Source organism: Mobula hypostoma, chromosome 9 (assembly GCF_963921235.1).
Source record: "Mobula hypostoma chromosome 9, sMobHyp1.1, whole genome shotgun sequence".
Classification (NCBI taxonomy): Eukaryota; Metazoa; Chordata; class Chondrichthyes; order Myliobatiformes; family Myliobatidae; genus Mobula; species Mobula hypostoma.
The window spans coordinates 122,893,950-122,966,038 of record NC_086105.1 but is presented as its reverse complement, the minus strand read 5'-3'; the positions used below and the strand labels follow the sequence as shown (position 1 = coordinate 122,966,038).

At 40.2% G+C, this 72,089-nt stretch overlaps 1 protein-coding gene across 1 annotated transcript; it reads right to left on the bottom strand.

The window, feature by feature from the left end:
- Positions 1-12,842: 12,842 nt before the first annotated feature.
- Positions 12,843-53,230, bottom strand: notum2 (notum pectinacetylesterase 2). Its single transcript, XM_063059568.1, has 12 exons — positions 52,998-53,230; positions 43,541-43,879; positions 43,301-43,353; positions 41,783-41,878; positions 39,978-40,038; positions 36,017-36,075; positions 35,830-35,932; positions 32,552-32,740; positions 30,556-30,653; positions 30,325-30,472; positions 26,289-26,336; positions 12,843-13,146 (listed from the first exon to the last, which is right to left on the bottom strand). Exons 1-12 carry the CDS (start codon positions 53,228-53,230, stop codon positions 12,843-12,845), a joined length of 1,731 nt encoding a protein of 576 aa, XP_062915638.1.
- Positions 53,231-72,089: the final 18,859 nt, after the last annotated feature.

The following is a 72,089-nucleotide window of genomic DNA, read 5'->3' as shown; positions in this document are numbered from 1 at the left end:
GATATGGCAAAATTATTTCCCATGGTAGGGGATTCTAGGGCAAGAGGGCACGACTTCAGGATTGAAGGATGTCCATTTAGAACAGAGATGTGGGCAAGTTACTTTAGTCAGAGGGTGGTAAATCTGTGGAGTTTGTTGCCACAAGCAGCTGTGGAGGCCAAGTCATTGGGTGTATTTAAGGCACAGGTAGATAGTTTCTTGATTAGCCAGGGCACCAAAGGGTATGGGGTGAAGACAAGGGAGTGGGGATGACTGGAAGAATTGGATCAGCCCATGATTGAATGGTGGAGAAGACTGGAGGGGCCGAATGGCCTACTTCTGCTCCTATATCTTATGGTCTTATGCCAGCAATATACCAATAAACATGTGTTTGAAGAGATCCGCTCTGTTTTATGTTTTGGTTCATTGTAAGACCTAGTGAAAGATGCACGACTCTCTGTATATATTGCTGTTTTTCAGGCTGAAGATTAGAATTCAATGTTCAGAATGTGAATTACCATTCCATGCTATTAAAACAGTTGCTATGTTTTAACAAGAGTGAAGATCATACCAAATTCATTTGCTTTCTGTATAGCAGAGAGGAAAGTATGCAGATTAATCTATACTGTTTAATATCATCCTACCACGCATAATTATCAGGAAGAGGTGAGCAATTGCTGTTAAAGTATTTCCTTTTTTTTCAAAACTTATTCTACATATCCACGCTTCTGACTAATATACACAATGGCTTATTTTCTGACGACCAGGGCTGTTTTTTCTGCTCTGGGAACTGTTCCTACATTTAAGTATTATTATGTGCTGTACATAATTATAATCCCCAACAACATGGCAATCAAGTGATTAAGTACATAAACTAATCCAGGGGGCTTGCCAGTATTCCCCAACTTCCTCAATATTCCCTTAATCAACTTCTTTTGGTTCTAACTGTTTCCAACATGCACGTGAGTAGAACACACGTGCCAAACATGGGACCCAGTTCTGGGATTTTCAACAATTTCTTAAAGGCACAAACCTGAAGTTCCATCACTAAACCTGACAAATTTTACTCTGTGTGTCCCCAAAATATTTTGCAAAATCCTTACTTAATTGCATCTTATTTATATTTAAATCCAGAAACCAGCTGTTGTTCCTATATTATGTGTTGATATTTATTTCTCAAATAATGTGTTACAGAAGAACTTACAATTGTTTCAGAATTGAATAAACAATGGGGCACATTGTTCTTAACTCAGTCTGCTGATTATACTCATTTACCGTGCTGCTCTTGCAGCCCACTTGAGAGCTTGCTGATTCAGATATCCCGAAGGGCAGAGTGAATCTGCAAGTGTGGACTAGGCTTCTGAAAGTGGATTCTGAAATCATACCCTGATTGCTCTTTGGCATATTACTGGTGCTATGACCCTTGGGCTGGAGACTGTTGCACAGAGCAGTACTGTACATTAGATTTCTAAGTCAGTTTATGGATTTTCCAGCTTCTTCCAATTTCTGCAGCTGCGAGGGATCGGTGTATAATATATGTATGTATGCAGAGTGAGAGGTTGTAGCCTCTATTTGAATATGGAATACATTGTTGGATAACGTATGACGGTGCATTTTGGTAAAAGGAACAATAGAGCAGACTATTATTTAAATGGGGAGAAAATTCAAACATCAGAGGTGCAAAGGGACTTGAGTGGGGAGCATTAGGGGGAACTTCTTCACTCAGAGAGTGGTGGGAGTGTGGAACGAGCTGCCATCTGATGTGGTAAATGCAGGCTCACTCTTAAGTTTTAAGAATAAATTTGATAGATGGGAGAGGTCTGGAGGGTTATGGACTGGATGCAGGTCAATGGGACGAATGGAATAATGTTTCAGTACAGACTAGAAGGGCCGAATGGCCTGTTTTCTGTTCTATGGTTCATTGGTTCTATGGGAGTCCTTGTGCAAGACTTCCAGAAGGTTAATTCACAGGTTGAGCCTGTGGTAAAGAAGACAAATGCAATGTTGACATTTATTTCAAGGGGAATAGAATATAAAAACAAGGAGATAACGCAGAAGCTTTATAAGACACTAGTCAGGCCACACTTGGAGTATTGTCAACTGTTTTGGGCCCCTTATCTAAGAAAGGCTATATTATCATTGGAGAGAGTCCAGAGGAGATTCACGAGAATGATTCCAGGAATGAGGGGGTTAACATATGAGGACCGTTTGGCAGCTTTGGGCCTGTACTTAGTGGAATTTAGAAGAATGTGGGGGGGGGAGGGGGATCTCATTGAAACCTACTGAATGTTGAAAGAACTCGATAAGTGGGTGTGGAGAGGACGTTTCCTCTATGGGGGTATGCAGAACTGGAAGGTACAGCCTCAAAATTGAGGTGCAACCTTTTAGGACAGAAGTAAAGAGGAATTTTTTTGTTAGCCAAAGAGTGGTGAGTCTATGGAATGTTCTTCCACAGACTGTGCTTAAGGCCAATTTTGTGGATATATCTAGAGCAGAAGTTGATAGATTCCTGATTGGAATCAAGGAATATGGTGAGAGGGCAAGTACATGGAGATCCAGGATCAGCCACAATGAAATGGCGGAGTGTACTCAATCCACTGAATTGCCTACTTCTGCTCCTATGTCTTATGGTCTTATACCTGAAGGAGCTATTCCTTAGGTTTTGGCTACACTTCATCCCCATTTTCCTGATCTTCAGTGGGATGGTCTAGGGATTGCCCGATTGAATTGCTTCTGGGTCTGGCCAAGGCAGCCCAGGTTGATTGCCTGTCCCTCTTCTGGGGCAATGTTTGTGTCTCAGTGACCCTAGAGAAGGTCATGGGTATATTAGGAGCATTCCAGGATCAATGGGCAGCACAGGGGTTCCAGTGTTTTCTGGATAAAGAAGTGCAGTAATATACAGTCACTATCTAGGCCATTCCCTTTTCTTATTTCTACCGTTGGACGGGAGAGACAGGAGCATAGGTCCTGCACCCCTATGTTCAGGAAGTTATTACAATACAGCCTAGCTCCTGAATGGGCATTAATAGCTTCTATCAGCACTACTCTAAACTGATTCTATGACTTACAGACGCACTTTCAAGGACTCTTTACAACTCGTTCTCAGTATTACTTTTTATTTGCAGTTTGAATTCTTTCGCACGTTGGTTGTTTGTCAGACTTTATTTATGTACATTTTTTTGTAAATTCTATTGTATTTCTTTTATTTCTTGTAATTGCCTGCAATAAAATGAATGTCAAGGTAGTGTATGATAACATATCTGTAGTTTGCTAATAAAATTACTTCGAACTTTGAAAGGAAAATTGAATATTTCTTAATTTTTTTATAATGTGCATGTATAAATTAGTGAAATAAAGAAAGATTGCACTTTATAAACAATTTTACATAAAATGCATTAAATATCAATGCAATCTAATTTCAGTTTACAATTATTAGCATAATTGTAGGGTTCTTTAATCGACAGAGGATGATGGCTTGTGGATTCCAAATATCTATCTCACTTTTAGGGACAGATAAGTTTTACACAGATGAGAAAACTGTGGTGTATCTCACTAACTGTCCAAAATTAACTAATTTAAGTAAATATTTTTACTTTTGGAACTCTTCAAAGGAGCTTCAGATCTCTCAAAGGAATTTCACTCTGAGAAAGTGATCACTACTCACAATTGGCTAATACTGAATGTTTGACCCAGTGATTCTTTTTCACTGGGACGGGCTGAGTTCAGGTCATGGGAAAAAGTTAGCCTGAGCCTCCATGTGAGAGTAGTACATTCTAAATCAGCAATCCCTCTGGGTTCCTAATGTTAGTTTCAACATTCCTAATGTTGCACTGGGTGGAATGAAATGCATGCAGATTTGAGTAAAGAATATCTTTCACTTCCTCACTGTTTCATTGAACGCTTCCTCTTTCATGCTCCTTTGCTTTAATAATTAAAATTAATTTCAAGGGGCACATGTAGAGGAGAAGAAGAACTCCATCAAGCTTCAGTACATTCAACTTTGATGCCATTTTCACACATAAGGACTGTTACGCAAGGATACAATTGGAAGCTCAAAGGGACTTAATTCAAAAGTCTATGTGCTGGGTTTGATTGCATCTGTACTACATGAGTGTGGTATTACACTTGGGGGATCACTTCAGATTCAGATTGCAATGTGAGAGCTTAGAGGTGGAGAACTAATAGGTCTGTTTCATCCATGAAGCTAAAATGGAAATATTTTCTAATACTGTCAATTTTAACTGATTTTAATAAATTTATTATTTCCCCTTTTTTGTTTAACTGTTTGGTTCCCAAGAAATTCACACATGATAGTTTACTCATTTAAATTACAATAGGAGACAGGAAATCCTAAACAAGTTATTTGAAGAACTAGGAGGATCATTTATCACTAAGGGTTCTTAGTTTCTCCTGTCATAAAATGGAGGGCGGTAGGAATCTGAATGAAATATCCAGAAGTACCCTCCATACCCCCAGCAGGGATGCAAATAACTGAACTTGAGTTTACAAGTAAACAATTTTGCTCCTGTAGAAAGATGAGGCAGATGTTACAGAGAATGACCAGTTGAATGGGGATATTTGTTGGCTGGAATTAGAAATTTGATCTGTTAATGGCATAATCATGCTTTGGATTCATCTGTTATCTTTGATTCATATCCCTTAATGTCTTTCATTGAATGTTACCCTCCCAAGTCTTGAAAGAATTGATTCAGTACCCTCAGTTTTATTAACTGGGAAGTTTCCTTCTCTGTTTTTGCCACCTAGACTAACTAATTTCTCTCTTTCCTAGACCTGAACCATTAACTACTTCACTTCCACAGTTGCTACCTGGTCTTTTTGAAGCATTTTCTGTTTTTATTTCTGACTTCCAGCATAGGGTTTCTTTTTTTGAATTTCAAACTGTGATATATTTCTCATAAATCTACACTAAACCCTCTCTAAGGTTTCACATGTTCTCCCTGGCAAAAAAAAAACTCTATTTTGTGCTCCAGATATAGTCAAAACATGGCTCTATACAAACAAATTCTGATTGCTTCCTTTAATGTAATAGTCAGTATTCCATTACTTTCAATTGGAGAGTGTTGTATTCCTGCACGCTCAATTTATTTTGTTTCACCACAGCTCCTAGTCCGATATTGCTCCAGATCTGGCTCCTTGCACATCTCCATTGTTATTCCTTCCACAGACAGTGGTTGCTGGGACGCTGTCGGAGCAGTGCTGCCAGGATAATCAAGGACACGACCCACCCAGCCAACACACTTTTCACCTCTCTTCCCTTTGGGAGAAGGCTCAGGAGCTTGAAGACTTGTACGGCCAGAATTGGGAACAGCTTCTTTTCAACTGTGATAAGTGCTGAACAGATCCTGACCCGGATCTGGGCCGTACCCACCAAATATCCAGTTCTGCTCTCAGTTTTTTTGCACTACCGTACTTTCCATTTTTCTATTTTCTATTTATGATTTATAATTTAAATTTTTAATATTTACTATCAATTTGTAATCCAGGGAGTGTGAAGCGCAGAATCAAGTATCACTGTGATGATTGTACATTCTAGTATCAATTGTTTGGCGACAATAAAGTATAAAGTAAAGTAAACATCCGGAATCATGGAATCTCTTTGCTTTTCGATCTCGCTCTATTCTTGGAAGCTTGGCCAAAGAGTTAGGGTGTGAGGAGCATATATTCTATTCTGATACTTTCTTGTGTCATTTACTATCAAATTCTATTTTGATAATGCTCCTTACCAAAAAAACTGCAAAATATTTTCTCCTTCAAATTCTTGCTCCCCTCAAATCAGCTTACTGTGTCTCCCAATTCTGAATTGTTTAAAAGGCTGATATGCAAGAAACTGCTTCTTCTTTTGAAGTTATTAATACATATTGTTCAAGTATATGGCACGACTGGATGTCACACACCAACAGTGTGAGTTCCTTCTTTAAACCTATTCTCTGTCATCTGTCTACTGTGTCAGGGGGATAACCCCGGTTCCTCTTCAAAGATGGAGACAAAAGAGACTGCAGATGTTACAATTGCACAAGTCATTGGTGGAACTACACTTTGGGGTGTTGTATGCAGTTCCAGTCGCCCATTAAGCTGGAAATTGTGCTAAAATCATTCAGAATTCTCTTACCAGGACTGGAGGACTTTTAGTTATATGAGACTAGATGGGCTGGGACTTTACTTTCCACAGAATAACCTTACTAAGGTATATTAAGATCATGAGGGGTGTAGACAAGGTGGATGGTCCTTTGATAGTGGCATTTAAAACAAAATTGCATAGATTTATGCCAAGAGGGGAAGAATTTAAAAAGAACTTCTGGGACCATTTTTTTTCACACAAAGGGTATATGGAGTGAGGTGCTAAAGACAAATACGATTATAATATTTAGAATCAGAATCAGGTTTATTATCACCGGCATGTGACGTGAACTTGTTAACTTAGCAGCAGCAGTTCAATCCAATACATAATATGGAAGAAGAAGAATAAAATATAATAATTATAATAAATAAAATAAGTAAAACAATTACAGTATACGTATATTGAATAGATTGAAAATCATGCAAAAACCAGAAATAATATATATTAAAAAAGTAAGGTAGTGTTCACAGGTTCAATGTTCATTGAGGAATTGGATGGCAGAGGGGAAGAAGCTGTTCCTGAATCGCTGAGTGTGTGCCTTCAGGCTTCTGTACCTCCTACCTGATGGTAACAGTGAGAAAGGGGCATGCCCTGGGTGCTGGAGGTCTTTAATAATAGACACTGCCTTTCTGAGACACTGTTCCTTGAAGATGTCCTGAGTACTTTGTAGGTTAGTACCCAAGATGGAGCCGACTGAATTTACAACCCTCTGCAGCCTCTTTCAGTCCTGTGCAGTAGCCTCCCCCCCTCCCCACCAATACCAGACAGTGATGTAGTCTGTCAAATGCTCTTCGCGGTACTTCCACAGAAGTTTTTGAGTGTACTTGGACAGACAAGTGGGACCGGCTCAGGTAGATATCATGGGCAGCTTGGACCAGCTGGGCCAAAGGGCTTGTTTCCATGCTGTAAGATTCAAGATGCTTGAATCTACAATTAAAAATCAAGCTGCCAGAGCAGCTTAGCAAGTCAGGCAGGAATTATGGAGGCAGAGGGATGTTCAGAATCTCAGGTTGACAGCCTGTATTAGCATATCCCTCCAAAGGTTTTGTGTATAGTAAAAAAAAATCAAAAAATCATACCTTTCCACGGGTGTAATAATCTCGGCTGTGAAAGTCCCTATTTTGCGTCAACCACTGCAGTCACCTTCTGACACTGCCTTCTGAATGTGCGTCTGGCGCCACAGTAGCGTAGCGGTTACCACAGTGCTATTATAGCTCAGGGTATCTGAGTTCAAACCCCGTGTCTCTGGTAAGGAGTTTGTACATCAACACCATGGAAGACAAGGGTTTCCCCCAGGTGCTCTGGTTTCCTCCTGCAGTCCAAAGATGTACCGGATATGTAGGTTAACTGGTCATTGTAAATTGTCCCGTGATTAGGCTAGGGTTAAATCTGTGCGTTGTGGGTGGTGCGGCTCAAAGGGCTGGAGGGCCTATTCCACCTTATATCACTAAATAAATTAAATAAAAAAAATAAAAATCTTAGTCCCTTTACGTACAGGGTACCCCTCTTACTTTCACCTTTCACCAATGCATCCACTGCAGCTCCTAGGAATCTTGAAACATTCTCTCTTCCAGGTAGAAGTATTCTGTCCTCACTTGTAGAATCTACCTGTGCCTGCTGCAACCACAATGCACCCAATCTTTAAGAAATACGAGGTATCTTTAATCAGGATTGCCTTAACTGTCAGTGGGCAATCACAATATTAGACTCCAATTGATATATCTGGACTAAACATTGTGATTATTGCTGAAGTGATGTTGCAATCATTATAATTAAGCTGTCATGCTTCTTCCAGTGCAATCAATAAGTCAATTACATATGGGCATCCACATGCCGTTTTCTGAAGCTTTCATGTGTAGCCCACATTTCCTTCATTTTTACCCCAGAAACCTATTTCATAATGTTCCATCCACAATCATTTCTGGAGAGAACACTCATATTTTCAGTCTTTTCAATATTTCAATCTTTTATTTTTTCCTTTATTTTTGTTATTCTTTATGCACCCTAACAAGTGTCTCGATGTCCTTTCTGTGAACATAACAAATAATGGTTCAAGTTGATGAGGTGTTATCCGGGCTGATACACTCCACTCTGATGAAGCATTAACTCTTTCGTTTTCTGCACAGATGACAAATATTCTCAGTACAAACTTTCAGCATCTGCATGTTTATTTTTAAATTGTATTCACCTGTGGTTAGTGTAAGCTATATTCTGAGCTATGGGCGGCAGGACGCAGAATCAGTTTTATAATCACTGCCATATGTTGTGAAATTTGTTGTCTTTGCAGCGGTACAATGCAATACATAATAATAGAGTGAAAAACTGAATTACAGTAAAAATATATATATATACTCTAGATACATACACATACATACATCACATACATATATATATACCTGGACCAGGATGGTATACACTCCAGGGTTTTGAAAGAGGTGACTGAAGAGATTGTGAAGGCATTAGTAATGATCTTTCAAGAATCACTAGATTTCTGGAATGGTTCCAGAAGAATGGAAAATTGCAGATGTCACTCCGATCTTCAGGAAGGGAGAGAGGCAGATGACAGGAAACGAAGACCAGTTAGTCTGACCTCAGTGGTTGGGAAGATGTTAGAATCAATTATTAAGGATGAGGTCTCAGGGTACTTGGAGACACATGATAAAATTGCCTGTAGTCAGCACGGTTTCCTCAAAGGAAAATTTTGCCTGACAAATCTGTTGGAATTATTTTGAAGAAGTAACAAGCAGGATAGAGTAAGGAGATGTTGTGTGCTTGGATTTTCAGAAGGCCTTTGACAAGGTGCCACACATTAGGTTGCTTAACAAGCTGTGAGTCCATGGTATTACAGGAAAGATTCTAGCATGGATAAAGCATTGGCTGATTGGCAGGAGGCAAAGAATGGGAATAAGGGAGCCTTTTCTGACTGACTGCTGATGACTAGTGGTGTTCCACAGGGTCTGTGTTGGGACCGATTCCTTTTACGTTATATGTCAATGATTTGGATGATGGAATTGATGGCTTTGTTGCAAAGTTTGCAGATCATATGAAGATAGGTGGAGGGGTAGGTAGTTTTGAGGAAGTAGAGAGGCTACAGAAGGACTTAGATTAGGAAAATGGACAAAGAAGTGGCAGGTGAAATATGGTATTGGGAAGTGTATGTTCATGCACTTTGGTAGAAGAAATGAAAGAGTTGTCTGTTTTCTAAATGGAGAGAAAATGCATAAAACTGAAAATACATAGTGCAGAATTCCCTAAAGGTTAATTTGCAGGTTGAGTCTGTGGTGGGGAAGGCAAATGCAATGTTCGCATTCATTTCAAGTGGAGAAGAATATAAAAGCAAGGCTGTAATGTTGAAACTTTATGAAGTACTGGTGAGGCCCCCTTCTGATGTTTGGTCTGAAGAACAGCTGAACCTTTTGATAATGTCTGCATGGATTTATGCATTGAATTGCTGCCACATGATTGGCTGTTAGATATTTGGATAAACGAGCAAGTGTACAGGGGTACCTAACAAAGTCTCCGCTGAGTTTATTGAGGGGCCAGCACAAGGGACACATTCCTCTTCTCTTCTCCATTTGCATTCACCATATTTGTGCTGAAAAGTTCTTAAATCGTGTATGAGGTTTGTACACTTTGGAGGATCTAATTTAGATGTCCGCTTTGGAACTCTTATTTATTACATCTGAATGAGTGCCTCATATCCTATGATAAAATGTACCTCAGTTTAGGACCAAAGCTGATGGTAGCAAGAACTGCAGGAACAACAACAGCTCAACCTGTGCCCCACAGACATGCAGTTTCAGAGGAAATAAGGCGCCAGGAGAGGGCTGCAATTTTCAGTGACCATAATCAGCCATATTAGAAATACAGGCAAAGGATAAGCTTCTTAGATGTGTCCAGACACCAGGATCCCAAGAGGGACAATGCAGGTGACTGCAGACATTGGGAACTTGCTAACAAGTGTGTGGAATTGCTTCAGAATTGGTTGTTAAACCCTGCTATAACCCAATCATTGTCAATGGTTCCTTGTAATGCTTTGCCTGAAATATTTTGCAAAGTCAGCCAGCTGCAAATAGAAAAGACACACGATGCTGATGAATTTTTTGTCATGGACAAATTTGATCAATGATGAGGCCAGTGTGAATTAATGAAATATTCAACATCTTTACAAGCTTCCAATGCAGCCAATAAAAGATCTTTATGGAGGCGTGCAAGATGTTTCTAGGGCTTTTACTGTGAGGAAGTTCACCCCCCCGCCCACCGGCTTCATCTCTTCATATCTAAAAGAAAACTGTCTGGATATGAGAGGTACTCATTTAATCTCATCAGGAAGCCTGGAGCATGACTGAACTTTTAAAATGACTGACAGACACACTTAGCTGTAGATTTTCCACCTGCTATTGGAACACCATTCTGTCTGTCCTGTCCCATCCCTCGCCCACCTCCTGAACCACACACCACCCCCAACTGATTAAAATCCAGTCCAACATCTTTACTCACCACTATTATTCCAGGATGTTTGTCAGAACAGATTATGAAAATAGTTCCTCCCACAATTAAAGCCATCGATCTTAACAATCTTACTCTGAACTGAAACCCCTGAAACGTTCTTCATTGACTTTCAATAACTTTGCGCTAAGTGATTGATAATTATGAACAATAAATCCAGCACACTGACTTGTAGTACTGTTGCTGGTCCCAGTGACCTGGGTGTGAGCTTTCCCATGCACTTTGTATTCTGAGGATAGTGCAGGCCAAATATGTCACTGAAAGCTACACACATGGAGCCAATTGCATATTGCATACTGATAAATACTCCTGTGCAAATCTTGGTTCCTTAATACAATAGTGCATAGAAGAATAATAAGAAGAATAATAATGGAGTTTGTAATCCACTTAAAATCCTATTATCAGTTCTGTTTTGTAGAAATCGAAATAAAAAGCACACTAAGATGTAGTGAAATGGACCCCTTGAGACTAGAAGTCTAGGATCAGCACGAAGGTTGAAATGATGTCCCTTGTAAAGCTGGGGTCAAGGGTTGAGTGGCAGCCAAATATCACCATGATTCTGCCTAGGCTCAAAAATCATTGCTCCACAATATATTCCCAGCTGTTGCAATTTTATTTGGAGTTATAAGGAACAGTTTGGATAATCACAATGAGTTAAGTGAATAAAATCTTGTTTCATATACCATCATCTGATTATGTTCTAAACAAGCCAAAAAAGTTACTGAATCACATACATACAAGTAGATGTCTGTAAGTAACATAACTTATTGATGATAACATACATTACATACATTTTGCAAGTTAATGAAAAATATAAGTTATTAGTACAAGAATAATTAGCACATACTTTTCATAACTCATTTGATATTTTTCTGATGCCTCCATAACTCATCAACCAAGATTTCATTATTCAGAGCTATCACCCAGTATACCCTGACCAAGAGTAAATAAAAGAACAGCCACAAATAATATGCAAATTGAGAATACTACTGAATATCTATACTGTATAGCTAACATTTTTTTTTAAATCGTAAGTTGAAATCATTAACTGAGGAAAAATAATGCTCTGTCTTATTTTGGAAAACAGGCTAAGGTTTTATATGACTGCTATTCTGATTGTTCTATTTAAATATTCAGTTAATTTAACCAGCATGCTCAGGACTTTGGTGATGCCAGATTGGCAGATGTTCTGCACTATTTAATGTTATTCTAATTAATAATCCAACACATTTATAATTTGCATTCCTTTTAGGTGTTGCACAGTGATACAGTAACTTTTCCAGCAAATTAGGTATGTTTAAACATGGCGGGGGGGAGGAGGGAGGGAACGTCGACTCAGACCATGAGAGGCCTGCGTCGGGCATTTTCATGCCTTACAAGGCGCAGATTGGAAGTCTGTGTGGGGCACCACTCCTCGCACAGACACTAGAGCAATGTGTGGTTAAGTGCCTTGCTCAAGGACACAAACGCACTGCCGCGGCTGAGGCTTGAACTAGTGACCTTTTAGATCACTAGGCGAATGCCTTAACCACTTGGCCACATGCCCAACCACTTGGTCGACGTTCCCTCCCTCCCCAAACATGGGAAACAAAAAGCGGTGATTTTCAAGGGTGGGGAAGGAACGGTGCAATGGTGAGAAATGCTGTCCTTTGGGAATGCATGGCTTGTTTCAGCACATAAAGGCAGTTCATACAATTGTAATTGTCCTTTTCCTTAAATCTAAATACAAACAGCAGCATTAAGAAGGTGGAAATAGAAGTGAAAACAATGGATCTGTTGTTTAATTCCTCAACTGCTGATGATAAGCAGATTTGTTTAAAGTGTTAGTAAAGTAGTTGTGGCTTTGCTTCACATTTGTTACCCAGCAAGCCTATACATTGCTTTATTAGTGTTCTGGATTTGAAATGATCTAAGATGAACATCCGATGAACACAAAACCAACCAGAATAACAGGGATGTTTTGTGAAAATGTAGTAATGTACAAATAAAACTCATCACTTTCCCCAAAATTCAGGGCTGACGGTAAAGGATTTGAACCATGCTTTTGGCGATCTGCTGTTAAGATGGAACACCTTTTCAATAATAGGCATGCTAGTTCAAAATTCCATCTTGATTAACTAAGCAATACTATGACCAAAATCCATTATTTTCACTTTAAATATTATCACAGAGGAGAAAATAGGGAATTCTGAGTGCTAAAACTCGTTTTAGAAATCTAACCTCCATTACTAAGCATCCCCAGCAGTTGGCTGGGTTCCATTCCAAGCTGCTGTGCTATTCTCTGAACATCAAAGCCCATGTTCATCAGGAGCTGAATCATGTTCACCTCCTGACCTGTGACCTGATCACGAAGTGCTGGGCAAGTGGGGTTGCAGTGTGGCAGACGACACTGGTCGATTAAGTGGAAGGAACAGTTTCTGGCGGGGGGTCTTGAACTCTTGTTTTCCTGAAGACTTCGGTCCCAGCACTGGAGTGCTCTGTTCAAGGAAACCCCCCTCACATGAAAATCCAGCCAGTTGCTGAAATGAAATATGAGGAACTGTTATATGTATGGAAAAGTTGTGGTAATTTGACACACAGACCTGTTTGTCTTTCCAGTTTAACAGTTTCATTAATTTGGAAAAATAAAACTAATCTGAAAGCTTCTAATAAACTGTCAACATCAAAGCACCCATGGTTCTGCAGTCTTGATGGACCAGCTGTGAAGAATTGGTTCTGGATCTTGTTTTTTCATTGCTTTCAGGTTTTGTATGAATCAAATTGTGTCACTTCATGTTGTTTGATTCAAGCAGAAAATATACCATTACAAATCACTGTTGTGTCGTCAATGGTTCTACAATTCTTGATCTAAAGGTCTGCATTGGTTTTCAAATTTATACTCAGTGGCCACTTTTTTAGGTACCTCCTTTCTATCCTGTCAAGTACTGACCTTTGTTTAGTAAAAAGTTTGATCATCATGGTTTTATATAGCAAAAAAAAGTCAGCTTAGGCAACAATGAATCATGATTTTCTTAATGTGTTACCCTTGGATATTTGGAACCATTTTTGGTCATTTCTGATAGCAGAACTAAAAGGTGTCAAATAATTTTTGTTTGACTATGTAAATATAAGAGTCGAAGGTTCAAATAATCCAAATCTAATACCTTCCAAAAAAAAATTACTGTTAAGCAAACCCAACTTGACAGGCAGTTTTATTACTACTCCAGAAATTAACTGGACTTCTCTATCGCAAGACCACCAAAGATGAGCAAAGAACATGGCCAACAAATAAAAATCTAAATTGACAAAAAAAAAACAACTCATTTGCAGTAGCTACAGTTATTTATGAGCATAAGGACTTAGCCTAATCTTCAGAATAATATGACAGCTTCCATAGGATACAACATTACAATTTATCTTGTAAAATAATTTGCATCCAGAAAATAGCACAGAATCAATTATTTTAGTTTAACCCCAAGAAAACAAGTTTACTCAGTAATTCAGTATCATATCATTTTTTTCCTCAATCATGTAGTTGGAATCCATTGCAAAGATATAAACAGGACATATTTCATACAGTTAAAGTTTAGGCCTAACTTGAGTTAGAAGTCAGAAAAAAAGCAGCAAGGTTATTGGGACCTGAACTTCCCGGGGACAATTCTGGTTTCTCATGGTAACTGTCAGAACATAAGCAAATATGAAATGTTCATCATTTCTGGAGTTTCCTATTCAAATGATTAAGTCTGAGCTTTCATTAACCCTCAGTGTCAACTAAATTCAGTGGGTCAATAATTCCGAGTCAGAACTAGAATCGGGCACACAATTTGAGCAGATATAGCACTACAGTTGTGAGGCAGTGTTATGCTATTGAAGATGTTGTTATTCAGGTAAGGTATTAAAATGAGATCCTATCTATATTCTTAGGTGAATATTAATAGGTCCTATGGTTTTGTGCAGATTTTCTAGTAAAGATCATTTTGCAATTTATAATGAGAGCTTACTCTGTGCAAATTGTTTGCAATGTTTTCTAACACTGACTACATTTCAAGAAGTATATTTTTGGCTGAACAGTGCTTCAGAACAGAGGTACTTGTATAAATGTAATTCCTTCCTTTAATACAGGATCATTAAAGTCAGACTCCAGAACTTGAGCAGGATGAATGAGGGCAAAACCTGAGTCATATAACTTTTCGAAAATGCAACAGGTCTTTCATGAGGTCTTCATTCTATTCAATGTCAGTCACAAAACTCTTAACTTTTATCCCCATAGTATCATTCACATCTGACCCTGCACAGCCTGTCATCTGTTGTCATCCCAGTAAATGTCTCTGTCGCCGTCCCAATCCACATCTCTGTCACTATCACATCTCACTCCCAGCCAGATTCATAATTTCCATGTTCTGTAAACTTCAGTCGATCCAACATGCTGATATTCCAATCATTTTCTATTCATTCACCTACTCATTCATTTCCTGTTCACTGACTTACCATGCTGTGCTCATTGACTTACATATCTGCCCCTCAAGCCCCACATTTACACATTACATCTTTCTGTTTGAACTTTAAGCCCCACCATCACTAACTTAGAACCACAATTATCTCCTGCAATTACACCCCAAAAATTGCTGAATGTGGTCCTTTGCCCCACAAAGGAAGGCATGGGAGGAGTATGATATTACAACCCAACAGCACTACACCACTACACAGTACAATCATTGCTGGAATTTGTACATCTAGTCACTTCAATTCAATTCAAGCTTAATTGTCATTTAACCATACATGAATACAAGGTGCAAACTACTACTACTACTACTACGTCAACTCAGGCCTAGAGGGCTGGCTTCGGGCACGATGACAGACTCTCCACTTCTCCCTCTCCCTCATCAGTGTGTTCAGTTCATCTACATTAGCCGCGCCGCTGTCTTCTAGGAGCGTGTTGACCATAGTCCTGAGGGCGCCCAGGGTTCATCCTCCCGTGCTTGGGCTCCCATATGATGACTAGCCTGGCAGGTAGCTCGGGGTGGCATAGACAGTGCCCTGCTATTTGCAGTCTTCTCGCCTCGATTTTAGTGGGGAGCACCGGTAGGTTGTTATAGAGCTCGACGTTCGTCATGTGCTGTTGCCAACTCACGTCAAGAGCCATCCGGAGCATTCGTGTATAGCAACCATCTAGAGACTTCTGCATAGTCTTAGTGAGTGTCCACGTCTCACATCCGTACGCGAGAATGGACTCTATGACCGCTACGAAAATCCTCTTTTTAAGCCCTCTTGTCAGGTTCGACATCCAGATTTCCTTCATGTCGTTCATTGCCCTCCACGCCAGCGCCTTCTGTATCTTACAAGGTGCAAAACACAGTACCAACAGAGACACACAGCACAAAGCACACATAACACAAATACAAGATAGAAAGCACATCTAAGATAACAGTACAATACAGCCACGTAAAAAAAACTCCAGACCCTGAGTCCATGAATGCCGCAGAAATTCTGCAGTTGACCAAAGTATAGCTTGTCTTCTGCCAAATGAACACTGGCGGAACGGCAGTGCTGACTCCTGCCAGGAACCCACGCCACACAGCCCCCAACGGAGTGCACCAGCTGCGACTCCTCTCTCTCCTGGCGGCTGTAAACAGGTAATCTCGCAGTTTGAGGCCCTGAGTCCAGAATGCCACTGAAATCTGCAGTCGACCCCGTCCCCACTTCCTTTGACTCTCTCAGTGTCCACCACTCTCTTCTCAGTTGACTGAACCTTTGATCGAGCAGCCAAAGCTGTCTGTGATGCATATTAAGAGAGAGAAAACCATTGGCTAAATTGTCTGTTAAATTGGCTCAGGTTCTAGAATTCATCTCCCAACTATGTCTCCACCTTCACCCACCTATTCATCTTCCTGGGTAGTTCCGAGAGAACAAGAATAGCTTGCTTGTACTTTGTTGTTGTGCGTTCTGAGGTTGTTGATGAACCAGTGTGAAAACCAGAAATGGTACAAAGGGGTGTGCGGGAGGGAGTGATGCTGTAGAAACGTACCATGAGGTTGTGCGGTCTTCCTACTTTTTTTAAAAAATCGGTATTCTGTGTGCATCTAACAATTGCTATCCGGAATCGTCATTCTCCGCCTTGAGCAGTCATAGGTCAGAGATTCCTCGGACTCAGTGGAAATGATGCAATTCTTTGAAAATGGATTGAGCACATCCTTTTTCCCTATTCAGCTGGTAATCTCTTCCCATGACAGAGCATGAGAATGTGTGCCTGTTTTGGGAATCTGGAGTCAGTCTAATCTGTCCAGCATGCTCACCTGTGTCTCAGAGTTGATGATGTTGCCCTGGGAGAGGATACTTCCAACTTACCCTTCCAGTAATTTTGGAGGATTTTTTTTTGAATATCAACTTGGTGGTATCTTTCTAGTGCCTGCTCTAGATGGTCCACATCTTGGAAGGTTACAGGAAGATATGAATTGCTTCTGTGTGTGAGTTTCGTGCCAGTCCTGGTCTTGATCTTCAAATAGCCTTTTCCTCAATCGACTAAAATCTTGAAGGCAGTGATGAATTTCATGACTGATGTTTGACCTTACCAAGCAATGATTCCCAAGACATAAATCCATGTTTCCAGTGCTTGCCATGAAACTTTATTACTGGAGGGTGAGCAGTGCATCATGGACACCTAGATTGAAGTATTGAATTTATTTAAATCTTACATCCACCCCACAATGTGAGGGAGTAAAAATCTTTGAGCTATGACTCTGTCACAGTGTACAGACATGTGAATTTACAAGTCTAATGGCTTGTAGAAAGAAGCTGTCCCATAGCGCATTTGACCTGTTTTTTATGCTGGGGTGCTGTTTGCCAGATGGGAGCAGCTGAAGTGGTTTATGGCTTGAGTGAGTGGTGCCCCTGATGATCTTCCAGACCTTCTTTATATACCTGCTGCTGTAAATGTCCTCAATGGAGGGAAGTTCACGTCCACAGATGCAGTGGGCTGTCCATACCACTCCCTGCATTGCCACGTACATAACGAGTAGTTTGTCAAGTGGATATTGAGTGTGAAGACCATGCTCCTGCTTCAGTGAACAAGTCAGTGATGGCTTGGAGCATGCATTACCTGCAAAAGCAGCCTGGCCTTTGAGATTCAGGTAGCTTCAGTTCTGGAATGTGCTCGAAATCCCAGCATTCTGAGGACTCAGCTCTTTAGATCATCCAGTGTCCAGTTCTCTCCTTCAACATGTACCTTATTGTACATTAATATCACCATATAAATCAAGTTCTTGTGGTTTTGAGCAGGAGCTAAAGAGGACAAGGTTCAACCCTTGACCTTTCGCCACTATCATCTCCCTACCCACTGTATGTCAAGTGCTTGGCTGTCTTTTTAGCGACATAAAGGTAGTGAGCACCTTTATGTTACCTATACCTGTGAATCTCTACTTGCTGATGAAGTGCTCTCTAGTGCAAACTTTATCAGCATCACGGTTGAAGTGAATCTATGTTAATTCCTGGCACCCGTCCAGCAGGATTGTGGCTCACAGGCCTGTCATATGAAAAAGCAGGTTTTAGAAACATAGAAACATAGAAAATAGGTGCAGGAGTAGGCCATTCGGCCCTTCGAGCCTGCACTGCCATTTATTATGATCATGGCTGATCATCCAACTCAGAACCCCGCCCCAGCCTTCCCTCCATACCCCCTGACCCCTGTAGCCACAAGGGCCATATCTAACTCCCTCTTAAACATAGCCAATGAACTGGCCTCAACAGTTTGCTGTGGCAGAGAATTCCACAGATTCACCACTCTCTGTGTGAAGAAGTTTTTCCTAATCTCGGTCTTAAAAGGCTTCCCCTCTATCCTCAAACTGTGACCCCTCGTTCTGGACCTCCCCAACATCGGAAACAATCTTCCTGCATCTAGCCTGTCCAATCCCTTTAGGATCTTATACGTTTCAATCAGATCCCCCCTCAATCTTCTAAATTCCAATGAGTACAAGCCCAGTTCATCCAGTCTTTCTTCATATGAAAGTCCTGCCATCCCAGGAATCAATCTAGTGAACCTTCTTTGTACTCCCTCTATGGCAAAGATGTCTTTCCTCAGATTAGGGGACCAAAACTGCACACAATACTCCAGGTGTGGTCTCACCAAGGCCTTGTACAACTGCAGTAGTACCTCCCTGCTCCTGTACTCGAATCCTCTTGCTATAAATGCCAGCATACCATTCGCCTTTTTCACCGCCTGCTGTACCTGCATGCCCACTTTCAATGACTGGTGTATAATGACACCCAGGTCTCGTTGCACCTCCCCTTTTCCTAATCGGCCACCATTCAGATAATAATCTGTTTTCCTATTTTTGCCACCAAAGTGGATAACTTCACATTTATCCACATTAAATTGCATCTGCCATGAGTTTGCCCACTCACCCAACCTATCCAAGTCACCCTGCATCCTCTTAGCATCCTCCTCACTGCTAACACTGCCGCCAAGCTTCGTGTCATCCGCAAACTTGGAGATGCTGCATTTAATTCCCTCATCCAAGTCATTAATATATATTGTAAACAACTGGGGTCCCAGCACTGAGCCTTGCGGTACCCCACTAGTCACCGCCTGCCATTCTGAAAAGGTCCCGTTTATTCCCACTCTTTGCTTCCTGTCTGCTAACCAATTCTCCACCCACACCAATACCTTACCCCCAATACCGTGTGCTTTAAGTTTGCACACTAATCTCCTATGTGGGACCTTGTCAAAAGCCTTTTGAAAATCCAAATATACCACATCCACTGGTTCTCCCCTATCCACTCTACTAGTTACATCCTCAAAAAATTCTATGAGATTCGTCAGACATGATTTTCCTTTCACAAATCCATGCTGACTTTGTCCGATCATTTCTCCGCTTTCCAAATGTGCTGTTATCACATCCTTGATAACTGACTCCAGCAGTTTCCCCACCACCAACATTAGGCTAACCGGTCTATAATTCCCCGGTTTCTCTCTCCCTCCTTTTTTAAAAATTGGGGTTACATTAGCCACCCTCCAATCCTCAGGAACTAGTCCAGAATCTAACGAGTTTTGAAAAATTATCACTAATGCATCCACTATTTCTTGGGCTACTTCCTTAAGCACTCTAGGATGCAGACCATCTGGCCCTGGGGATTTATCTGCCTTCAATCCCTTCAATTTACCTAACACCACTTCCCTACTAACATGTATTTCACTCAGTTCCTCCATCTCACTGGACCCTCTGTCCCTTACTATTTCTGGAAGATTATTTATGTCCTCCTTAGTGAAGACAGAACCAAAGTAATTATTCAATTGGTCTGCCATGTCCTTGCTCCCCATAATCAATTCACCTGTTTCTGTCTGCAGGGGACCTACATTTGTCTTTACCAGTCTTTTCCTTTTTACATATCTATAAAAGCTTTTACAGTCCGTTTTTATGTTCTCTGCCAGTTTTCTCTCATAATCTTTTTTCCCCTTCCTAATTAAGCCCTTTGTCCTCCTCTGCTGAACTCTGAATTCCTCCCAGTCCTCAGGTGAGCCACTTTCTCTGGCTAATTTGTATGCTACTTCTTTGGAATTGATACTATCCCTAATTTCTCTTGTCAGCCACGGGTGCACTACCTTCCTTGATTTATTCTTTTGCCAAACTGGGATGAACAATTGTTGTAGTTCATCCATGTAACCTATAAATGCTTGCCATTGCATATCCACCATCAATCCTTTAAGTGTCATTTGCCAGTCTATCTTAGCTAATTCACATCTCATACCTTCAAAGTTCCCCTTCTTTAAGTTCAGAACCTTTGTTTCTGAATTAACTATGTCACTCTCCATATTAATGAAGAATTCCACCATATTATGGTCACTCTTACCCAAGGGGCCTCTCACGACAAGATCGCTAATTAACCCTTCCTCATTGCTCAAAACCCAGTCCAGAATAGCCTGCTCTCTAGTTGGTTCCTCGACATGTTGGTTCAAAAAACCATCCCGCATACATTCCAAGAAATCCTCTTCCTCAGCACCTTTACCAATTTGGTTCACCCAGTTTACATGTAGATTGAAGTCACCCATTATAACTGCTGTTCCTTTATTGCACACATTTCTAATTTCCTGTTTAATACCATCTCTGACCTCACTACTACTGTTAGGTGGCCTGTACACAACTCCCACCAGCGTCTTCTGCCCCTTAGTGTTACGCAGCTCTACCCATATCGATTCCACATCTTCCCGGCTTATGTCCTTCCTTTCTATTGCGTTAATCTCTTCTTTAACCAGCAACGCCACCCCACCTCCCCTTCCTTCATGTCTATCCCTCCTGAATATTGAATATCCCTGAACGTTGAGCTCCCATCCCTGGTCACCCTGGAGCCATGTCTCTGTGATCCCAACTATATCATAATCATTAATAACAATCTGCACTTTCAATTCATCCACCTTATTATGAATGCTCCTTGCATTGACACATAAAGCCTTCAGGCGCTCTTTTACAACTCTCTTAGCCCTTGTACAATTATGTTTTAATGAGTAAGTGGTGATGTCCATTTTACACCTGTCAGGAGAGATAAAAATCAATGATTTCTCAGATGCTACTGGGTCAAGGAGGCCCAATTGCTAACCTACAACAAAAAAAAGGTCAGGAAGTGCTGCCACTTGACCAGGCATCCCCCATTGATCTGCACTTGATAATAAATGTTAAAACAAGGATATCAATAGGTTTCCAGTTAACATCAGCAGTGTGTGATCTGTAAACCGATTGGGAATGAGACTGTTAAAGGAATGTACCATTTTTGTGCAATGCCTTATTCACTGTGAAACTACTGATATTTATGACTTCCAATGCAATGCAAATTAAAGGACAACATGATCATTTTTTATAGACAAGCTACAATGTTTTCTTATTCAACCCAACACACACAAAATGCTGGAGGAACTCAATAGGTCAGGCAGCATTAATGGAAATGAGAAATACAGTCAGCGTTTTGAGCCGAGACCCTTCTTCAGGATTGAGAAGGAAGGGCGGAGACGCCAGAATAAAATGGTGGTGGGGAGGGGAGTAGGCTAGCTGGAACGTGATAGGTGAAGCCAACTGGGTGGGAAAGGTAAAGGGCTGGTATCTTTGATATGAGCAGCAGATTGGTTGATTAGAAATCAGAACCAGCAAGGTGCAGTTACTACTTGGGATTAAATTTGGTGGTAACTTACTTTCTTCAAGCCAACTGACATCTCTTTTTATGGATGCTTGAATTGATGATCATTTGGGCTTTTCACTTGCCAGTCCTGAAGAAGGATCTCAGCCCCAAACATCGACTGTTTATTCATTTCCATAGATGCTGCCTGACCTCCATTATTTTGTGTGTGGAGCTTTCCACTCCTTATTTTTATATCAGGAGACTAGATGTTGGGATGGATGTAGGGAGTAAACATTTTATTTAACTTTAACTATGATTTGGATGAAGCCAATTAAGTGCCCTGGAGAAATGCACAACTTTCTGTGAGTTTTCTGAAATCTGCCTTCACAGCATCACATTTCCATCATACAGCACACTGTATTTGCATAAATCAGGCTCCCAGGTTGTTCCACATCTTCTGCATTCATGCACCTCTGAAATGATTTTGCATCATATTTGACATATTTTGCAGAAGGCTTTAATGAGCAAGCAGACATCACCAGTGATTTTCATTTCACTGCTGTCCAATAATGTAAACATCAAGAATATGCCAGCCTTTCCTTGACCAAGAAGGCCCAACTAGCCAAGGAGAGGCCTGAGCATGCTGGGCAGAGTTAGCCTAAGAATAAACTCAATTGAATGTTACTTGTTTCTAAATCTACAAGCCTAACACTGTTAAATTGGGTTAAAAAAGAGCCAGTGGCCTTGTTATCACCCTTGGCAATAATTAGTGCGTAAAGTTGAAATCAATCATTTTAGGTAACACCTACTGCATAACAAGGTTCTGAAGTCTAATACCAATTGTGCAGATCACGAATTACTGTAAAATTACTGACAGCTAAATTCCAAATTTTTATGGCATCAAATAAGAGAAGAAACAGTATTAAATGACTGTTTGATATTTGTACCTATGTATGCCTTAAGAAGTTAATTAAACAATAAAAAAACAAAGGGCTAAATGTTTGCTGAATATTAACCTCAAGTTTGGCTAAAATCAATATTATTTAATAGAAGTCCTTGTTCAAATATATTTAAAACAGAATGTAAAATGAACCAGACGTTGTTAGTGTTAGTGTTTGGTCTTTCGTGGAGAAACACAAATAATTAATCAGGTGAATTTTTTTATTCAAGTGGAACTTTAAACAACTAAGGACTCCACTAATTCTTCTGACCTGCTTAAACTCAAAGGGTTATCCTTTTCCATGTCAGATTGCCTTTTCTGTATTGCAAAATATGGCTGTATTCCTATCATCTCCCGCTGTGGCCCAAGCTGTTATTTTCACTAATTCATCTTATGATTCCCAAAGTGAGCCTTCTGTTGTCATCTGAACCCTGCATAAACTGTACCTTGTCCTGAATACCACAAACTGCAATTTCTTTGATACAAAGTCCCTCATCTCCACAAGTCCCATTCTTGTCAAGCTTCTTTGGGAGTAATTTTGCTTGAGGGCAATTAATTTGAAACTAAAATAGAGGGGCAGTAGTAAGACCACTACATCTCAATGCTGGACATCCAGGTTCAATTTTGACTGTGGGTGCTGTATCTGTGGTGTACATTCTCCTGTACTAATGGATAGATAGAACTGGTGCTCCAGTTTCCTCCTAGATTAATTGACCATTGTATGTTGCTCATTTCCCCTAGTGTGTAGGTGAGTTGTAGACTTTGGGAGGAGTTGATGAGAAGAATAAATGAGATTAATGTAGGATTAGTGTAAACGAGTAAATTGAATGTCACCATAGAGTCAGTAGGACAATGGGTCTGTTTCCCTGCTGCACATTTCCACTATTCTATGATACTATGTGTTGGATTTGGGTGTAAAATTGGCACTTTTATTGTAGGTTAACTTTCCTGTGCTTGCTTGGAATTTTATACAATCACTTATATACATGTAATTGTTCAGTGAATTTTCCAGTATTATGAGTACAGTTTGTGACCAATGAAGGAGTTAGCTATTGGGTGTGAACTAGGATTGAAGGATTCTGTGCAGGATTGCCAGAGATTCTATGCAGGATTAGAATGCTGGAGAACAATACCAAAGCAAAGCAAGGAAATGTCACAAAGGAATAAGGTTACCTCTGTATTTGTCCAGAAACTTCTTGGTTTTCAGTAGCAGGTGTCATATCACTTGAATCTGGCTATTTAATGGGCTAATTGCTATCACTGAAATTTTTCATGCTATCTAGTCTGAGTATGAGACAACCATGACTACTTTTTCCTTTGTTTTCTCTTTGTTCACACAGCACTCAATAAAATTGCTAGCAATAAGCTTTATACCTCGTTCTTGGCTTCCAAAAAATCTCGGGATCACAAAAGCATCAGGATCCAACATGAAGTATGTCTGTGATTAGAATAGTGCAAGGATCAACCTGTAACCATCATCACTTTATTCCTGGTCATTGAGATCCCTGTGGTTAAAATAGCATTGTCCTTCCCTTGTTTTACATTGGTATTGTTCTCCAGCCTTCCAATCCTGTACAGAATCACTGGCCCTTCAATCCCACTTCACATCTAATTGTTAACTTCTTCACTGGTCACAAATTGTGAGCTCTGCAACTTGTACTTAAGTACTTGTTCCTTTACTCCTCTCATCCCAATTACAAACAAACCTTTAAAACTTTTGTGATCTATTCTTATTTCATTTTTGCTCCTGTTCCATCATCATCATTTCCAAAACGTTGGAAGATTCAACTCTCTACGCAAAATACATTTTATGTATTAAAGAATGCCTAATGTGTTGATATAAAAATCTATCAAGACAACATATAAAGTATGCAAGAACTAGGCTCTATTTGATCTGTGATCTGTGACCACCCTTCGGTCTCATTCTACAACCCTATTAACCCCCTAAAGGCTGCACTGTTCCCCACAATCTTGAATTTTCTTTAGCCTGAGAGCGGTGAATTCATTATGGAATTCACTGACACAGTCGGCTGTGGAGAACAAGTCATTTGGTATATTTGAAGTGGAGGTTGATAGTTCTTGATTAGCAAGGGCCTCAAAGGTTATAGGGAGAAGGTAGGAGAATGGGAATGACAGATGGAGAGGGATAATAAATCAGCCATGATAGAATGGTGAAGCAGGTCAAACGGCCTAATTGTGCTCACATATTTTATGGTCTTACTTTTCACTTCCGTAACTGTCCCCTGAGAGGAGGAGGTCACCAGTGGTAACCAAAGAGATTCCACTAGCCAGGCGGTCTTTCCTAACTAGTGCTGTCAAATGCCTGCTTCACTCTCATAAACATCTCTGACAATCAGTCATTTGAAACAGGTAAATTAAATAATTAAAAGTTAAATAATAGATTAAAAATAATTTCAAAATACGTTAAATTATTGTCAATTAATATAATATGATTGTGAAAAAAGGACAAGATAGCCAGACTTTAAAATGAACATTGAAAGTATACCCGGCCCCTCAGCTCAGTAGGTTAGTGAGTCCAGGGGTGGAATAAGATGGCAGATGGCCTACATCTGACCTCGAGTACATTCCATACTTCTGTGCTGCAGTGCGTTCTGATTTTAGCAGGCAGTTCTGTACAGAACCAGCCACTAGCTGTCAGTGGGATCCAATTCTCTGCAGAACTACCAGCTAGCTGTCAGCACCATCTAGTTTACTACAGCCCCACGAGTGAGCTGTCAGTCTGACAGGGCTCTCTCACCAGCTAATCATTGGAGTGACCCAGTTCTTTACAGAACCAGCAGCAATATCACCGCATGGTCTAGTTCACTACAACACCACCCACTAGCTGTCAGTGTGGTCGAATTCTCTCAGAATCACCAGCTAAAGTTGTGGGTATGCTATGTTGGCGCCAGAAGTATGGTGACACTTGCAGGCAGCACAGCACAATCCTCACTGATTCGATTTGAACCAAGCAAAGCAATTCAGTGTATGTTTCGATGTATACGTGACAAGTAAAGATAATATGTCTTTCTTTATTTCTAATCATTAGTGTGATGCAGTTTTTTTTAAAGAGGTACCACCAGCTGGCCGTGAGTGCAAATTAGTTTTCTCAGAACCCAGCAATTAGCTGTCAGAGTGATTCCACCCATTATGTTTCACAGAATTAATTTCCTAAAATGCATTTTCTGTATTAAAATAAAATTAGTACTGTATGTTAGTTTAAAAGTCTGTCAAGCTGACGGTGTATTCAAACCTATAAGTTTTAAAGATTGAAAGCAATAAAAGCAGAAGCACATATCTGACTCTTGGAATTTTCACTGCAAAAGATTATGAAATAAATGTAGTTTTACATAAATTAGATTAGTTTACGAGTCATGACATCATTTTACCCAATTTTGATGAGACAATCATTAGTATAATTAAAATTTTACCCTTTTTCAAAAGGTTTTAAAATTAGCTACGCAGCACTACCTCCCTTTGTCCAGCAGCTTCATTAAGGGTAAGAATGATGAAGTATTCTTCAGAGGAAATCTTTAAGCGTCTTATAAATGGTTTAATAAGCTAATTCTCAGTGGAAGAGTACCAAACACAATAATATTGTATATAAGAGCTATCAACTTGTTTAACATAATAATACCTTACCTCTTAGAGATCAAAGTGTGTGATAGACAGGCTGGGGCAAATACAGCTCTAAAATAGAAACAATTTGAATTATCAACAAATCGTTAGGCAAAAAAAACATATATGCACTAAGCACTAAAACGGATTTCTGAGCTACCTTAAATTATTAGGAATGAAATGATGTAAGTGTATTATGCCCAGCTTGAACAGTTTATATACATTTTTTTAATGTGTTAACTTAACCTTTTCCTATTTTCTGCACCAAGAACAATTAGTTTCATATCCTGGCAGCAGCAAATAACTTTTGAAAAAATGTTTGCTAAATGTTCTATCGAATACTGTGTACTCTTTCATTCCTGTTTAACTGAGTTGCAACAAGATCTACATCAGGCTTTGAGCATAAAACCCAGGCTGACAATTCATAATAGCTCTAGAGCCCCATTGTTAAAGCAGGCATTCTTGAGATGAGAATGTTAAACTGTCCTGATCTTCCTATTCTCTTGGTTTAAGTGGATATAACAGGTCCCACGGCACTATACGAAAGGTCAGGAAATGTTTCAAGTTTATTGGATAAAATTTCTCTCATTTAAAAGGAAAATCTTAACGTAAAATGGATTGGTTGATAACTTGTATATCACTGCTGCTGTACAATGACTGCCAATGAATACCAAAATAACAGCAATTATTGCAATTCAGAATGCATTCTGGTATATGAAATGCTTTGAAAATTCACACCATGAAAGCCACAATGGGAATGTAAATGCGATATCTACTGAAGCATGGATTTCAGTCATTGTGGGAGTGTGAATTCACTGAATGCAATGTATTTCTAGAGTTTGAGAAGTCTACAATGGGTATTTTAGATATTGATGGTGAAAATGATTTTCAAATTTCTCTTCTGCTTCAGTGGGAAGTATTTTGGCTCACATAGAAATATAACAGATTGATTTGGATACAAGTTCTCAGGTTAAAATGCATTATCCTTTAATTTTATATCCAGTCAACATAAATCCATATTTCATCATTACCAGTTTAATACACTCTTACAACTTTCCCTGTTCATTATTGGTTTTGTTTTAAATAAGTAAATGCCATAATAAACTAGGAAAGCAATTAAACATTAAAATAATCTTGATATAACAAACCAATGAAGCACATATGTAATTTTATATATATATATATACACACACACACAGATATAATGTATACATGTGTGTGTGTGTATATATTTATAAAATGTAATACATTTACAATAATATATATGTTGAAAAATGTATTATATCATTGACTCTCAAATTAATAAATTAATATTTATTGGTTAGATTGATCATTTGGAATAGATGCATTTTAGAACTCTGAAACACATTCTAAAGCAGATCATCGTAGATTTTCTGTCCAACTTAAAAATATTGTCTTTATTTAACGTGCAAGGAAAATGACATTTAGTCCATAGTTCTGATGATTCTTTTTCTGATAAAATAATACTAAATTGTATAACTTCCAAATCTAAATGAAAAAGATGCTTACACTGGGTTTGTCAACGTCAATGTTGCCATTATTTCAAGCAGTTGAATCATTTTCTAGCTTTTACTCCAATACTTTAGATTTTACTTTTTAGAGATTTGAATACCTATTACTTATTTCCACAATACTTTCTCAAAGAGGATTTTGGTTGCACATTTCCAGAGCAATGCCTTTAGTGGTACATGGATATTCTCACCACAAGAATTGTCACAATGTGTTATCTGCATTCATGCCTGTTTAGGTTTTCAGTGCGCTGATTGAACCATCAGTCACCCAGCATGTGGTGCTATATAAATGTTTTTATATATTCTAGGGATCATTGAGTTCATGTCTGCATAGAACTGAATTCCATCCTTCTGAATAATAGACTATCAAAAAAATTAAGGCCATTGCTTCAAGTTAAATTTAGCAATATTAATGTTCCAAAATGAAGGAATACTGCAAAAGGAGCTTCTATAAAGCTGTTTCTATCAATGCTCAACAGCTAGTCCAATGCTGTTAAAATCATAAGGTTGTCTAAGCACAAGAGATTCTGCAGATGCTGGAAATACAGAGCAACACACACAAAATGCTGAAGGAATTCAGCAGGTCAGGCAGCATCTATGAAAATGAATAAACAGTTGATATTTCAGGCTGAGAGCCTTCATCAGGCATGGAAAGGAAGGGGAAAGATGCCAGAATAAGAGGGTTGGTGGAGGGGAAGGAGGACAAGCTGGAAGGTGATAGATAAAGCCAGGTGGGTGATGGAGGAGGGATGAAGTAAGAAATTGGGAGGTGATAGGTGGAAAAGGCAAAAGGCTGGAGAAGAAAGAATCCTATCGGAGAGGAGAGTGGATATTGGGAGAAAGCGAAGGAGGAGGACACTGGAGGAGGTGACTGGCAGGTGAGGAAAAGAGAAAAGATAAGAGGGAAGCCAGAATGGGGAATGGAAGAAATGTAAGGGAGAAGAGGAGAAAGTACAAAAAGTTACAGAAATCGACGTTCATCTCATCAGGTTGGAAGCTACCTAGACTGAATATGAGGAGTTGCTTTTCCAACCTGAGAGTGGCTCATCTTGGCTATGGAGTGACATATCAGGATGGGAATGGACGTAGGAATTAAAAAGGTTGGCCACCAGGAAATTTTGCTTCTTGCAGATGGAGTGGAGATGCTCGACAAAGTGATCTCCCAATCTGCTTTGGGTCTCAGCTATGATTTGGAGGCTACATCTGGAGCACCAAGTAGATGATTCCAAAAGTTTTGCAGGTGAAGTGTTGTCCCTGAATGGAAATGAGGGAGGAGATGAATGAACAGGTATAGCACTGCTGCTGCTTGCAGGGATAAAGGCCGAGAGGGAGATTAGTGGGGAGGGACGAATGGACAAGGACATCACGGAGAGAGCGATTCCTATGGAAAGCAGAGAATGGGGGTGGGGAGGGGGATAATGATGTGTTTAGTGTTATGGTGCTGTTGAACATAGCAGATGTTAAGGAGAATGATGTATTTGGTGCAGAGCTCATGGGGTGGTAGGGGAGGACAAAAGGAACTCTATCCTGGTAAGGGGTTGGGAAGATGGTGTGAGTGTAGATGTCTGGGAAATGGACGAGATGCAGGTGAGAGCAACATCATTGATGGAGGAAGGGAAACACCATTCTTTGAAGAAGGGGGACATCTCTGATTCCTGGAAAGGAAAGCCTCATCCTGGGAACAGATAAAGCATAGATGAAGGAACTGAGAAAAGGGAATAGCATTTTTACAGGAGACAGGATGGGAAGAAGTACAGTCAAGATAGCCATGGGAATCAATAAGTTTATAAAATATATCGGTAGACAATTTATTTCCAAAGAGGGAGATAGGGAGATTGAGAAAGGGGAAGAGGTGTCAGAAGTGAACCAAGTAAATTTAAGGGCAGTGTTGAAGTTAGAGGCGAAGTTGATGAAATTGACAAGCTCAGCATGGGTGCATGAAACAGCACCAATGCAATCATCAATATAGCACAGAAGGAGTTGGGGAGCATAACCAGGGAAAGCTTAGAACATGGACTGTTCCACGTAGCCAATGAAAAGGCAGGCATTGCTGTGGCCCATGTGGGTGCTCATGGCTACACCTTGAGTTTGGAGAAAGAGGGAGGTGCTGAAAGAGAAATTGTTGAAGGTGAGGACCAGTTTTGCTAGATGGAGAAGGGTGGTGATTGAGGGGAGCTAGTCGAGTCTGTTGTTGAGAAAAAAATTGGAGCTTTAAGGCCTTCATGATGGGGGATAGCAGTGTATATAAGGACTGGACATCCATGGTGAAAATGAAATGATTGGGGCCAGGGAATTGATGTCCAGCCTCTATACACTTCTAGTCCCTATCAAGAAGGCCTTAAAGCTCTCCACTGAGCACAATTCCCATTTAGGACATAAATATTGTACTGTAGAGGAGAGTAGAAGTTTAAATAGTAGCTCATGAAAAGAAACCTGAATTAATTAGGTGAAAGAGATTAAGACATTATCTGTACCATTTATACCATTGTGATTTCTGAGGCAGCATTCTGAAATCATAATTCACTTACGATACATTTCGCAGAGAATTTCTGAGGTCTCTCCCCAAATTCTGGATGTAGTTCCATTGATTTTCTGTAAGGGACTGGCTACCCAATTGAATGTTCTCCATTTTTAGCTGTTCCTCGTCAAATAGCCATTGTACCACAAACACGGGGGCTGAAAGGAAACTCCACAAGTTATAGTGGCACCTTTAACCATCGGGGAATTCATAAATATATTCTGTTCAAAGTTCTATTTACATCTTAAGGATGAATATATCCTGTGGCCAAAGAAACACTGCCATTCTTCTCGTCTGAATTGTTGTCTGCATCTTTCAGGAATAACACTATTCCACAATCTGCAAAGAAATCTCTTATTAGTTCTTTGTAAATTTGCTTAAGAATTTGATACTTCAGATTGATGCAACATGGTATGCTATGCTTTTTGTTTAAACTTCAATTTAACAAATTTTAACCTCATTAAACTAATACTTCCCTCATCACAACCAACCATAATTTAGCTTATAAATTTGGCTTATAAATTTTGGACATTCAATTAGAATCCTTCAACATTTCTGAAGTTGAAATCTCAGGACCAATAAAGCATAAAAATAATTGCGTGCGTGATATTGCCCATAGAGCTTCTAGTTCTCCTTCACTATAATAATGGTAAAAGTGTGGTACAGGCCCATTTCAATAGGTTGCGGTATAAGTATCCAAACAAATTCAACAACCTTGGGGAAAAAAAACTGCTCCCTAGAGGAGGGAGGATCTACACCTTAAAGATCAAGGATTGGCATGCAGTCTTTCAACATAAACACAGCTTTAGCTTAAAGGTACCACTGTGGGTATAAAACAGAAGTTAGATCCAATCTGGCCTTAATACGTGCATCGTGTATTTCCCACAGATAGTATGCAATAGTAATGTGGCTGCTCAAATATGACTGTATATGTAAGCTTGTTGTTTTCATGAAAATCCTTTGCAAGCAATGTCACTGAAATCACCACCAAGCTGCTTTTATAGCATCATTTGAACCATTCTTGCACTCTGGGAAAATTCAGATGAACAGCCTGGCTTAAACTTTGGCTTGCACCGGAATCAGTGTCCGATCTGTGTGTGGCACTAAAGGGGGCAAATATCAGAACCTGGTAGTTGTTCTGTTGGGCCCATGTGTTTAATAGCAACAAGCTAAAAGCATTACTCATAGTTCCAGAAGCCATTCCCCGGTCACCAAGATCGCTCAAGTTGTGCAACCAATGTCATAAAGTGAGTTTGGAGAGTATTTGAAGGTGCGTGGACAGTATCTAACAGCATTCTGAATTTAATATTGAACTTGAGAAAGTACTCCAGTTCCTCACAGCCCATAAGATAAGTAAGCAAAATAAAACTTACCAGTCTATTTGCAGTGCCAATTTGTTTAAAGGGACAAATTTCCTTAGGCACCATATCCTACTGCATAAACTCCTCCATCAATTTTGATGAGAAATCTCAAGAGGCCCTTCTTTACAACTAGGAGGGGATTAGAGACTGTTTCTGCTATGTGCCTCTATGACAGGTAGGACCATTCCACATTACAACCTTGGGCATAGGCATAAACTAATTTCCTGGCCTTTAAAAGTTTAAAATGGAGCCATCCTATTGTATCTGTGTGAATAACATTGCATTTGGGATGTTTATGAACACTTGTAATTGGATATATCAACATCCAAACACTGGTTTCTCTTTCTGCTGGGGCAGATTTTTTTCATATACTTAATTATCTGTTCATTTCTCTCGTTCTTTTTTGCTTGCACCCTTTCTTCTTGCTTTTTGCTATTTCTCCCCTTCTGAGTCTCCTTCATTCTCATTGGGCCAGTCTGTGGCAGTGGGAGAGGAATGAATAGGAGGAGCCAACAAGGAGCTTGGATCTTTGCAAGGGATATGCCTTCACCCGGGCATATAAAAATGCCTCATATATGAGATGGAATTTTGGTGGCACCTTGATCTTCAGCTGTCTTCCCTTAATGCACTGAACTGGACTTGAATTCATAGTTCTCCTTTTTTGTGCCAGAATGCATTTCATGGACCACATTTGATTAGTTGTGAACTTCCAGGAAATATTATTATTATTATTTGTGTATGCTTTATTATAACATTTAAATAACACACTCTTGCAATATGATTAACAATTAATCTCTCTATCCCAGTGCCAGAATCAACTAACAATAACAATGAATCTTGAAAGGCAATTAATATTGTTGCATTTTGTTGGTTTACCTGAGCCCCTTTTTAATTATGTAATTTGGACTACAGGAGGTTACGTCTGTGCATTCGTTCTGTCGTGGTTGTTTATTGTCCAGGAACCAACCAGAGTCTACCAAGCCCCGGACCTGAACATCAGCACCCAGTTGGGCTAGAAGATTAGCAATCCGCTCGATGTTCAGCAACACTCCAGTTCCACCAGCACTGTAATGAGATGACATAGTTTACAGCAGGCAGATCTTAAAGAGTATTTTATATCTCTTTTAATGGATTCATCCCTGCTAACGTAATTTTCAGTTGTCAGGTTGAGAACTTTATTTATGCAAGTATTTTTTCTGTTAAAATTGCTCACTAAATCTTATTAAGATAGTAATCAAAGAAATTGGAAGAGTTGTTCAAGGGGAACATACAAAGAACATGCAGAACAGAGAACAATAATTTAACTTCAGTTGTGCTTGGATTGAGTTAGTCAGCCTAGCAATTTTCACAGCTAATTTCTTCTGTACCTGACAATATTTAATTTATTCACTCTGTTTTGTTTATTTATGCATAATCCATCTGTAGATTTTATCCTAACTTTCCTAAATTATTGTGTGTTACGTACACTACTGTGCTTTACACCCTGATTCAGAGAAATGTTGTCTCATTTGATGATATATAATTAAATGACGATAAACTTGACTCGATTTGACTTTTCATTGTCCTTATAACAGACAATTGATTTTCTACGGTCTGCTTTGTACGCAGCCAAAGTTAATTTATTTCCCCAAAGTCCAGACCCAAAAATTATTGTAATTCTGTATAAAATTAAATATGGGGCAATGCACAAGTCCCTGGATTGCACTATTTAGTGACTGCAGAGTTGCACTGAGAATATCTGAAATGTGCAATAGTCTCTAACAATTAATGTGCCTATGAACGTGATGTATTTTTCATTATATATTCCTTGCAACATTTTTCAGATCACTGAGTGGAACTTTGTAACTAGGCTGAAATTAGGTATGAAAGGGATTAGGTAGCACAGCATGCTGGAACAAAATCCTTTTATCTCAGTTATCTAAGGACGTGGCGACACATTAGAATTCCAACCATTGGACTGCAAAGTGGTAGGACACAGCCTGATTTGAATTTCTACATGGTGTGCTTCTGATTCAACAGAACTGACCTGGGGTGTAGCAAAGATAAAGATTGCTTTCAGGGTGGGAAGGGAAATCAGAACCTAGTCACTCTTGCATGGCTCATTTGCACTGAACCATTATAAAGCAGCATTGACAGAGGTTTCTCAGGAGAGTTGGCTTTTCTCTAAATGGCTCAGAAAGAGAAATATAGCAGAGTATTGTAAATATTAGAAAATTGTTGCAGTATAATCACAACATACACATATATATATTGCTTTACATCACTTGGCCATTATAATGAAACACTGCTTTTTTATATTTAGTGCACCACAACGAAAAGATTCCAAATTGATTATGCTTACTAATGGGGCCATCACTGATTATCACAGAGATTAAAATTGGAATCTTCTTACAAAGATCTTTCAAAGCATTTTTAGGTTCATAATAAGAACACCAATAGACCTTTTCAATTTCCCACAGCAGGAATAAACAGTCAGGTGGATTTAAGTTGTTAATTATGTTAAAATTCTACACTGAGGTCACCATAAGTCTGTGTGTCTACTAAAGATTTGACCACGATGTGTTTGGGATGTTTGTTTCAGCAGGTCTGTTCTTCCCTGGATCAAAAACTCAATAAGTACAGTGAGCTAGGACCTATTAAATCCCTTGGGTTAGACCCCTCCACAGTGTTCCTTCTCAATGCTTCAGTTAAACATTCTGCTGGGTATATTCACATACTGCCCAAGAACTTTCTACTTTTGTAATCAACCAATCCTGCTCTCTTGTGTCTCACGGCCATAATCAATCAACCACCCCTCCCCACCCACTATATGCCTATCACTCCCTACCATCTCATTATAGTTCCTTCTTCGATGCTGCGAACTATTCACAGCTGTTCCTAGCTGCTACCTTGTAGTGCAGTCTTTCAACCCAGCAAATGGCTGGTCTCCCATCTGGCTGACTAATGACTGGGATACAGAGTGAAAAAAATGCAAGTGAAATATTTTTGGCAGATTTTCCATCTCGCTGGGATTACAAGTCTCCTAGCCACAGAGAAACACACTCATTTCCTACCCATAGGTTTTGAGTCGATGATTTTAGAACAACGTTAAAGATTATATCAGAACTAAAAAGGAAAATTAAAGTAAACTTATACTGTATGTCTAACTTTAATGAAATTAAAAGATTTGATCAATAAACTAAAAAGTGCTAGATTTAGATATCAAATTTCAAACTCTCCTGGTTTTTGATTGCATTAAAAGGCAAGATCTGTCTTAGAGAGCTGCTGTTGGCCCCAGCATGCTCCACTGTGTTGGCCACAGCAGAGTATCTGCAGACTGTGGGATGATGTCTCCTTCCAATAATACTTCCCTTTCTCCTCACTTTATGAAACAATGTATCAGCTGGAGTACACCCCCAGTGAGAATTACAAAAGCAAAATGAACCCTGTAAACCACATGAACAAACTTAGCCTCTCGCCATTCGAGGTTGAGCAGATGGTTGGGACACTGAGAACCCAGGACTGGCAACCAGTATAAATAAAATTAAAATATATAAATAAAACTCTTTAACACATTAATTGCACCTTCCACTTCATGTAATTCAGGAGCAGTGGTGAAAATCAATTTGTTAAAAAATTTCCTGAGAGCATTCTAGCTGTTGGCACCACCATCTGGAATACAGGGTTGGTAAAAGCTGCAGTGGACACTAGCTTTCCCACAACTGAGGACATCTTCAAAAGGAACTGCCTCTAAAAAGGTGGTGTCCATCATTGAGGACCCTCACCACACAGGGCATGCCCTCTTCTCATTACTACCATCAGGCAGGAGGTTCAGGAGCCTGAAGACACACACTCATTGCTTTAGGACAGCTTCTTCCTTACCCCACCATCAGATTTCTGAATGGACAATGAACTTTGAACGCTGCCTCACTATTTTTTGATCTCTTCTTGCACTGCATATTTATTTTTAACTTAATTCTTATTATAATTGATAGTACATCTTCGGTACTGCTGCCGCCAAAACAACAAATTTCACAACGTATGCCAGTGGTAAACCTGATTCTGATTCAGCTGAAGCTAAATAAACAACACCACCTGCAGGAAGGAAGATGAATTAATCTCCTTTAATTCACATTTTTAAAAATGGTTTATAAAAAAAAAATTATTCTACTTGCCTTGTTCCAGCAAGCATGACTATCTTTGCCAACTTAATACCCTTGGGGACCAAGTCTTTAATCACTTCCCTGAGAATCAAGGCACCCATAAATGCATAGTCATCTGGAAGGAAAATACTCAAGTTAACGCACATTATTTGTATTTGTCTTCCTTTACAATGTGTAGCAGATGGGCATAGAGATTTACCTTGGCCAGATTTTGGTGCAGTACCACTCCATACATCGCTTGAACAATAAGGCACAAAGCTATTTTTAAAACATACAAATAAGTGAACAATTTAGCAAATGTAATTTAGAATCATACTTTCCATGACAAAGACAGAATGTGTACACGCGCAAGATGTTCTCGATATTTATTGCTTATTTATTTATTTATTTATTATTATTTCTTTCTTTTTTGTATTTGCAGGGTTTGTTGTCTTTTGCTCACTGGTTGAATGTCTAAGTTGGTACAGTCCTTTATTAATTCTGTTATGCTTATTATTCTATTATGGACTTAGTGAGTATACTTGCAAGAAAATGTATCTCAGGGTTGTATGTGGTGACATATATGTACTTTGATAATAAATTTACCTTGAACTTTAATCACCAATAGGGAACCATCTATAGCGTTCCTGAACGTTTATTAACTAATGTTAGGACCAATTTCAAATTTCACAGAAGGCAAACAAATCAGATTTGCAAAAACTTGCATTTATATAGTAGCTAAGTAATCACAACGCACTAGAGGGTGCCACCAAACATAATCTGACACTAAAACCCAGGACAGAAAGGTAAAATCAATTAGCATAGATGTAGATTTTGAGGAGAATCTTAAAGGATAAAGAGAGTGAAGGAAGAGGGTTCTAGTGAGGGAATTATAGAGATTACAGCCTTGGCAACTGAGGCATCATCACATATTGATGAGATGGAGTTCAGATAGAAATGAATACAAAATTGCATGAGTGCACCTAAGTTTATTAAGGAGAAAGTTACAGGTACAGGGTGTCACAACTTCTTCTTCCAGCGGCTAATTTCATATTCCACATTTGAGGGGCAGTGGATACTTTCATGATAAGGAAAACTATTAGAATCGTAGAATAAACAAATATTCACAACATGGAAGGGCACTCTTCAGTTTGAAGTTAATAACATCTTCTACCTTAGGCCACGAACTTATCAATCACCCCTCGTGTGTGTGTGTGTGTGTGTGTGTGTGTGTGTGTGGGTGTGTGTGTGTGTGTGTGTGTGGGTGTATATATACATACAAGGGGTGATTGATCAGTTTGTGGTCTAAGGTAGAAGGAGTCAATTTTAGAAAACCTAGCACATTTATTTTTCAACATAGTCCCCTCCTACATGTACACACTTAGTCCAGCGGTCGTGGAGCATACGGATCCCTTCTTCTTTGTTGAAATGGTCCACAAAAAGGGTGATTGATAAGTTTGTGGCCTAAGGTAGAAGGAGATGAGTTATTAACTTCAAACTGTCTGCATTATCACTCAAAGAATTGAACTGCCCGTGCATGTAACGAGACCATCTTGGACCGCCAGGTGCTCCACAGCAGGAGTGATTGATAAGTCCGTGGCCCAAGGTAGAAGGCGATGAGTTATACAGCTCTTGTTACATGCACGTGCAGTTCAACTCCAGCCATATTCCACCGAGATACAACACTGGGCGTCACGGGAGGTTGTTCCTGCCTGTGGCCATCGAACTTTGCAGCTCCTCCCGTGGAGGCTCAGACACCCTGAGCCAATAGGCTGGTCCTGGACTTATTTCCATCTGGTATAGTTTGCATATTGTTGTTTGATTGTTTGTGGTTTTTGTATTGCTATATTTATGCTCTATTCTTGATTGGTGCAGCTGTAATGAAACCCAGTTTCCCTTGGGATCAATAAAGTATACCTATCTATCTATCTAAATGGAAGAAATAGACAGATACTGAGTGGGGGTGCAGACAGACTGTAAGTGTCTAGACAGATCATTAAAAAGTGTAGATCCATAAGGTTGTTAAAAAGGCATGCAGTTACTTAACCTCTGTTAGTTGAGGCTTAGAATGCAAGACCAGAGAAGACATACTGGAACTGTATAAAACAGTTTATTCCTTGGTTTTAATGTATATGATTTGAATATTGCATATCATATTCCAGAAAAGGGAAGACCACACAGCACAGAAAAAGCTGCAAAGTTTTGTTTGGAATAGAGGGGACCTAAATGAGTTGTATAAAATTGTGATGGACTCAGACAGAGTAAGTAGGAAGCAAATATTTATCTTAGCAAGACAGTAAAAACCAGAGCACATAGATTCAAAGTGGTTACTGGAAGGATTAAAGGGCACATGTTTATTGAGTCTGGATCTTACTGAAACCTTCATTACATTTAAACATTATTTGAATGCATACTTGGAGAACTGTGGGCCCGCAGACCAAATATTGGAAGGTGTGGCTAGACTGGGACATGTAAAACTGAAGAGCACCCTTCCATGTTCTCTTTTATCTCTTCTCTTTTTTTTCCATTCCTCATTTTAGCTCCGCTCTTACCCCTTCCCTTCCCCTCACCCGCCAATGACCTCCCTGTGGTGCCCTTCCATCTTCTCTTATGATTCAAGGTACTCTCCTATCAGGTTCCTTCTTATTCATCCCTTAACCTCTTCCACCTATCACCTCCCAGCTTCCTACTTCATCCCCTCCTCCACCACCCACCCAACATCCCTCTCATCTGGCTTCACCTCTCGTCTTCCAGCTTGTACTTCCCTCCCCCCCCCCCACCCTTCTTATTCTGTCTTCTTCCCCTTTCCTTTCCAGTCCTGATGAAGGGTCTGGGCCTGAAATGTCAACTGCTTATTCCTCTCCATAGATGCTGCCTGACGTGATAAATTTGTTTGTGTTCCCCTGCATCTGCAGAATCTCTTGTTTATGATAGAGTAATTTAACTGATACTCCAAAGAAAATACTGTTGTCTAAAAATCTGCCAGTTGACAGATTTATTCATTCTGAGCAATGTTTTTATTCACAATTGCAATTACTTCCATTTGTGTTCTGTTTTCCAGGGTTAATATTTTGATTTTCCTGATGTATACCTCTCAATTTTTGAGTTCAACATATAATTAAGGTAAAGTAATCCACTGTTATTATTAATATGTGGTACTTTGCTCAATGTAAGAACAAAGGTTACTACACTTGCAGCAAGATTTTTCAGATACATGCATCCCTCATTCAGTTTATGTAACACACTAATTATGTTTTATTGCTTTTCCTTTTAATTCCCATTCTCTTTGTGCAGTCCCCTGTGCCAGAAATTTTCCTGCCAGATGTACTGGATCTCTCCTGTATTCCTGGTTTCTAGGAATAGGCAAGACCAAATGTATAGAGACTCATGGTGCTATTCTGCCTCTATTCCCAATAGTGTTGTGTGGAAGAAGGGGGCAGGGGTGGGTGGAAATGTGCCTTAACGTTGCGCTGCTAATTCCAGCTTAGCTGAGCCTAAGCTCCTTAAGTCTTCACACAGTGAATACTGAGAATGGGGGAGAGCAGGTCAGAGTCTAGCTGATGTGAACTCCAGACTGTTGCCTTAAGTAATACAGAAATGCATTGTCCATTCACTTTCAATATGGGAATTCTGCATGCCGGGAGAGTGGCAAGATAGCGAGAGGTGGGGAATGTTAAGATGAATGATAGCGTGATTAAACATAGGAAGGACAAGGAAATATTTTCATAAAGATATTAAATAGAAAAAATGCCCCTTTTTCTTCATGCAATTGGTGAAATATAGGCGTCCATTAGTCTCATGAGACCATGGAATTACGCCTTGGACGGTTTCCAGAGCGCACGCCTGGGCAAGTTTGTATGGAAGACCGGCAGTTGCCCATGCTGCAAGTCTCCCCTCTCCACGCCACCGATGTTGTCCAAGGGAAGGGCACTAGGACCCATACAGCTTGGCACGGGTGTCGTCGCAGAGCAATGTGTAGTTAAGTGCCTTGCTCAAGGACACAACATGCTGCCTCAGCCAAGGCTCGAACTAGTGATCTTCAGATCACTAGATGAACACCTTAAGCACTTGGCCACGTGCCAACACTGGCGAACTATATCTCAGTGATTACTACATATGCTGCCTCATGCATCTTGATAAGAACTATTTTCTTGAAGCATCGATATTAGAAAGGAGCTTACACAATGTTTGCGTTCCACCATTGGGGATTTTCTTCAGGTTCGGACGATAGAATTCCAGAACCTGAAACAATACAGATGAGAAAAGTTTTTCAGAGTTGATATTTCCATTTTTGACTGTAATAATTCTTTATTGACTGCAAAAGTAAACTACATATAAGTGAGCTCCGTTGCTTTGGATGAAGCAACTGCTAGTGAAATAATGAGACAAAAGTTGTCAAGTTTAAATAAGTTATTCTCATCGGAGATAATGCAGAAATTATACAGAAAGTTCCAGAAGGAGGCTACAACCACTGAATTGGGAATGTTTGCTCTACTTCACTCCCACAGATACTGCCTGACCTGCTGAGTATTTCTGGGTTTTCTCATTTTTTATTTGAAATAATGGGGATGTTGTCTATATGGACTTCAGTAAGGCCTTGACAAGGTTCCACACGGAAGGTTAGTTAGAAAGGTTCAATCGTTAGGTATTAATATTGAAGTAGTAAAACGGATTCAGCAGTGGTTGGATGGGAGGCACCAGAGAGTAGTGGTGGATAACAGTTTGTCAGATTGGAGGCCGGTGTCTAGTGGTGTGCCTCAGGGATCTGTACTGGGTCCAATGCTATTTGTCATAAATATTAATGATCTGGATGCTGGGGTGGTAAATTGGATAAGCAAGTATGCAGATGATACTAAGATAGGTGGAGTTGTGGATAATGAAGTAGGTTTTCAAAGCTTGCAGAGAGATTTAGGCCAGTTAGAAGAGTGGGCTGAAAGATGGCAGGTGGAGTTCAATGCTGATAAATGTGAGGTGCTACATTTTGGTAGGACTAATCAAAATAGGACATACATGGTAAATGGTAGGGCGTTGAAGAATGCAGAAGAACAGAGGGATCTAGGAATAATGGTGCATAGTTCCCTGAAGGTGGTATCTCATGTGGATAGGGTGATGAAGAAAGCTTTTGGTATGCTGGCCTTTATAAATCAGAGCATTGAGTATAGGAGTTGGGATGCAATGTTGAAATTGTACAAGGCATTGGTAAGGCCAAATTTGGAGTATTGTGTACAGTTCTGGTCACCAAATTATAGGAAAGATGTCAACAAATTAGAGAGAGTACAGAGAAGATTTACTAGAATGTTACCTGGGTTTCATCTAAGTTACAGAGAAAGGTTGAATAAGTTGGGTCTTTATTCTTTGGAGCATAGAAGTTTGAGGGGGGACAGGATAGAGGTATTTAAAATTATGAAAGGGATAGATAGAGTTAACGTGGATATGCTTTTTCCATTGAGAGTGGGAGAGATTCAAACAAGAGGACATGAGTTGAGAGTTAAAGGACAAAAGTTTAGGGGTAACATGAGGGGGAGCTTCTTTACTCAAAGAGAGTGGTAGCTGCTTGGATCGAGCTTCCAGCAGAAGTGGTTGAAGCAGGATCGATGTTATCATTTAAAGTTAAATTGGATAGCTGTATGGACAGGAAAGGAATGGAGGGTTATGGGCTGAGTGCAGGTCGGTGGGACTAGGTGAGAGTAAGCATTCAGCACAGACTAGAAGGGCCGAGATGGCCTGTTTCCGTGCAGTAATTGTTATATGGTTATATGGTTATAATGGAAAACTCTTGCTTCCTGTCTACCAATTCTGATCCAATACATTAGAATTAACAGCTGAGCAGGTCTTGCAGCATTTATGGAGAAGAATAAACAGTCGGCATTTCGGACTGAGAACCTTCATCAATCCTGATGCTGCCTGACCTACTGAGTTCCTCCAGCATTTTGTGTGTGCTACTTTAGATTTCCAGCACCTGCAGAATCTCTTGTGTTCTAATTACCTCTCTGAGTGAGTGGCCAGTCAGAAGAACTCATGAGCCGTGGAATCGATCTATATCTTGCATCACAGCTTTCTTTGTTATAACAACACCACCCACCTTCATTCATAGAAAAATAAGATTAATGACACGTGTTTTTTTATTCTACTGAAGCATCATAATAATACTATCGTCAGTTCATGAAATTAAATTGAATTAAGTGAGTTTCAATTTTATTATTAACAATTATTAAAAGTACTAACATAATACATTTTTCTATTATTTAATTAATAAGGACTGAAATGATTCAGTACTTATTTTACTTAATGATTAAAATTATATAAAACCAGTTTAAAGTACAACCAAGTTTCTAATATCAAACATTTTCTATCACTAACTTCAACATGAATACTACTTTTAATTCTTATGGAATACCAGAATGCAAAACTGATACATTCTTTTCACATAACTTAACATTCTTTTCTGATTTGCACTGTAATAATCTTGCTCTGTGTGCAGGGAAACAAAAACACACAAATTCCCTTAATACTTTGTAATTAATGTGAGATCATTGTTGTAAACTTGCAATGTGACAGTCCAGATGCACAGGAATAATGGCCATTTAATCTTCTTTTAATTATCATGGTTAAGGAATAAATATTGGGCACGACACCAGTCAGTGCTCTCCTGCTCTTCTCTCGATTGTCTCAGGAGATCTTTTTATCAACCGAAAGCTAAACACAAGACCTTGCTTTAACAACTCATCCAAAAGATGGCACCTCTGACAATGTAGTTTCAAAGAAACATTGAAGTGTCAGAATAGATTATGTGCTCTTGTCACTGAAGTGGGATGGAACCACATGACCTCCTGACCCAGAGGCGAGGCACTAACCCACTGAGCAACGGCTGAAACCTGTCATCTTGTCATGCACTGTCCTGCCTGACATTATTCCAGGAACTTTCCCATGACACTTATAATAGTAGCTGCAATTACTGAGGGAACACAATAGTCTTTTTCTTTCTTCTGTTTCAAAATCATCTGTGTTGATGTCCCTTGCAAGTCTACTCTGAAATTAGTCAGCTGAAGGAGTCGTAACAAAGTTATGATCAAATCAGAACTAACGTCCCCAGACTCCACCATAACAGTCACATAGAAAGTGGCATTTAACAACTGAATGGTAGAAATTCTGATTTGTAAACATTACGTAAAAACTTAATGTGCTTCACTCCTACTCATATTCAGGCTTTAATAATATGCACCGGACCATTGCAAGCAATTTACTGATTGGAAATTTTAATACTACTCATTTTGAAGTTATCCTAGTTATTCATTCAAATATTTCTGCAGTAATTAAATGTGTAAAAAATTCATGAATTCCAATGTGGTCATCATCTATGGGCAGAAAATGAAACATTTTTTCTGTTTAATGAGGTTGGTTTTTAAACGTTTCTTCAATAATCAAAATATTTCAGTCTAATGTGTTATGAAACAACTTGCACTTGAAATTTCTCTTCAATTTTTTTTTACTATATTTCACTTACCTTCTAGAAATATTAACCATCGCCTGCTTCCTTTTGACTCCCTAAGGTAATATCTGCAAATTAACAAGCCAAAAAGGAAACAAAAATCAATAAAAATACTTAACAACTGGTGCATCACATGTTCACTTGATTGTATTCTATATGAAAGCTCATAAAATCTTTTTAATCTTTGAGAGGACACAAAAAGTTAATCTCTATGTTTTTTTTACTGTGTAATAAATTTTAAAAGGTGTTTTATACCCAGCTGGAGTCCCATCATTGCATGTCACCGTGGCACTTCTCAAGAAGCTGAGTTTCATCTCATCCGTACCAGTTGCTTTTGAACATTGATACAGGGTCTGAGCCAAAGTCCTGACATGGGACACCAGATTGTCATTGTCACCTGAAGCAGTGAGATTACCATGATTTGGTTCTTCATGAATGACCGATCGAGCTGATTCCACACTGGAAGGTTTAGTTGTCCTTCTATCTGAACTAGGATTCTGAGACTCTACCTTTGAAGTTGACTTGTTTTGGGGCATGGCTGCTCCTAACAAGGTGCAGAAAATAATGCTGAAGAGCCTCATGACAAAATAGGATCTGCACAAAATGAATAAGAATTGTTAAACAATCTATAGTGACAATTTGAGAATAACAGTTTCAAATGATGCAAACCTCTGTATTGAAGGAAGTTTCAGTGGTGATCATAGGCTAGATCCAGAAGCGTTTTGATCTCAAGACTGCCAGTGATCTGAAAAGATACAGTAGGTCTTGAAGCCAGCCTACTGCAATGAAATATTAGATCTACTCAGATCTCAGGAGTGAATTTGATTTTATATTGTCAGCACATGGATTGAATTCCTCTATCATAAATAAGTTTGCTTTGAGAAGGTGCCAAGGAGTGGAGATGGCATTGATTGGACTGGGGAGATAACACATTACTGACACGCTACTGCAAAAAATGTAAATCTTGGCTTTGAACTGGCACCAAGCAGTATCGATAGTCATAAACTTCATGTCTTCACTTTTCTACAGGTACTGATGTTTTGGCTAAAATGCATTCTTATAAGGAATCAAAATCAACAAAAAGAAACATTATAGTAGAACTGTTTTGCAACATTAAAGTTTCTATATATTTTTCTCTTTAAATCTGCTTTGTAAATTTCTTCAGCCAGCTGCTTCTCTCTGATTGTATTACTTTTATAAACGCTCAATACTTATTTAGGCAACCATTTAAAACAACCTTGATTTAATAGCATACACATGACATAAACTAAATATAAAATATAATTGTTCACAGTAATTCATAAAACTCCTTTGAAAAGAATACAACTCATTTCAAGCTGGAATATTTCCATGTATTCATTTTCTGAATCAAATGAAAAATGCATGTCAAAATATTTGCAATGAGAATATACTCTATGTAATTAGACATAGTCATATAATATTAATCAACAATAAAAAAAAGAACTTTACATACAAATTGTAGATCAACAGTGCAAACAGTATATGTATATAATAAGTACCCACAATTGTTTGGATATACTAGGTCTAGGCTTAACAGTGAAACAGACTTCATGACTTTACCTTTGGATTCAGTTGTAGTTTGTCTGTCCAGAGAGGCCTAAGTAAATAGTCATCACCAAGTTCCAATTGAACACTTTGAAAGAAAAGACTGGCTATTTGAACCTGCCCTGCATATCTTTCAGATAGCTGGAGGGTGACGTCTTGATCATTAAAGAGGATCACGAGTGCTGTGCTCTAACTACTAAACACTCATCAATGAGATGCTGGACATCCGCATTCATCAACCATACTAATTGAGCCCATGCTAAGATCCATCATTAGAAACAGTCCCTTGTTACATCAAAGATTGACAGGGCCTGTCATTGCAAGAACGCAGAGTCTTTTAGGTGATTATGGGTGGTAACTGCATACCAGACTCCCATTTCTTTCAAGTAATCATTCAATGTTGACAGACTGTTTTGTGATGCCAAGATATAGGACAATTTCTCATTGGTGTTAAATAGTTACTAAGGACCTTGAAATTTGCATATGTTTAAAGTTACAGAGGTCCCAGTGGCAATAGGCAACAAATGTCATAATCAAAAACTTGAAAACTTATTTGTTGCTAAAGATGTATAACCCTCAGATTTTCAGTCATTATTGAGTATCCTTTGTACTGTGCCCCTAAGCTTTGTGCGTTGAGTTCCCTGATAACTGTGGACAGCTGTGAATAGTTCACTCCGAAAATTTAATGGAAAGTTGCAATTCCATCATTCATTATGTGTTTCCTTCAAACAACAAGATGTTTGAACTAGATTTCTGAGAGTTAAGAACTGTAATGCTATATTAATACTTAATAAATTGAGGCTGATGCAATAACAGATTAGATGAGGCAACAATAGCTAATATGTCACTGAACATATGCACATACTCGTTCTCAATAAACAGATGCTAATGTAGTCCACTCCTGTGGATTGCTTATCCACAAGTGTAATAAATCTGGACATCAAAAGCTGCTAGTTATCATTATCATAGCACAGTTAAATCACAGATTATGATCTGATCCGTTCTTGTATTTCCTATTAAATTAGAAAAAATTACATGTTATTTTCTTTCCGTTTCATTCCTGAGTCAGGTTACCATTGTTTAATCTGTGTTTAATAATTTACCTTAAATTGATCACTTGATGAATCACTAGAAAGTATCGCCAACACAATCGGAAGTATCAAACACCAAGGGAGGAGATGTTAATTCATAGTTGAAAGTTTTAGTGAAACTTTAATTGGATTATCTGTACTAATTAATGCTGTGGGCAGTGCAGGAATATGTGCTGAAGAGTGTACTGAAGCTTGGTGTAGTCACTGTGAAGGATCTAAGGGGGAAGTAATCACTTCACTGGAGAATGTGGACCAGGCCCTGTGTACTAATCTCTCAAACTCACTCCTGATAGAATGTTTGAGAGTGAAAAATTGATGCCATGTTAACAAGTTAAAATTGTGAACAAATATAGAAGTTTGATAGTGACTGAAGACAAAACAAGGTCTCAGATTGTGAAGCTATACATTTTATGAATAAAATGTCGATTAAAATATCGTGTGCTAGTAAAATACATTTCCAGAGACATGAAGGCTATCTTGTGACCTTCTTACTGCCCATTTTCAGTAACATATGGTTTGGCTTCATCTATTATATGTTAAAGAAACACAGAGTGCTGGAGGAACTCAGCAGGTCATGCCCAAAATGTTGACTGTTTCATTCATTTCCATGGATGCTGCCTGACCTGCTGAGTTCTTCCAGTACGTTGTGTGTGTTGCTTTGGATTTCCAGCATCCGCAGAATTTCTCGTGTTTATAAGTTAAAGGTAGATATTTATATGTCTGATGGCATTGCTTAAACATCACCTTGTATTTAGTGTATTCTGGTTTAGATCATTTCAAAGCTGTGTGGCAAGATTGCTATTAAAATTTTGGTTTTAAGACATAGAGACTGGAGTTTCAACTTGCTGGTATGGAATATATTTAAACTTTGCAAATCAGCCAGCATTTGCAGAAGCCACCAAAACATTGAAGGGACTGGTGATGAAACACTGCAGACAAATTCAGATTCGGACAGCAAGTCTTCATTACCATTTTTGTGTCTAAGCAGAAGTTGAAAATCAATCCCAAACATTTAGGAATATGTTCTTAGTGCAAATAGGGAGAAACAGTTGGGCATTTGGTTTCATTCATAATACTTTAACGTCCTTGTCTTTCAGCACAACGACCATGAAACTTGATGACGGTAAGGACAATATGAGTGAGGTTGATGTTCTGGAGCATGTTGATATTAAGGGAGAGGAGGTGTTGGAGTTATTAAAATACATTAGGATGGATAAGTCCCCGGGGCCTGATGGAATATTCCCCAGGCTGCTCCACGGGGCGAGGGAAGAGATCGCTGAGCCTCTGGCTAGGATCTTTATGTCCTCGTTGTCCACGCGAATGGTACCGGAGGATTGGAGGGAGGCAAATGTTGTCCCCTTGTTCAGAAAAGGTAGTAGGGATAGTCCGGGTAATTATAGACCAGTGAGCCTTACGTCTGTGGTGGGAAAGCTGTTGGAAAAGATTCTTAGAGATAGGATCTATGGGCATTTAGATAATCATGGTCTGATCAGGGACAGTCAGCATAGCTTTGTGAAGAGCAGATCGTGTCTAACAAACCTGATAGAGTTCTTTGAGGTGGTGACCAGGCATATAGATGAGGGTAGTACAGTGGATGTGATCTATATGAATTTTAGTAAGGCATTTGACAAGGTTCCACACGGTAGGCTTATTCAGAAAGTCAGAAGGCATGGGATCCAGGGAAGTTTGGCCGGGTGGATTCAGAATTGGCTTGCCTACAGAAGGCAGAGGGTCATGGTGGAGGGAGTACATCTGGATTGGATGACTGTGACTAGTGGTGTCCCACAAGGATCGGTTCTGGGACTTCTACTTTTCATAATTTTTATTAATGACCTGGATGTGGGGGTAGAAGGGTGGGTTGGCAAGTTTGCAGATGACACAAATGTTGGTGGTGTTGTAAATAGTGTAGAGGATTGTCGAAGATTGCAGAGAGACATTGATAGGTTGCAGAAGTGGGCTGAGAAGAGGCAGATGGAGTTCAACCCGGAGAAGTGTGAGGTGGTACACTTTGGAAGGACAAACTCCAAGGCAGAGTACAAAGTAAATGGCAGGATACTTGGTAGTGTGGAGGAGCAGAGGGATCTGGGGGTATGTGTCCACAGATCGCTGAAAGTTGCCTCACAGGTTAATAGGGTAGTTAAGAAAGCTTATAGGGTGTTAGCTTTCATAAGTCGAGGGATAGAGTTTAAGAGTCGTGAGGTAATGATGCAGCTCTATAAAACTCTGGTTAGACCACACTTGGAGTACTGTGTCCAGTTCTGGTCGCCTCACTATAGGAAGAATGTGGAAGCACTGGAAAGGGTATAGAGGAGATTTACCAGGATGCTGCCTGGTTTAGAGAGCATGGATTATGATCAGAGATTAAGGGAGCTAGGGATTTACCCTTTGGAGAGAAGGAGGATGAGGGGAGACATGATAGAGGTATACAGATATTAAGAGGAATAAATAGAGTGGATAGCCAGCACCTCTTCGCCAGGGCACCACTGCTCAATACAAGGGGACATGGCTTTAAGGTAAGGGGTGGGAAGTTCAAGGGGGATATTAGTGGAAGGTTTTTCACTCAGAGAGTGGTTGGTGTGTGGAATACACTGCCTGAGTCAGTGGTGGAGGCAGATACACTAGTGAAATTTAAGAGACTGCTAGACAGGTATATGGAGGAATTTAAGGTGGGGGGTTATATGGGAGGCAGGGTTTGAGGGTCAGCACAACAATGTGGGCCGAAGGGTCTGTACTGTGCTGTACTATTCTATGTTCTATGAAATCTCCAAAGCCAGACTGGAAGACTGTGTACATTCAGCTGTTGACAACAGTTTCATTATAATTTCTACTGGTTTTAAAAGCACTGCACATAGAATTCAGGCATGCAAGTGTAACTTCTCACCATGAAAAGTTTTCATTGATTACATACATATTTGTACTTGTACAAAGAGCATCTTAAAGTCAAGTTACTTTTATGTGGCACAGAGATAGTACATGGCTCCTTATAAACATTTTATTTTTAAAAATAATTTTTGAGGATACAGCAATGTATATAATAAAACGTCCTGCATTATTGTTACGTTATGTTTTGTCTGTGAACTAAGTCACTGGAGAGACATTGAAGCTGGTGATATGGAAGTCTTTATTCATCACATCAAGCGGGGCATCATTCTGAAGATACTCTCAGTAGAGGCTCACAAACCCAAAGGTACATCTCATTTTTATAAAAAATCAAAGGTAACAGTAACAGCTGATACAACACAATTTCAATAGTTACAATGACATTGTTTCTTTCAATACTTGGGGTTGACAAAGCTTTATTTGAATTGCATCTCTACAGTGACAGACGCCGCTGAGTGTTCAAACACCTTTGTAAAAAAGTAATTCACACAAATAGTCTGAAAGCTGCTGGGGGCAGAAATCCCAGACACCCAAAATTAATGTTGTCAAGGCTGTCTCCGAGTACATAAAAACTATCGATTGCCTATACCTGTGGCCATGTTTGGTATGCTAAGTGACAACATCTGTCTGGTCTGCCAGTTTGAACTCAGACACTATGGTGCAAATAATTTAGCCCATGTTGCCTGGTTTGATGCAAGCCAATTAACACAATCTCATCATTTTAGCATTTGGCTCTTGCATATACAATCTCTTAGCCTGTGGTACAGCCTATGCTTTTAACTTCAATTTACTGCTTGCAATTTACAAAAAAAACTGAAGGCTAAATTGCTAGTTTCCTGAATTTATTTACATTTTCATTAAGAACTCGAGCCTGGTTCTTGTTTGAATTAATATCTTCTATATTCACATAACTCCAGAATACTCCCTGACACGTTACAGTCATTTTCTGTTACTTAAAATCAACTTTCCTTCATGGTAAATTAGACTGCCTGATTATAAATATTTATTTTCTCTGTTAAGTCCATTTTCATTTGTACTGATGAGATTGCACTTTACAGAAAAAAAAGATGTCTTTTATATTTATGCCTTAAAACAATTGTACTAGTTTGCAGAAGAATTTTCTTTAGGAATTTGCAGAGCTTGTGTGGAAACAATAATACACTTTTTGGAATAGGGCAAATTTGAGCATAGTTTCTGCTCAAAGTGGACATTCTCAGTCCTCGAATGCCGTTGCCTCAAAAATACTGAACTTTCAAGCATCTAAAATCATAACATACTTTACAAAAATAACTTTACCCTTTACTCCTAGAACATGGATTGAAATGAATGGATGATTCGATGGTATTGAAGACATTTAGGTGACTTATTCTGCAATAAGAAAGGGAAGAAAGTAATGTAAAGAGGAACTTCAACCAAATGTTACCGATATTGCATCACTTACTTGACAGAAATAACTGAATAGTTTTTAAACAGTCCCATCCCACTTAACCACAGGAGGGCATACATCAGCAATATTGTTTTAGACAGTTTGGTGCTCGACCTCAAGGATCTAACATGTTCATATGGAGAGCAGCAGTTTATCTCCTTTATAAGATGTCATTATGATCAGCATTGCTACTTCTGCATAGCAGTGCATCTGATGTTTTCTTTATGATCCTTTATAAGAAAATGTCCTCTTACTTCACTACACTGAAACGTGAACATGTAACTGCACCTCTTTGTATTAGTGCTTCTCTACTCCCTGGAAGCCACATACTAAGAAGTATTCAAATTTCTATCAGATAACTAATAAATAATATGCTTTCCCATTCCCATTCTGACATGTCTATCCACGGCCTCCTCTACTGTAAAGATGAAGCCACACTCAGGTTGGAGGAACAACACCTTATATTCCGTCTGGGTAGCCTCCAACCTGATGGCATGAACATCGACTTCTCTAACTTCCGCTAAGGCCCCACCTCCCCCTCGTACCCCATCTGTTATTCATTTTTATGCACACATTCTTTCTCTCACTCTCCTTTTTCTCCCTCTGTCCCTCTGAATATACCTCTTGCCCATCCTCTGGGTCACCTCCCCCTCCTTGTCTTTCTTCCCGGACCTCCTGTCCCATGATCCTCTCGTATCCCCTTTTGCCTATCACCTGTCCAGCTCTCGGCTCTATCCCTCCCCCTCCTGTCTTCTCCTATCATTTTGCATCTCCCCCTCCCCCTCCAGCTTTCAAATCTCTTACTCACTCTTCCTTCAGTTAGTCCTGACGAAGGGTCTCGGCCTGAAACGTTGACTGTACCTCTTCCTATAGATGCTGCTTGGCCTGCTGCGTTCACCAGCAACTTTGATGTATGTTGCAATAATATGCTTTAATTCTTTTTACAAGAATTATGGCAAAAGGAAGTAATAGATTTTTGTTCTTTTCTGCTAGCATATCCTTTATTCCTGATATTATGTCAGGCCCTGACTCCTCAGGAGTTGTGCTACTGTCCCTCTGCTACATTCCGCTCCCTTGCCAACAACTGCAACAATTTGAATTTAAGTAAGATTGTTAATATGCATCCTAAAATTATTAACATTCCAGGCTGTTCGTGCCAGAGTAATCCAATGAATTTAACAGAGAAGATTTTGGGATAGTGTTGTGTATGTGGCCTTGTTACACATCAATGCTATTAATAAAAACGGTGGAGACGGGAGCTAAGGTTTATGGTTCTTTACTGGCAGAAACTGAACTTGGCACACACATACAGATCAATACACGCCTAATAGCGCATTCAATGACATGTTACTAAAACATAAAGTAGTCCCTTATTATACTGTAGACTATATGGTACACTCCTCCCCTTTTATGTTAATAGTGTATCAACTGTTTTTTACTGGGGCACTACGCTAAACAAAAATGTTTACCCTTAACATACAAATGCCTACCATTTGTTTGCTTATGAACTTAATAATATCAAATTACAACAAAGTAACGTAATAATATCAAATTATAACAAGCCTTTTTTTTTACTTTTGGTCTAAGACCCATTTATAACTCAAGTCTCTGGAGTGGGGGTCTTCTCTAGATTGTCCGGCACTGAAGCAAATAGGTCTTCACTCTATTGTCTGGAATAATTAAACAATCCACAAATTGGGAGGTTCCAGCCATAAAGAGTAGTCACCTCCATCCTGGAAAGATGACAAAAGCAGAGTGAAATCTGTGAAAAGGAGAATGTTATTCTTAAAAATATGTACAATCTTCAAAACTGAGATGGCATTGGAAAGTGTCTTCAAATAGTGTGTTCTTCAGTCTGTCAGTAAACTTGTTTGTTTTAATACAGATTTCCATATAAAAGTGATGAAAAGTTGACCTCTGAGCATAAGGAGTTAAGAAGATGTACGCCTCCAACTTGCTAAGAGTTCTAGGCAGCAGATCGCCTCCGTATAATGAAGACTCCTCTGTGCAGCTGTCCTAGATATATACGCAGCTTTGTGCTATCACTTGTCTTCCTTACCCATATCTCATTTGTTCCAGCTGAGCTAATTACACAGTCAATCTTCGTATCCTCTTTAGATTCCAAATAGATAGCTTGACCTTTATGGTACTATCTCTTAACATAATATAACTTTCCATCTTCTATTCATGCTTCATATCTTTGTGCTGGTGATTCAGCAGGAGTACTGGGAAGATGCTCAGAAGACGGAGATGCTGGTCTTTTCAGAGATTTAAGCTTATTGAGAGTTCGCAGATCTTCCATTATCTGTTCATCTGTTAACAAGTAATTTAACTGCGCAGGTGCAGGTTTTTGTCTCTAGTCTGTAATTGGAACAGGGTCATTAGGTCTCCTCCTTAGTTTCCTAGTCATTATTGGCTTTACCTCCATAGAATCTCCTGTGAGTTCCATTATTAGCCTCTCATTCTCAATCATCTTTTTCTTTTCTTCTAACTCAATCTTTTTATCTTCAATTTCCTTCACTGCTGTTTTATCTCTTTAATATAATTCCTTTCCTCTTGTTCTGTCTCCAGTTGCAGAAAAAGCTCTGCCTTTCATATTCTTTCCTTGTATTGTTGATCTAGTTTCTTCGTCTTTTTCTGATACTCCTGCAAAGTGCCTTCCTGTAACTGCTGTAGCTGTCTTTTGAGAGATGTCAATTTCTCCTGGTACATCTGCTCTTTTACTTCCAAGTAGTCTTCATCATCCTGCTTATTGGCAATATCCGTCACCCTTGCATCCTTTGCATCTTCATCCGAGTCGCAGCCACGGATACTGCATTCGTCCTCATCGTCAACGCTGTCTAGCTCCTCCTTGTGATTGTAATAGTCGACAATGCGTGAAAGGAGAGCTGCGGACATCTTCTCCACTGAGCTGCCTTCCTTTATTAACACATCTATTGCCTTAATGGTGTCCAATCCACTGGATTTTCCTGAGCCATTCATATCCCAGCAACAGTGGTCCTCCATTTTTCAGTACATAGAGGTTCAGCTGCTGTGTTTTGTCTCCGCAGGTCACTGTCACTTTAATTTTACCTTTGCAACGTACTTTCTGTCCTGTGTAAGTCTTTAGCAGCAGTTTAGTTTGTTTCAGAGGTATGTGAGAAAACAGTCATTTGTAGTCGTGTACAGAGATCACTGTTAAAGCTGAGCCTGTGTCCAACTCCATTTTCAGTCTCACGCCTGCCACTTGTGGAGTGACCAATATTACTCTTGGATTATCTGTCTCTTTCATGCTGTGAAGTTGCCGACAAGACAATTCACTTTCATTGGAGTCATTTTCATCAGAACTGCCTTCTTTCATTTTGTGTACCTTGTATTTTCCTTTCTGGGGTTTCTTGTTTCTCTGTATTTTGCCCTTTTTCTGCTGTTGACGAGCTTTGCATACTCTGCCAATGTGGTCCTGTTTGCCACAGTTTCTGCATTCTTTGTCTTTAAACCAACAGTCATCAGGGTCATGTGACATGTTCCCACAACAGTAATATTTCTTTCCTTCATTTCTGTGCAATGACATTTTATTTGTATCATATTCCAAAGATTTTTGTTGTACCGTATATCTGAAGCACCCCATGCTGCTGGTCTGTTGATATTGCAATGTTCAGCACCTTCTCTAATGTAGGGTCTTTTTCACCTAGGAGCTTCTTCTGTGTGGTTTCACAGTGCACCACACACTAACCTGTCCCTCAAAGCATCTGATAGACCAGCTCCAAATTGACAATGTTCTGATAATTTGCGCAATTCAGCACAATATTCAGAAATGCCTCATTTTTGCTCTGATTCCGTTTGTGAAATTTAAATCTTTCAGCAATGACCAATGGTTTGGGGTTTAAATGCTGTTGGAGAGTGTCTACTATTTGCTTGAACGTTTTGTCAGCTGGCTTTTCAGGGGTTAACATGCTCCAGCCCGTATGTTTTTGCTCCCATAATACTGAGTAAGACACTGGCTTTCCTTTCATCATTAACCTCATAATACAATTCCACTCTCTCAATGTAAATTGCCCAGTCTTCAATGCCACTATCAAATGCTGTAATGGTTCCAATCATCGCCATCTTTGTTATGTTAATTTAGCCCCATTTTCCCCTTGTTTTCTTTTTTTTGACTCACAAGTCCTTTTTGCTAGCACCACGAGTGCACTCCGTCTAGATGTGTGTGTGTTGCTCCTTTCTAACTTCCTTCTGGGGCAGGCAGACCCTCAGCCCCTGGGGTCTCGCCTGGACGTGCTGCAGCTCCGACTGTGTCTCTTGGTCTCCCGACGTTCCCGACCCCAGCTGTTCTCCCACTTCCTTTCAGACTCGCGGCCTCACTCTGCCTCCTTCTCCCGCTCCTTGGCTCGTTCCTTGTGCTCTTCCTCCGAGTGTCATTATCAGCTAAATCCCGGCATTCCGATAAGATGTAGGTTCATTAACCTCATCGCCAATTTGTTGTGTATGTGGCCTGGTTACACAACAATGCTATTAATAAAAACGCTGGAGATGGGAGCTAAGGTTCATGGTTCTTTACTGGCAGAAACCAAACTCAGCACACACGTACAGATCAATACGTGCCTAATAGCGCATGCTCAATGTGCACCTAATAGCGCATTCAACAACGTGTAACTAAAACATAAGGTAGTCCCTTATTATACTGTAGGCTTTACGGTACAGATAGATTTCCAAGTACTTTGTTAATGAAAGCAGATTTAAAGGAACACTTTTAAAAAGGAAGGGGAGGTGGAGAAATTTAGAGAGGTATTACAAAACTGGCAATTTAGTCAGATGATTTAGTTAGGCCGTCAAGACTACACATCATCTCTGAAGCTTCTTTACTGAAGCTATCCCACTTCTCAACAAAATTCACTCAGGTGTAATACCCTTACTGTTCCTACACAACATCCATTAAACGGTCTTTTCTCCTCTCCTTGATCTATTGATAATTATTTAGTCTGCTCATATGCTCACATTTACTTAAGTTTGATTATTGACATTTGCGCGTGTGGCCGTTCTACTTATTGTTGATTGTTCATGGCTGTTTGCATTATAGTCTTGTAATAGCGCAGTGGTTAGCACAACGCTTTACAGTACCAGTGACCCGGGTTCAGTTCCTGCTGCTGCCTGTAAGGAGTTTGTATGTTCTCCCCGTGACTGAGTGAGTTTCCTTTGGGTGCTCCAGTTCCCTCCCACAGTCCCAAGATTGTACTGATTGGTAGGTTAATTGGTCGTTGTAAATTGTCCCGTGCTTTGGCTAGGACTAAATTGGGGAATGCTAGGCAGCATGGCTCAAAGGGGCGGAAGAGCCTACCGCACGCTATATCTCAATAACTAAAACAAAATAAGAATTGTTGGTTGCTATTGTGTTGTCTGTTATGGTATCGTCCTGTGTTTTATGTTTGGAACCGAGCCACAAACAATTCTGGTACATTTCACATACTTGCAATAAAGTGAATCTGATGAAGTCATGGCTTCCTATCATAGAACAATTAAATTCAGACCTCAAAAATAAGGCCAAACTGTGGGTATCTTAGAGGGTAATTCCACTGGAGGGGATTACAAAGAAGGAAATGACAAAGAGAGTGGTGGAGATGTGGGGCATGTGTGGGGTGGGGGAGGAATTGAAAGGAAAAAGATCATAAAATCAAGGCAATGCTTAATGAAGAATCTGTCAGTACAGGCAGCAAGCATGGTGATGATGGTGAGCTTAATTTAGACTAAAGCAGTTCATCTCAGCTTTAAGGAGGATAGGAAGGAAGGCTGGATATTGGTGAGTTGGTATTGTCAAGTATGCAAGAAGTGAAGGAATAATCAAAAATTTCAGCACTAGATGAGTTGGGATGACTTGTCTTCAGCAGAGAACTTGGGCACTTTATTTATGTGAGTTTAAAAACGCAAACACGAGGAAATCTGCAGATGCTGGAATTTCAAGCAACACGAAGGGATGAAGGGTCGCGGCCCGAAACGTCGACTGTACCTCTTCCTAGAGATGCTGCCTGGCCTGCTGCGTTCACCAGCAATTTTTATGTGTGTTATTTATGTGAGTTATCCAGTGTCTTTCACAGCTGTTGGTATACAGCCCAGTACATCTGGACAGAGTAGCAAAAGGGTAAAGGTATCATTATGAACACTGCTGACTATTGATGGTCTGCTGTGGGGGAAATACTTGGGATAAGGGAACTCCCACCCTCAAAAAAAAACACATAAAAATATCATTGGCTTCATAATAATGCAAATAATAAAGGAAAACTAGTCTCCCTTTAATTCCATTCTGATTAAATAAAAACTTTGAATTAATGACAAAACATTCAATTCAAAGAGAATGAATTTTCATTCCTGCACCCAATGACCAGACGCATAATATTTGATAATAAAGCAGTATAAAAATAAAAGATTTGAACTAGAAGAGGTATTTTATTTGCATTTCACCCTTAGCAATCATCAGTGCTTTCAGCTCAATTGCTTATTATAAGATGTTTTGTAGAGGTAAAGAAGCATATAGGTTAATTTAATTTTGTTATCAATTTGTACCAGGGATATGGTTTGACGTTAACTTTTTCATGAGGAAATGTAAATCTTCTTTCAAGATGCAAGTATCAATTGTTGGATGAGTTGGATATTTGTACATTAAAGAATGTGACAATATGATCAAGTGGGGGGAAATTCACAGTCCATTGTACATGTATCATTTGAGCTTCATATGAGTGGAAAACCTTATTGCTTATAGACAATATAAGTTAGACGTATACTCAATGGAAAACAACCAATCACCTGCAGGAGACAGGGAAAGATGATCAGTTTCCCTATGTAAGAGTGTATGGCAAAGAGCAAGCTGTACCTCCAGCCTGGAAGAAACCAAGAGCTTAAAAGCTTACTGGCATGAGCCATGTAGCCTTGTCCTGTTCTGACATGGCTGCAGCAAGTGGCAGATTAGCAATTTTGTGTTGAAATGTATCTGTCTCACATATTGTTTCCACTGTGGTTTACGTTAGAGAATTATCCTTGAAAAACCTAGGGATCTATGAGGTATTCTTATGTGCCCCTTGCCTCTCCTCCCTCCTCAGCAGCATGTCTGGTGTGCATACCCTCTGTTTATCCAGTTATGTTGTATTGTAAAAGAATGTAGTGTCAAGAGGATAACAGGTTCTTGATGAATGAGCTGCAAGGAATAATACTGATTTGCTCATTATCGTTCATCAAGTAAGGTGCCATGCACAACCCTGATTTGATGGAGACGGATGTGACAGCACGGAGGAACATCTGGTGAAACTTCTGAAATGCCTGCTTCGCTGCTGCTGCTACTGTGTGGTCCAGATCTCCGGAGGAGAAGGCCCCGAGTCCTCAGCTTTACTTGTTGCTAGGTGGCTGGGGTGGGATTGAAGCGCTCGGCAGAGGATGGTGCTTGGAGAGGCTGTGTCGGAGGGGCTGGTCGGAGGCTCAAAGTTTTCCAATGGACTCAGAGTCCGCTGCGGTCGGGTGCTTCCAATGCATCAGCAAGTTTGTGGCGCTTGGAGGTTCATAGCAGGGAGAGTTTCTCCCTTCTGCCGCCTGTGTAAGATGATGAGGCTATCGGGACTTTGAGACTTTTTCTACCGTGCCCATGGTCTGCTCTTTATCAAATTATGGTATTGCTTTGCACTGTTGTAACTATATGTTATAATTATGTGGTTTTGTAAGTTTTAGTCTTGGTTTGTCCTGTGTTTTCTTGTGATATCATTCTGGAGGAACGTTGTATCATTTTTGTAATGCATGCATTTCTAAATGGCAATAATTGAGGACTGAGTGTCCTCATAATCTAATCTAATTATTGTGATGGATATTCACTGCCTAGCTCTCTCATGTTTGCCAAGCTCGCTTTCTAAACACAGCAGCTGCCGCTTGTAAATATCACAAACAAGCTGTAAGTAAACTTCCAACCAACAATTGTTTAACTTCTGGTTGTAAATGGGAATCAGTCTTCAGTTCTTAAAATGTAAATAGAGTGCAGTAATCAGCTTGAAGTTAAAAAAACAGTCTTTAGAACAGCTTTGCAAAAAAGTTCTGTCTATAGAAGATGCTCTGTCTGTGAGAAGCAGATGCTAGCTCACTACACCTGGTTTATTGCTGCTCAAGAGTGCACTATAAGACAATGGGCTCTTTAATTTGATTGTTTCAAAACAGACAAGTTAACTAAGTTGCTTAGTTCAAGGAAACTTGCAGACCAGATGGATAATATCATTTAGCATTTCAAAAACTGACTTGTTTATAGTGGGAGTTTTATGTACTCAAAGAAGTTAGCTTCACAGCATTAATTGTGGAACTATGTCTCTCAGATGCTTTTGGACTTTTTATATTAAAAGTGTATCTGAGGAATATCATTTACATGTGAAGTCATCCAAATGGCAGAGAAAGAGCAGAAATGTAGAGAGCAGTTCAGGCTTATAAGGAATAGGGCAAAAGAACATCAAGTCACATGAAAGAAACATGAGATAAACTAGAATCTATTCCTCTGGTATCAAGTTCTACGGCAGACAATCTATTTGTCTGCTTCATTGGTATATCTTTTTAGTTAATAGGAATTGCATCTGTGTTTTGGAAATCCTTTGTGCTTTGTGCTTTAGAAATGGTTTGTAATTTGGAAATGCTTAAGATAGAAATTCTCTGTGAGTTTTTAATGTGCATTAAGTATGTTAATTAGATTTAAATGTGTATCACTGAAAATAAATGAACTGTGTTTTTAAAGTACTTTGTTAGTTGGAAGTATCATCTACTTGGTAGGAGGGGGACCCCACCTCTCAAGTAATGGGTATTGGCAGCTAAACTCACTGTGGGGGATAACAGGGAAGTAAACTAGTCTTTGAAGATTGAGTAGCTACAGTATAATATCCCTTCATTGAGTACTCGTGGCTGTTTATATCCAAAAAGTGTTTAAGGTCCACGTTTGAGTTTAAAACTTTGTGATCAGCAAACCCAGTACTATCACATCATTCCCTTCATCTCCATGATGTGAAAGTTACAGAAAGACACAACACTGAAAAGTACATTGAGACAGTGGGCACATTTAAGCAACTCATTAAGAGGGGCACATAGATAAAGAAAAGTGAACAGCCCTTGGAGTGTAAACTGAAAGATTAGTGCAACACTGTGAGCCAAAGTGTCTGTACTGTGCTGCACGGTCTATGTTCTACTCCCTGGGGAAATTGCCTCAGCAACCCAGTGACCCATTTCCTGAACTGCTATGAAAGTGCTCATTTACCCATTGTAGGCCATAGTTGCAATAGCAGCTGTCTAGAGCAATTGGTTTATGCAGGAGTTCTGAAGTCGGTATACTTCAGCGTTTTTTTAAAAAGTGCTGAATGCACTTCACAATTTATGGCAACATTTGGCAGAATTTAGCAATTATTCTGAGTGTAGTGTATCACCACTTTCTTGTGTGGATGAGGTTGGAGGTTTGGTGGGGAGCAATCATTTCTGCTGCTTGAGCATATGTCCAGCTGGCAGCAGTTTTTGGCTACAAAATGCTAGTGTTGGCATCATGTCAACATGAAAATCATGACCTGCCTGCCCTGCGCATCATTCACTTTGTGTAACTGCCCTCACAACTATGGCAGTCAGCATAATTCACCCAATCAATATGCATACATGGATCTCTTTAAGCACTCAGAAAAAGGGGGTTGGGTGGTGTGCATTACAGATTTTCACTGATAGAATCAGCTATTAAACAAAATTCATGTTAATACATTTAAGGTCTTTCAGAAATTGCAATTAATAATAGAAGGCTTTTATTCTCTATTAGTTACTAAAGGATGAGGAGTCACACTTTTAATCTAACAGTGAGCAACTATCCATCAGTCTGTGTACATGACAGATTCCACGTTCTAAAGCCACAGAAAATGGTTGCTTTAAGACTCATTCTGACACTTACCTCTCTGTGCACTATGGTTAAAATCCATATTTAACACTTTGCTCAATCAGCTTTAAAGATGTCATTCCAAGAATTGCAATCTATGTTGGTTATTCTTAATAACAAACCCTGTAGTAACAATAAAACCATGAAAAATATTAATACAGTCTCAATTTTTAAATGACCAATAGCTCCCTTGTACTTAAGAAGCTGCATTAGTAAAGATACTAATATGAGGCGAGGGTCGGGCCAATTCTACCTGCTCTTTCTCTCCTCTCTCTTCTCTCTTCCTGTCTCCTCTCTCTGCGGTGCTGAGACTGTCAGGCTGCTTTGGCTGCCCTGCACTTTGTGTCTGCAAGCTTCCCGGCAACTTGCCCCACTGTGTGATTAACTGAGACTGAGGCTACAGGCCTACTCTGGCTGGTTGGGGTTCTGGGTCTGTCGACTCAATTTGGTTCGGAACGCTGTTACTTTCTTTTGTTCTTTGCATGATTTGTGTCTTTTTACCTCTCTCTGTGCATCCGGTGTTGGTCCTCTTTTAAATTGGGTTTCTTCAGGTTTCTTGGTTTGTGGCTGCCTGTATGCAGATGAATCTCAAGTTTGCATAATTTATACATTCTTTGATAATAAATGTACTTTGAATCCTTTGAAATTCTACATTTAAAATCATTGATGCCTGCTTTTACATGGCTCCGAAGATGATCCAAAAGGATGAAAGAGATTATTGAAGATGGAAGAGCAGACCAAAGAGAGGGTGTGGAATATAAGAGGAGCTTGCGATTGATAAAGAGCGATGTGTGTCGAGGGTGGAGGCATCCAGGGATGTCAAATGGATGGAGAAGACCATGGAAATTACTACAGGCCTAGTCCAGGGGAATAAATTATTTTTACTGAACTTCATTAAATGAGTCAGGAAATGGCACACATGTAATAGCTGTAGCCTGAGTCAGTTGGATGTCTGAGAGAAAGTGGATTGCCTGAAGCTTCAATTCGTCAGCACTAGTGAAGAAATTCAATGGTCTCATCACAGTTGCAAGACAAAGGTCTTTGACAAGATTCCATACGCGACACTGGCCTAAAAGGTTAAGACCCAAGGGTTTCGGGACAGTTTGGTAAATTGGATCCAAAACTAGCTTGGAATAGGAGACAGAGGGTGACAGGAGAGGGTTCTGTTTGTGATTGGTTGTCCGTGACCAGATGTTTTATTTTAGAGATACAGCACAGTAAGAGGCCCTTCTGGCCCAGTGAGCCTGTACTGCTCAATTACACTCACGTGAACAATTAACCTACTGACCTGTACGTGTTTGTAATGTGGAAGGAAACCAGAGCACCAGAGGAAACCTGTGCAGTGGTGGGGAGAACCTGCAAACTTCTTACAGACAGCAATGGAAATGAACTGGGCCAAAGGCTACACTACCATGCCACCCCAGAGGTCTGGTGCTGGGACCCATGCTCTTTGTAATATACACAAATGATTTTGAGGTGGATAGAGCAAATTTTACAAGAGCACCATCGAGAGTGTCCTGATTGTTGTTGCATGAATGAAGTCACCGGAGAAATGACTGGTAGGTATGAAGCAGCCTCTTTATTCGACAAAACACAATACAGCAGGCCTTTCTGGAAAAAGACTGCTTGGCCCAGCCCTACACACCATTTTATGTGCAACAGATCAAAGACAAGTTCAGGACAATTCAAACAGATCTATCTTTACAATGAACACACATCAAAATTGCTGGTGAACACAGCAGGCCAGGCAGCATCTCTAGGAAGAGGTACAGTCGACGTTTCAGGCCGAGACCCTTTGTCAGGACTAACTGAAAGAAGAGTAGCTCACTGGAGTCAATATTGGTCACTGAAGTCAATATTCATAAATAAATAAAGGCATCCGTTAGTCTTGCGAGACCATGAATCTGCACCTGGAAAGTCTTCACCCTCCAGGGCGCAGGCATGGGCAAGGTTGTATGGAAGACCAGCAGTTGCCCATGCTGCAAGTCTCCCCTCTCCATGACACCAATGTTGTACAAGGGAAGGGCATTTGGACCCATACAGCTTGGCACCAGTGTCGTCGCAGAGCAATGTGTGATCAAGTGCCTTGCTCAAGGACACAACACGTTGCCTCGGCTGGGGCTCGAACTCACGACCTTCAGGTCGCTAGTTCAGTGCCTTAACCACTTGGCCACGTGCCCACACAGTCAATATTCACTTTATGTACTAACCCCTAAAATGCCCTAGCAGGCCCTTCTCTTAACCCTTTGGACAAAATAAATTAGTATTAGGAAAGGGCAACCTTAAGGAGGATCCACTCAAACAGGGCAGCAGAAATACCCCGCTTTGGAACCCTCCCAATTACCCTATATGCATCTACATCTACCTTGCCATCTCTAATCGCTACCTACAAAGTGCTAAGCAGAGAGATTGCTCCAGAAATTTGAACAACAGTCTTTAGAGACGCAGCTTCATTCGTATGCCTGTTGGCTCATGCCCAGCTGACCGAATGCAGCTTGATCACTTTCATTGTCTTCACCTCTTCATTCTCTGGCAGCTAAAACTTGTTCTTTCCAGGGGCACTGGTAAGGTAAATGTATCAGGCTCACAGGTCCTCTATTTGAAGAACAGGAAGGCGTTGGGTGGTCTCTGTTTGAATAACTGCAAGGACCTCTCCCCACTGGTGCCCCCTTCGAAACTGTCCAGCTGACCACTAGCCCAACCGCTGAAAGGGCCCAGCTCATTTGTATTCACTCCCCATTCAGACTGGGGGTGACTACCTTCAGATGCCGTGTGCAATCTTTTCTCAGTCTGCCCTGCCATCCAAGTTATGGAGTGTGATGTCTCTGCTTTAACTTAAATCCCTCCCCATCTATTTTCTAATATCTTTTCTGTCCTATGCTATTCAATTAATCATCTATGTTATTCAGTTAATCAATTATTCAGCAATCAGCCTTCATCACAGAGTGCCATTACCACTACACTTAAACACACTATTCACGGGTTTCTGTCGCACTCTCTCGGTGTCCTCTGCCTTCGTGTTTGCTGTAGGTCTGCTTCTATCAGCTGCGTCAGGTCTGGTGTGGCCGGCTGGTGCTCCTCTCTTAGGTTGTCTGTAATTACATGGTTACTGGGTACACTTGATCTCCCGCTCTGTCTGTGGGAGCAACAAGAAGTTGAGCCGTACGGTTTAACCTGAGTCCAGTGTTTTCAGTGGTTGCCTTGCCGAGTCTGCACGCAGACACAAGTGTCATTTGTAAAAATACCGACTGTGGTCCTATCGATCTGGGAGCAAACCCTGCCCTTTCAGGCAGCACCCTCACCATGTCTTGGTCACTGCTGTTGTTTTGCTCAGTCCTTGAACACTTTAAGTTGGTTACAAATGTCTTTCAGATGTTGTGTCATTCTATCCCTGGAAGTCCCAGGCTCACCACAACCCGTACTTATCCCATAAGGGAGTCACATTGCTCGGCCCAGCAATAATCCGCAGGGACTGAGACCCAGCATTCGGATTCAGCTTGTTCACAATCACAGGTAATACATCAACCCATGTCTTATGATGATACGAAGATAGGTGGAGGGGTAGGTAGGTAGTGCTGAGGAAGCAGTACGATTGCAGGAGGAAGAATGGGTAAAAAGTGGCAGATGGAATAGAGTGTTGGGAAATGTATGATAATGCATTTTGGTAAAAGCAATAATAGTGCAGAATTTTATCTAAATGAGGAGAGAACTCAAACATCAGAGGTGTAAAGGGACTTGGGAGTGTTTTCTTTCCTCTTTTTTGGGACACTGCCTCCAACCATGTCCTGATAAGCCACAGCTGTAGCATATCTACTCCTTTACTGTTTTATCACTGGTCTGACAGTCCTTCGCTAGGTGCCCTGTTTGCTGGCATTCAGAACAAACCCTCTGAGGCGTCACAGCAGCAGCATCCACTATCTCCACTTTACGATTTCTCTTGCACTTTCTTTGATCTATCTCATCGGCCCATCGCAGAGTAGGTCGACCCCACTGTTATCACTAAATCTAAAATTTCCTGGAGGGCTGAGCTCAGGCCTTCCTTTATTATTTCCCGGAAGACTGGGGCATCACTCCATGGATTATCCAACCCTAAATACTCCTCATACACTGAATTTTTATGTTCTGCATAATCATCTCATCAGCTTTTTGAATCACTGCCATTATCATCCCCAGTCACTCTAATCTCCCCCTCCCCCCCTCCCAGACGCTGTCCCACTTCTCCTTTAAAAGAGAGTTACCTTTCTTCATTGCTAGCATTCCCAGTAGTTACTCATGTACCATCCCACATCCCCTGGGCCATACTGTCCCACATATTCATTGGGCACGTTGATTTTTCCAACACGTGTATTTCATTAGTGTGCATCGGGTGAATTTCAACCATTTCCTCATGCTTGCCCCAGAATTCCGAGTTCCCACACATGACTTTAAGTGAGGGCAAGTCTGACAAAAATGCTGTTTCTCCCCAGGGGTGAAGGGCCTATGAATGTCCGTAATCAGTGTCAAAGTCTGGCTTGGGTCATCGGGTTCTCGACCTGGCATTGCCTGACCTCAGTAGGTGCCATCCTGATAGATACATCAGGGTAAAACCTCTTCCTGAGATATCTCCACAGCAAATCTCATACAACGCAAAACTTAAATGACCGATACAAGTAGAACAGTACAAACTTAAAACCGCAGAGTATGTTCCCCGCAATCTGCCACTTATGTGCATCTAAGCTCATGTTGCCTGCCATATTCCTTTACATCACACTTGTAAAACACTTACGCTAAAGTGCAGCTCCCAAAATGAGTATAAACTGATATTCCAAACCTTCGTTAACCACCCTTTGCAAAATATGGAAGACCCAATTTAGCAATCCTTTTATATTATATCTCAACTGTCACTGAGGTATTGCATTGTCAGTTAACCAATTTGTTTTGGTGACTCATTGGTTTGAACTGATTTAGGGATTTAGACCAGTGGTGTGACCTACAGAACAAGGAAACAATTGGGACTAACAAACAAAATACTGTATTTGGGACTGACAAGCCAAGCATAAGACCACAAGACTATAAGACACAGGAGCAGAATTAGGCCATTCAGCCTATCAAGTCTGATCCACCATTCCATCATGGCTGATTCCAGATCCCACTCAACCCCATATCCTTTGATGCTCTGACCGATCAGGAAAGATCAATTTCCGCCTTAAATATACCCATGGATTTGGACTCCGCCACAGTCTGCGGCAGAGCATTCCACAGAGTCACCTCTCTCTGGCTAAAAAAAATCCTCCTTGCCTCTGTTCTAAAAGGTTGTCCTTCAATTCTGAGGCTGTGCCCTCTAGCTCTGGATACTTCCACCATAGGAAACATCCTCTCCACATCCACCCTATCTAGTCCTTTCAATATTCAGTAGGTTTCAATGAGATCCCCACACATTCTTCTAAATTCCAATGAGTACAGGACCAAAACTGACAAATGTTCCTCATATGTTAACCCCTTCATTCCCAGAATCATCCTCATGAATCTCCTTTGAACTCTCTCCAATGCCAACACATCTTTTCTGAGATATGGGGCCCAAAACTGTTGCCAATATTCCAAGTGCGGCCTGACTAGTGTCTCAAAAATCCTCAGCATTATCTCCTTGCTTTTATATTCTATTCCCCTTGAAATAAATGCCAACATTTCATTTGCCTTCTTTACCACAGACTCAGCTTGGATATTAACCTTCAGGGAGTCTTGCATTAGGGCTCTTAAGTCCCTCTGCACCTCTGATGTTTGAACTGTCTCCCCATTTAGATAATAGTCTGCACTATTGTTCCTTTCACTAAAATGCATTATCATACATTTCCCAACACTGTATTCCATCTACCACTTTTTTGCCCAGTCTTCCAATTTGTCGGAGTCCTGCTGCAATCACATTGTTTCCTCAGCACTACCTACCCCTCCACCTTTGTATCTTTGTATCATCTGCAAGCTTTGCCTCAAAGGCATCAATTCATTTATCCAAATCATTGACAAACAATGTGAAAAGTAGTGGTCCCAATACTGACCCCTGAGGAACACCACTAGTCACTAGCAGCCAACCCTTTTATTCCCACTCGTTGCCTCCTTCCTGTCAACCATTCCGCTATCCGTGCCAGTATATTTCCTATAACACCATACGATTTTATCTTGTGATGCAGCCTCATGTGTGGGTCATGCTATTGTTTAAATGAATTGTTTAGGTAATAGAACTAAATACAAGTAACAAGGAACAATTTTGTTAAACATGCAATATATTTACTTACATAAAGTAAGTTTGAATGTTTGCAATGATAACAGTATTTATTTCAAAATAAGCAGTTGAAACAAATAACCTGGTTTTTATGACCCAAATAAGGAGATAAATCAGGTTGCTACATTGTTTAGTGTGAATGACATATTTGACACAGCCACAGTGTATTTGATCTGCATCTCTGGAATTCTCTCTGAAGTGCTGCCAAATTCCAACTTGATGCTTGCAAGTTTCAATAAGCAACTAATCAATTCCTAACCAGAAAAAAATCAGGTAAGCACATATCATTGTGGAGCTTTGATCCCCCAAAATATTTTAACATTGGCATTGCAATAAATTAGGTTTTCATTTCTCTCAACTATGAATTCAGATCTCACACAAACATCTCATCGATCTTCTACCAATATCTCCTTGCAATGTGTTTTAAAGATTCAAGTACCTAAGAAATGAATAAATTGTAAGTCATTTTTGATACTTTTCATATGTAGATGCTGCCAATCATTCACTGGATTTGCAGCTGAAGTAACGCAATAAAACAAGACAAAGAAATACTGACACTGAAATAAAGAACCACATGGAAATCATAAGTATGAATCTACTTCAAAATGTGAACATGGTCTCTGAAACAATAGGATACAATAAACGCTTTATTTTATCTTAAACTCATGATAACTTTTATTTCAGTGTGGAATTCAGTTCACTATTTATATGTGCATTTTGAAGTAGATTATTGGATAACTCACCTTTGGTACAATAAAGCAGTTGCATTGTGATGGTCTGCGTAGAATAGAGGTTCCTATGATGGAGGCTTCTAAAAGTAACATTAGCAAATTTGCAGATAACACAAAGCTGGGTGGCAGTGTGAAATGTGAGGAGGATGTTATGAGAATGCAGGGTGACTTGGGCAGGTTGGGTGAGTGGGCAGATGCATGGCAAATGCAGTTTAATGTGGATAAATGTGAGGTCATCCACTTTGGTGGTAAGAACGGGAAGGCAGATTATTATCTAAATGGAGTCAAGTTAGGAAAAGGGGAAGTACAACGAGATCTAGGTGTTCTTGTACATCAGTCACTAAAAGCAAGCATACAGGTACAGCAGGCAGTGAAGAAAGCTAATGGCATGTTGGCCTTCATAACAAGGGGAATTGAGTATAGGAGCAAAGAGGTCCTTCTGCAGCTGTACAGGGCCCTGGTGAGACCACATCTGGAGTATTGTGTGCAGTTTTGGTCTCCAAATTTGAAGAAGGACATTCTTGCTATTGAGGGAGTGCAGCGTAGGTTCACAAGGTTAATTCCCGGGATGACAGGACTGTCGTATGTTGAAATTTTGGAGTGACTAGGCTTGTATACACTGGAACTTAGAAGGATGAGAGGGGATCTGATTGAAACATATAAGATTATTAAGGGATTGGACACGCTGGAGGCAGGAAGCATGTTCCTGCTGATGGATGAGTCCAGAACCAGAGGCCACAGTTTAAGAATAAGGGGTAGGCCATTTAGAATGGAGTTGAGGAAAAACTTTTTCACCCAGAGAGTGGTGGATATGTGGAATGCTGTGCCCCAGAAGGCGGTGGAGGCCAAGTCTCTGGATGTTTTCAAGAAAGAGATGGATAGAGCTCTTAAAGATAGCGGAATCAAAGGTTATGGGGATGGCAGGAACTGGATACTAATTGTGGATGATCAGCCATGATCATAGTGAATGGCGGTGCTGGCTCAAGGGGCCGAATGGCCTACTCCTGCACCTATTGTCATTGTCTATTGTAAAATGGTGAGGAGCAGAGAGGTTGAGTGGGGTACTGGATGGTAAGGTTTCTGCCACTAATTGTGCCATGAAAGGAAGACATTAGAAATAGAACACAGAAAATAGAACATAGAATAGTACAGCACATTACAGGCCCTTCAGCCCACAAAGTTGTGCTGACCCTCAAACCCTGCCTCCCATATAACCGCCCCCCCAACCTTAAATTCCTCCATATACCTGTCTCGTAGTCTCTTAAACTTCATGAGTGTATCAGCCTCCACCACTGACTCAGGCAGTGCATTCCACGCACCAACCACTCTCTGAGTAAAAGACCTTCCTCTAATTCCCCTCCCACCCCCTACCTTAAAGCCATGTCCTCTTGTATTGAGCAGTGGTGCCCTGGGGAAGAGGCGCTGACTATCCACACTATCTATTCCTCTTATTATCTTGTACACCTCTGTCATGTCTTCTCTCATCCTCCTTCTCTCCAAAGAGTAAAGCCCTAGCTCCCTTAATCTCTGATCATAATGCATACTCTCTAAACCAGGCAGCATCCTGGTAAATCTCCTCTGTACCCTTTCCAACGTTTCCATATCCCTCCTATAGTGAGGTGACCAGAACTGGACACAGTTCTCCAAGTGTGGCCTAACCAGAATTTTATAGAGCTGCATCATTACATCGCGACTCTTAAACTCTATCCCTCAACTTATGAAAGCTAACACCCCATAACGTTTCTTAACTACCCTATCTACCTGTGAGGCAACTTTCAGGGATCTGTGGACATGTACCCCCAGATCCCTCTGCTCCTCCACACTACCAAGTATCCTGCCGTTTACTTTGTACTCTGCCTTGGAGTTTGTCTTTCCAAAATGTACCACCTCACATTTCTCCGGGTTGAACTCCATCTGCCACTTCTCAGCCCACTTCTGCATCCTATCAATGTCTTTCTGCAATCTTTGACAATCCTCTACACTATCTACACCACCAACATTTGTGTCGTCTGCAAACTTGCCAACCCACCCTTCTACCCCAACATCCAGGTTGTTAATAAAAATCACGAAAAATAGAGGTCGCAGAACAGATCCTTGTGGAACACCACTAGTCACAATCCTCCAGTCTGAATGTACTCCCTCCACCACGACCCTCTGCCTTCTGCAGGCAAGCCAATTCTGAATCCACCTGACCAAACTTCCCTGGATCCCATGCCTTCTGACTTTCTGAATAAGCCTACCGTGTGGAACCTTGTCAAATGCCTTACTAAAATCCATTTAGATCATATCCACTGCATTACTCTCATCTATATGCCTCGTCACCTCGTCAAAGAACTCTATCAGGCTTGTTAGACATGATCTGCCCTTCACAAAGCCATGCTGACTGTCCCTGATCAGACCATGATTCTCTAAATGCCCATAAATCCTGTCTCTAAGAATCTTTTCCAACAGCTTTCCCACCACAGACGTAAGGCTCACTGGTCTATAATTACCCGGACTATTACTACCTTTTTGGAACAAGGGGACAACATTCGCCATATAGAAACATAGAAAACATACAGCACAATACAGGCCCTTCGGCCCACAAAGCTGTGCCGAACATGTCCTTACCTTAGAACTACCTAGGCTTTATTTTTCTAAGCTCCATGCAGCCATCCAGGAGTCTCTTAAAATACCCTATTGTTTCCACCTCCACCGCCGCCACCAGCAGACTATTCCACATTCTCACCACTCTGTGTAAAAAACTTACCCCTGGCATCTCCTCTGTACCTACTTCCAAGCACCCTAAAACTATGCCCTCTCGTGCTAACCATTTCAGCCCTGGGGAAAAGCCTCTGACTATCCACATGATCAATGCCTCTCATTATCTTGTACACCTCTATCAAGTCACCTCTTATCCTCCATCGTTCCAAGGAGAAAAGGCCGAGTTCATTCAACCTATTCTCATAAGGCATGCTCCCCAATCCAGACAACATCCTTGTAAATCTCCTCTGCACTCTTTCTATGGTTTCCACGTCCTTCCTGTAGTGAGGCAACCAGAATTGAGCACTGTGCTCCAAGTGGGGTCTGACCAGGGTCCTATATAGCTGCAACATTACCTCTCGGCTCTTAAACTCAATCCCACGATTGATGAAGGCCAATGCACCATATGCCTTCTTAACCACAGAGTCAACCTGCATAGCAGCTTTGAGTGTCCTATGGACTCGGACTCCAAGATCCCTCTGATCCTCCACACTGCCAAGAGACTTACCATTAATACTATATTCTGCCATCATATTTGACCTACCAAAATGAACCACCTCACACTTATCTGGGTTGAACTCCATCAGCCACTTCTCAGCCCAGTTTTGCATCCTATTAATGTCCCATTGTAACTTCTGACAGCCCTCCACACTATCCACAACACCCCCAACTTTTGTGTTATCAGCACATTTACTAACCCATCCCTCCATTTCCTCATTCACGTCATTTACAAAAATCACGAAGAGTAGGGGTCCCAGAACAGATCCCTGAGGTACACCACTGGTCAACGAACTCCATGCAGAATATGACCAGTCTACAACCACTCTTTGCCTTCTGTGGGCAAGCCAGTTCTGGATCCACAAAGCAATGCCCCCTTGGATCCCATGCCTCCTTACTTTCTCAATAAGCCTTGCATGGGGTACCTTATCAAATGCCTTGCTAAAATCCATATACACTACATCTATGGCTCTCCCTTCATCAATGTGCTTAGTCACATCCTCAAAAAATTCAATCAGGCTCGTAAGGCATGACCTGCCTTTGACAAAGCCATGCTGACTATTCCTAATCATATTATGCCTCTCCAAATGTTCATAAATCCTGCCTCTCAGGATCTTCTCCATCAACTTACCAACCACTGAAGTAAGACTTACTGGTCTATAATTTCCTGGGCTATCCCTACTCCCTTTCTTGAATAAGGGAACAATAGCCACAACACTCCAATCCTCCGGAACCTCTCCCGTCCTCATTAATCATTGCCAGAGGCTCAACAATCTCCTCCCTCGCTTCCCACAGTAGCCTGGGGTACATCCCATCTGGTCCCAGTGACTTATCCATTAGTATTAGTAAATTTACTTCTTTATCAGAGAAATTTAATGCAGATGGGGATACAGAATTAGGAAATATTACAAAGGTTAAGTGACATCAAAAATAAAGGAATTTAAATCTGAAGGTAGGGGTATTCCAATTGAAAGAATGGATCAAAAAGAGTATGAGGCGTGCAGAAGGCTAGAGATGAAAATGGGAAGGAAACAAAGATGCAGATGAGAGTGTCACCTGAAGCAGAACCGAAGAAGGGAAAGAAGTTGGCAGTGGTGGTGGAGTGGACGTGCAGAGACTTATTAATGGAGAAGGTAAGAATGCTTAAGTTGAACATTGAAGATTTGAATATTTTTGGCAGGTCTTAAGCAGTTTCCTGTGGAAAATCTGAATTTCATTTGCGACATGCATACATTATGGCTTTGATTCCTTTGATCTTTCCAACACTTAGTTGGGATAAAACAAAGACTCATTCAGAATAAATACTTGAAAAATGAAGTGATTAAAGGGTATGGTAAAAGAGCAAGGAAACTGCGCAAATTATTTAGATTTCTATAACTCTGTTTCACTCAGCACATGAGCCAAAGCCCTGAATCTGTAAGACTTGGTGGAGTATTTTTGCTGTTCAACAACAAACTGCCAGATTTTGTATCACAGTGTCCAGTAAGCAGATATGGCTACTATCTTGGAACTATGACTTTGGCAATGGATGATTTATACTTTAGATGAAAAGAAACGGGGCTGTGAACTGGGATTAGTTATCTTAGTTTCAGGATCTTTTTGCAGGAGTTCTCTTTCACAAGGGTGGAAGTGAGGATGCTCATTGATGATTTCACAATCCTCAGCTCCATTCACTATTCCTCAATAATGAACCAGCTATGCCATGAAACCTCAACATTTAGA

Coding starts and splice junctions, on each gene's coding strand:
- notum2 (XM_063059568.1), bottom strand. CDS start 53,230: ATGAATGGCTCAGGAAAATCCAGTGGATTGGACACCATTAAGGCAATA. Junction 30,654..32,551: donor ATAATTAAAAAGGGGCTCAG/GTAAACCAACAA, acceptor ATTTCTTTGCAG/ATTGTGGAATAGTGTTATTC. Junction 13,147..26,288: donor CACACTTTGATCTCTAAGAG/GTAAGGTATTAT, acceptor ATTTCATTTCAG/CAACTGGCTGGATTTTCATG.